Below are 72,089 nucleotides of genomic sequence, written 5' to 3' on the forward strand. Positions count from 1 at the left end.
CGATGCCCTTACTTATGAGATATGCAACACAGAACGCTTTCCTTACCACTGTGGAAACTTGGTGGTCAACATTCAGATTGCTGTCTACCTGTGTTCCCAGATCTCACACCACTGGGTTTGAAATTGGGGGGATTCTAGCAATATTGTAATTAGAAGATAATTCTGCTTTGCCAAAGGGGATAATAATGCACTTTTTTTTGCATTTAGTTTTAGACCATGGCTTTGGCAGCAGTCATTTGTCTGTGTTATCCCCTCCTGTTAACATCACTGGGGGACTCACTTATTGTACCCAATTTGCAATCATCAGTGAACTTGGCAAGCCAAAGGCCATCTACTTTAGCTTGGACTTCCAAGAAATAGATTCCAAACAGTAAAGGGCCCAGTACACACCCTAGAAGTATGCCACTGGTGATGGCTCTACTGGTAGAGGCGGGGTCACCAGCTTTATCAGTATGTGTTCTCTCAGTGAGCTAACTGGCTACCTATCTAGTGACATAAGATGTAATCCCCAGCTGTGAGAGTTTCTCAATGATACCTGAGTGGGGGATTGCATAAAAGCCTTGGCTAGGTCAATATATGCAGTATGCACTGCCTTACCTTTATCCAGTGTTTTGGTGACTTTCTTGAAGAAATCTACTAGGTTTAATAAGCATGATCTACCCTTAACAAAGCTAAACTGGGTCAAGACTAGAATCTGAAGGTCACCTCTGTCCTTGTTGATAAGGTCTGTGATGATTCTGTCCATGGCCTTGCAGGTGAAGCTGGTTATACTTATGGGTCTATAGTTCCTAGGGTCGGGTGATTGCCCCCACTTTGTGCAAGGGGATTACTGTTGTTCTTCTCCACTCTGCTGGAACAAAGCTATTCTTGGGTTATGGTTAAAAACAATGCCAAGTGGGGCCACTAGGTCCTGTTTTAGATTGCTTAATAAGCAACCTGGGATGTTATCTGGTCCCATTGAGGCCATGTTTTTGGCCTTGGAAAGTGCAAATATGACCCGATCTCTAGAGAAACTAGGCAGAGGACTTTTGTCAGGTATGCTTTGGGAAATGACTGGTGGGGATAGGGTGGTGAAGTTTTTGCCAAATCTGTCATCTAGCAGGTTGGCAATTTCCTCTGGTATAGTATGAGTGGTACCTTCTACTACCACTTCAGCACATAGCTGGGCATTCCCTTTTATATTTCCAACATAGTTTAATACTGCCTTATGACAATCCATAACTTAGGATGCTATTTTTGCTCTGTAATTAGCATTAGAGGATTTTACAAGAATTCTGGTTTGTTCATTAAAACTGTGGAGGGAATTCTTCCTCTGCTGAGTCAGTTCATTCTTGTTGTTAGACATCAGTTCCTTTCTTTTTTTTGTTATATAACCTGTTTATACTTGAGGTCCACCAGGGTGGCTTGTTTTTCTGGGAGGACCTGGATTTAATCTGGTCAGGTACAGCTGAGTCTATATAGTTGCTTAAGTGTTTATACAGGGCAATTTTGTACACCTCTGCAAAGGATTCATTGTTGTCTGTGATTGTGGGGGTATAAAACTTTTTATACTATCGCTTAGTAGGCTGTAGTTTGATTTGGAAATGTTTTTTAGTTTTTTTGCTCCTGTGGTCGTGACAGGTTCAATAGTTATTTCGAACAAGACTGATTTTTGGTCCAACCTTTACAGGGAAGGCATCCCATGGGGGGGGCAGTGACCCACCATGTTTGTGAGTAGTATTTCTTGGACATTTGAGCCCCTAGTGGGGGTGCAGACTATTTGTTCCACAGCATTTTTATTGCCAAATTCTAGGAACCTCTTGACAAGCATGTTCATGCTCATGTATGTCATCCATTCAATGAATGGATAGTCGAAATCTCTCATGGCTAAGGTGTTGAGATGTAAGGTGAGTGACTCCAGTAAGTCCAGGTAGGTAGTGTGCTTTTCTTGGTTTGTGGTGGGAGACCTATAGCTAGCAATGATGTGGTAGAGTATTTTGCCTATAGTTAATTGGACATGGAATAGTTCAAGAGAATAGTACTGTTTGACCAGACTCGAGCTGTACCTGGCTTTAATGAAGATGGATACACCTCTGTCTGTGGTTCTTTCATACTCATTTTCAGGTCTGAACATGTGGAAGGCATTGTAGCCTTGCACAGCAGGGGTGCTGTCCATGTGCTTGAGCCATGTCTCACTGACTGCACAGACATCAGCATTTTCCAGGGTGAGGAGTGCTTCCAGGAAATGCAGTTGACATTGTCTAAAAAAGACAGTATGGGGGAGCCAAGTACCTTTGCCAGTATCCAAAAGCCTAGACGAGACAGGTGCAAAGCAGAATGGCCTGACAACCATGTCTTCTCAGACTGACAGATATTGGATCTCCCTGGACTGATTCCACAAGCTAAGCCAATTGTTGAAGTCAATCAATTTTTGTTTATATTGTGGCATACCCTTGGGTGAAGGTAGAATGCTGCTTAGGGCTAGTGTCATACCTGCTTGGGACACATAATCTGAGAGTTCAGTCTTGTCTTTCTTCATACATTCCAGAGAGATATGTCTCAAGTCTTTCACCCCAGTATAGACTATGGCAGAGTCATAATTGTACTTGTTGTTGAGTGAGATGAGTGAATGTGTGATTTGATGGATCTTGGCACCTAACAGTCATCTAACTGTGAACTTCTTCTTGTCCAGCCTAGTAAGGGGGACATCAGTGTGTCTCATTATGGAGACACCTATGACCAAATCATTAGGCTTTATGGTGTTCTGTCTTAGGGTCATATTTGCTGAAACACTGGTGTATGTGTTATTACATGTAGTGGTTTATATTTACATAGCAGTGTGTGCAAGTGGTTTACATTTTTGAGGTCTCTGATCTTTTGATAGGCTTCTAGTGAGTACCTCCACATATGAAGGTTTATGTGTTGTGACCTCATTTTGTGTGAGAGGTGAACTGTGTGTACTGACAACCTGTTTGATGTCTAGTTTGTTGTTATGTAAGAGAAATGATTCCAATTTTATAGTGTAATTACATCTTTCACACAGGATATTTGTCTGTTTTAAGAGCAAGTGGTTGTCAATATACATAAGGCAATTACTATATTGCCTCAGGATGCCCATGTCAATCAGGCTGGCTGGTGAAATGATGGTAAAACAGCCCATCCATTATATCAGGTTTTTACCATATGTACTACTGAGGAAGGGAGTGAGCTTGTTTGGTGAGTTTTTGTGCTAGAACTAGCAAAGGTGCTTGTTCTATTAAAGGCTACGGATGACAAGTGTGACAATGCTGCTCAGTGTACCCATAGTGCAGCAGAAAAACTTGGGAAGGTTACACTGACAGATGTCTAGGGAAAAATTGAGTTTCAAGGCATTTGATTCAATATAGGGCACTGCTAACCCCTGTAGCGGGGTGCTCTACGGCATGCAAATGTGAGGCTTAACTACAGGTGAAATTAAAACACTTTTAAGCTAATCTACCAATAGGAAAGCACACAATGAACCTTCCTCCAGCAATCCCCAGCTCAGACAAGGCTGGATCCACAGTCTTCTGGCACAAGGGTGCAGGGCAGCCCTTCTTAATATAATATGGCTGGTTTGGTGGTCAAGTGTATCAATAACAGGCTAGATTCAGCAGGTCTGAATCTAGTCTATGCTATCTAGGTATCAAAACATTGCAAATCAAATGCAGGGAACTAAAAAAAAAAAAAAAAAAATACGTAGAACCCTTTAGTGTGTTTTCCAGCTCAGATAGACCAGGTAAATACCCACTGCCACTAGATGAATAATCATAGTCTTTCTAATATAAAACTATAGCAAAGGAGTGTCCGGAGTAAAATGCCACCACAAACAACTTAAACAATATGAAATGGTACCACAAATAAACTTAAAAATATAGATACAGCAGTACATGTTAAACAGCTGATAAAAGTGTGATTATTCAATAAAAGTACTTCGCTTTGAGTAAATGAGCCAAGAGCCACTCAACTGTACAGAATTTATAAAGGTATGAAAAGACAAGATAATCTGATTAATAAGGCCTCCTTTCAGTAAAACTACATTCAGAAATCTGAAGTGTTTCCCCAACTTAAACAGACCAGGCTACCTCTCAGTGCACTAGATGGAAAATTAAGTGACCTCTTTTGATGTAAAAACAATTGTTTGGTAGAGTGTAAAAATACACTACTTTTTACAACAGCTAGCTAGATAATGAAGTCAGATCAAGCAGAAAAGCAATGGGAGGCAAAATTAACTTTTTCAATATAAACACAAAGAAATGCAAATAAATAATTCAGGATATCGACAGCAGTATAGAAAGGGAGGAGCTTATTAAGCCCAATTTACAATAGGGGTGGGCAGCTTAAAATCACTAGGTTTAAAAAGCAAATCAACAGAGGGAAGGAAGGGTGGGAAACACAGCAGGGAATCACCAGCAGTGCTTTATATTATGCAGGCTCTAAATCTTTTCAGACAAAAACAAAGGCCCAAAATTTCAATGACTATTTAAGTATCACTTAAGAGACAATTTAACCAATAAAAACTGCATTAAATGTGCAGCCTAGATAATTTAAGTGTCTACCTCTCACACAAAACAAAAACACCAGGCCAAGCAGATTTCTTAAAAAAGAATAAAAGAAACCAAGATTCTGTTATTGCTGTTATATCAGGATAGAGTCTGGTTAACTATGAATGTAGAAGGCAGAGTCTGTTAATTACACTTACTGTATTTAGATGCATTACTTTTTTTTCCTTTTTATAATGAACTTCGACCGTCACATAATTCAACAAACTGAACTAGCAATGAAAAACACCTGTGCTTCAGCACACGATAAAATGTGTGCAGAGATGCAGTGATGACTCATATAACTAACACACATACACACACACACACACACACACACACACACACACACACACACACACACACACACACACACACTCTCACACACACACACACACACACACACAAAAACCTCCAAAATGTCGACACAACCAAACGTCGACATGTTACCACACATGTGCCAAGAAAGAACCTTGGCATATGCAATACATATCATCATTTTTTGCATGAGGGCAAGCCTACCTGCACCCTCTACACCCCCTGATAATTATATATACTAACTTTGAGATTTCAAAATCCCCAGGAAAAGGAACTATTCCCCTACCCAGGTATTGTTGATCTTGAACACCTGTTGACCACCTGTCTGTGTTGACCAGATGATGTTGGTCTCCTGAGTGTTAATATTCTGTCTTTTCCACAGGATGTCCGCTATATATATATGATGCCTCTTTCCATCAGGAATTAAATAAACTGAGACATGATGTATATAGCAGGGGTTATGATCCTACAGTGGTTGAGACAGTATGCAATGATGTTGTTAGATTAAGGAATAGTAAGGGCAAGCCATATTATTCAGATCACAAACATTCATATAGCAGGAAGGTATGTGGTACAGCTAACACACAACAACAGATACTTTTACCTTATGTTAAAAATTTGGGAATGGTTCAGAATGTGATAATGAACAATTGGAACATTCTGACCACCAACAAGGATACATGTAGGATAGTAGGAAACTGTCCGAGATATGTTTTCAACAACTCTAAAAGTTTAAAACAAGAATTGTGCTTTCCTAATCTATTTTCTTTGAATATGTCGGAGTGTACAGCAGTTGACCTAGGTACCAGAAGGTGTGGATCATGCCCCAGTGTCCCTATGTGGACACGTCCAGATTTTTTAGGAATTCCAACGACGGTAAGCTTTGGCAGATCAGATGTCAGGCAGATTGTAACACAAGGAATCTTGTGTATGTCACTACCTGTCAAAGATGTTTCAGGTTTTACGTAGGTAAGACCAATCGTTCCTTGAGAGAACGTATTCGGGATCACTTTTATTGCTATAATAGATTGGACACCTGTAGCGCAATCTCTAAGCACATGTTACAATTTGCCCAGCACACTTTTATGTTCCAAGTATTACATGTACAGAAAGTGAGTTCAAGGGGGGGGGATCTAGTAAATCAAACTGAGTTATCAGAGATTGAATGGATTTTGCGCCTTGCAGCCCATCGTGAACGAGGGCTGAATGAAAGTGTTCCTTTGAGACCATGGTTAAAAAAGAGATCTATTAAACGCTAGGTCCTATGTGGACCTTAATGGCCAATGTGTTGAAGGCACTATTCTATTATGACAGGTTGAGATGATATAATTGTTACTACGTTATCTTAGCTATTGTATTTTTATGTTTAACATATATATACCTTAGTTCAGGATATTTGTGATTAGATTTTAGAGTAGGCACTGTTTCACGTGTTTTGTATAAAAATTTTTAGATATCAGATCCTTGTCATGATATGAAGCATAGCATGACTACAACATGATGACTGCTAGTAGATGTTTTACTTTTTATTTTTATATTTTTTATTTTCTACCTGTCAGGTGACTGATTTTATATATACATTGTATGTTTGATGAAGGATTTTATTATGTTTGTTAGATATTAGTTTTGAAAGACGTCTAGTTGTTTAATTTAGTTTTATGTGTGTGGCTGATGTTTATAGGATTAGTATCACTTTAAGGCAGAGTTTGTCTTATTTTAACAGGAAGTGAGGTTGAACAGGAAATGATGTACTTCAAAATTTGGTATATAATGCTGCATGGAGATGATTTATTTGTAACGTCTGATGAAGCAGGGGTACCTGTGAAAGCGCTAACGTCAATAAAATTCTTCTTGAATATATCGTGCTCGACTTTGGAGTTTTACTGGCTTTGAGTCGTTTGGAGTGGAGTACTGGCTGTATCTTCCTGTTGGGTCTGCTTTGCTGATATATCAAGTTGGGAATTTGTTTGTTGTTTTTCTCATATATATATATATATATATATATATATATATATATATATATATATATATATATATAATAAAAGAATGCTTACAGAACATGTTAAAGGGGATATATATTTATCTAGTTTATTTTTACTACGTATAACATATAGCATGTATTAGAATGGATACATGTGTGCTATCTAATATCTCTCTCTCTCTATATATATATATATATATATATATATCTATATATATATATATCTATGGGTCTAGGACACATGCTTGACCAGCATATGTCCGAATCACAAAAGATCGAACACACATACACAAAAGTGCTTAACATCGAAAAGTGCTTCCATGTATGTGTAGTTCAAAAAAAAAAAATCTACTTTTCTGCAGGGGGGCTTTGCCCCCCTGCACCCTCCACACCATCCCTACTTTATTATTCTAAGTCCGAAATTGCACTACAGTGGGGAAAAGGGAATTTTCCCTTACCTGCACTATAGTCTGATCTACGAAACAGGCACACATATACGGAAGCGCTTGTCGATGTTAAGCGCTTTCGTGTATGTGTGTTCGATGTTTTGTGATTCGGACATATGTTAGTCGAGTATGTGTCTGGATCCCATAGATATATATATATATATATACTTGGAAAAATCAAATTACAAATACAGCAAATCAAAACTCAAAATATGGGAGTGGTCAAGCCCCCCTCACTCTCTATGTGGAAAGCTCCACCTCTATACTCCCTGATAATTTTATATACCAGTTCTGAGATCACTCGACAATGTGGAAAGGGCAAACTCTCAGATACCCACTCTTCACAGTCTTGCATAAACATAACACCGGAAGAAGTTTCAATGACTTCTGGTGTTTGAAAAGAACTTTTGAGTGTATGGAATATTTTCAAAAATACATAAGATAAAGATAGATATTTATATAGATACAAATACATAGATGTATACATATATAGATAGCTAGATAGACATTGTTTGGAAGTGTGGTGGCTTTCTATGGGGTACAGCAAAGCTTGCCCCTGCAAAAAAGAAAAAGCAGCTTTGAGAGTCACTTTTTTAACTAGAGACCTCCTACGGTTTTAGATGTTTTGGATTAATTTAGTCACTTCATTTAGATGAGAGATTATTATAAAGTCGCCCCAAACATTTTCCTTGCCTTAAGCTTTCCTACAGCAACACACTACAGTCCTCTGTTTATTTTTACACTCAGTTTACACTTTTTTTTGGATTTCTTCTGCCTGCCTGTGCTCAGCAGAACAGCTAAGTCTAAGGAAATGTTTCTGAAAGTGACATTTACAAGCACGTGAAAATGAAAGCATAAGCAATTTAAGCTCTGTTTTCAACATTAATAACATGCACGAGTAAGGATATATAAGGACTATATAAAAGAAAGCAAAATATCTTCATTCTTTCAGTTTTATTGATTAAAAAATTAATCAATTTCTGGGTCTAATATCTATCAAGTTGCAACTTTAAAGGGGCCTAATAATTTTGATAAAAACATTGCTATAACCAACTAGAAAGTAGAGTATTAATCAAAAGAACAGAAAAAAACAGTGATTTAATTATTAGACAATTTCTGGTTTGTAATAATAATACTAATGTAGAAAGTACATTATAATGCATCAGATTAGAAAATTAAGTCATTCATTCATTCATACTTTCTTTCTTTCAGTCATTCTCTGATTAATGGCTTAATGCAATTCAAGGTTGCAGAAACACAGAACTTAAGAGATGTAAGGTAATGATACTAATCCAGCTTGGGGTACAGATCCACAACAAGATGCACACCAATTTTCCTGCAATCTGCAGACATAGGGAGAATGTGCTGACCGTACAGAAAGTATTAAAACCAAGAAGTGACCTGAAGAGCCAAGAGATGTGAAGCACAAAGTCTAACACTTTTACCACTATGCAAATTTATGTAAAATCATATAACAATGAAATGTGAAAATTATTAAAACAAAGTATTCAGAAACGAAAATGCTACACAGTACAGCTGTACCGACTATAATGGACAAACAAGATTATCATTACAAAATTCACTGAGGATGGGTAACAGTGACGCCAATGGGTAAATTCTGCACATACCTCAGAACAAATTTTGTAATATATATAATTATCTCTATGACAAAGAGAGATAGTGTCCTGACTATGACCAAGCTGTGTTGGAGTTGCTCAATGGCTCAGGCAATGTTTAAACCATTGTGGGGGCAGTGCATTAAAAAGCTGTGCCTTCTCACCTTTCTCAGGGGAAAGGTGAGGAAGCCATGATGGAGACATACTAATTTCAACTCCTGGTAGAGCCTGGGGACTGGAATGAGCAGAAGCAAATGACCAGCATCCTTGATGGGGGCTTAGAGGAGCACAGCACTGCAGAGGCAGGGTCAGCTCCTTGCAGTGCAACAGTGCCCCTGTGCATGCCCACCCTAGCTACATTGTAACAAATCAGAAAAACAGATTAGGGATAGAATGTAATCTAGCCAAGTCCTAAACCTATAGAATTCAACTTTGCCTTCTGACTGCATCTCTCATTCAGAGAGACACTGTTTCTCTGCTGTATCTGGGGTTAAGTCATATCAAATCCACATGTCAGCTTTATAATACAGTGGTGCAGCGGTATGCATTGTCACCTTATAGCAATAGGTTTTCTGGCTCGATTCTTGGCTGGTGCACCTTCTGTGTGGAGTCTGCATGTTCTCCCTTCCTTCATGTGGGTTTCCTCAAGGTGCTCTAGTTTCCTCCCACATTACAAAGACATGCATCTGGAGCATTTCTCCCTGGGCTTCTGCTGAAAATTGTTTCATTCTAAGTTGGACTTTCCTGGTAACCAAATGTTAAATAAATAACTTTCTGCAGAATATTTATGTACATAAAAATCTTTTCCTGGTAATGGGGTTTGTGTAAACTTTGAATTCACCTTATATATTTGTTGTTGTTATTGATATTATTGCACTTCTGTGTATCAGTTCTCATTTTTATTGTATTGTCTCTTTGGCCCAGATAATGGATGAAGAGGGCCCTTGGACCAGTTCACTCACATGGGTAACAAATGTTAAATAAATAAACAGTGCACTCATGATAACCCTCTTTTCTTTTGCACTTCTCCCTACTAACAAGGTGAGTCAAAGCCCAATAGCCATGCAGCTTACCTTTCTTTAAAGGTAGGAGTTATGCCATGAAAGGTCATGTTCAGGATATGCCCCAGGTGCAATGGTTGTGACGACCAGTAGTGAACTTATGGGGTATGAAGTGACTGATGGCTATCTCCAGTAAATCATTTGCACATGTCTAGCTACTTGAAACAACTACAATGTTTAAATAAATAAAAATTAAACCACAGCCATTTTCACAGCAAATATTAATTGATATATTTATACTCATTTAAGAGGATTCACATATCAACTACAAATAAAGCAGACAGTACACTACAGTGTTTAAGGAATTCAGACAGTGCAGTGCAGTGTTTAAGGAATTCAGACAGTGCAGTGCAGTGTTTAAGGAATTCAGACAGTGCAGTGCAGTGTTTAAGGAATTCAGACTTGAAAACTGAAGACCTGGCTTTCAAAGTTGATGAGGCTTTACTTGCATAGTCTATATAAACCTAAACATTAGGTCTGAAACCTACATCTGAGCTCATAAACTGGGAAGTAGAGACTCTCTCCTGTTTGAAATATTGGAGGTGGTAGAGAGAATGATGCATCAGTAACCTTCAAATAACAAAAAGTCTCCAGAATCCAGTTATGCTTGTTATGAAATCTGTCAATGTACCATTGGAATTTGCATTAAGACCAGCACCCTATAAGTGAATGTGTATCGCTTGTGTGTGTGTGTGTGTGTGTGTGTGTGTGTGTGTGTGTGTGTGTGTGTGTGTGTATGTAGTGTGTGTCTATGTTTGTTTAAAAATACACCCCCCCAGAAATGCTTTTCCTTCATGCTGAAACCTTTAATGAAGGCCATGAATGTGTCCATCTAACCGACTGCAATTAATAAACCTGAGAAAGAGTAAAAGAGGATGAAAATGGCAACAGTAACAGAACTTTAAAAATGTGTACTTTCTGACATGCTGCATTTGGTAAAAATAACATGATTCTAAAGTTTTTCTTTATGTCCTTTTTGCCCCCATGCCTGATGACCATCAAGCTTCCCTCAGCCTAACTTGATCCCGTTTGTTCCTGATTGATGGGGGGCCCTCAGAACCACGGAGTTGGTAATCATCCAGAGGGATGACCAGACACCATTCAGGTAGACAGTAGCATTGTTTACATCATCACCAGTATTTGGGATGCTAGAACATTTGAATAGTTTAACCCCCATTCTTGCTGGGGGAAGGGTCATTTGCATCACTGCAGGTACACTCATCACCCTCTGACTGTGACATCATACTGCCATACACTTGCTAATAAGGGTCCAAAGCACACTCCCAGGTTACATACTTCACATTTACCCTCCTGGAAGGATTGTAGCAATGTACCTTTTGCTCTGATCCATCCCCACTACACCCCCAGTTTGGGCATGAAAATCCTCCTCTGCCAGCTCCATTAACCACCCAAGCCAATAACTGAACACAGATCATCTGTACCGTACTTAGGGCTTTATCTCTCTGTGTTGCTGGAGCTCTCCAGTATGACACAATTTTAATGAAATGCTTTATGTTTTTCATGAGTTAATTACTTCATAGGTTATTACTAAGTTTACTGCCACAGAGGTCATCTAGAAGGTCATTCACATTCTCCATGTATCACAGGTGAACATTTGAAATCATCCATCCTCTCATCCAAACTGGTTTTAAAGGTTGCTAAGAAAGTATTGTACTTTATATGTGGGATAGACTGTTTCAAAAATGTGGAACACATTCAGTTAAGTAGCTGTCTCACCATCTGGTGTTGTTCATGTGATAATATAAGTTTAGGTATCTTGAGTCAGTGTTTCCTTCACCACTTGTTCTATTTAACTGACAGAGTTCGGAGTCCTGGATCATTCATTACATGGAAGGCAAAGCAGAGATCACCCCCTCAGGAGTTTGTATGTCATTGAGTACAGGGAAATGGCTTATATCTATCAGAGCAGCAAAGTGTACTAAAACCTATGATTTTTTTGGGTGAGGAAATGTTGAGGTCTATCAGGTTGGTTTACATGATTAGCAAAGCTACAAGCTAAATGATGGGCCTAATAATAGTTGAATAAAGTAGGACTATAACTTCTTTGCACATTGAGATGATATTATGAAGGATAATTTGTACAAGGTAGAAGGAGTTTCTAACCAAAACAGAGACATGGTGGCCAAATATGTTATCAATATAGTTACTCCAAGTCCCTGATGACTGAGTCAGACTTGAGTGGAAAATTGGGCCGGATTCATGAACAGTTACACTATTTTGTATTTATTAATGGGTCTACACTTACTGTAGAGTCTCAAAACAAGGGTAAAGGCAAAATATGCTAAGGAAAGCATAAGCGACCAATGTACATAATAATCAGCAATCCAACATGGCGGAGCTATTCATTAACCTATAAAGCTATTGTGTACACTTAGTGCAGCCATTTGCTGTGAAATTCAAAACTCTGGATTGCAGACATGATTACACTTAGAAAAAGAAATGTCATGAGCTGTTTGTTGCTATCATTAACCTGTAAATGGAAAAGGACTTAAACAAGCTGCTGCTGCTGCCAGACCTTGGGCAAGGAAAAAGGGTGTTTATACCCTGTTTGACATATTATGGACTACATGACGCAGAAAACTGTAGCGCAATACCAGAAAGACAGCAAAACAGTAGAGGATATAAGCAATCTCTTCCGCCCTCACCTGAGGCCAAAGGTAAGTGTGTCACCGGTTTGCAAAAAGAGTAAAATAACAGCTTAGTTCCATGTGCAAGTAGTGATAGTTCTCTAGGATGAGACATCCGTCCTGTGTACAGAAATGTCAGCAATAGTGTATGACTGATGTCTGCAATATCCAGCTATGGACTTTTCAAAATAATGTCCATCAAGCATTTCACTATCCCACACATATATGCAACCATAAGCAAATGCATCATTGTACAGGGTTGTGGTAGGGGGTACATGGGGACAGGCATAACACCAAGGACATGAGTGTGAATTAATAAATTGTATTGCATACTTGGAAGTTTTGCAGTTTTCACACCGGTTTTGTAAGGTGTCAGTGATCTCTGACAGTGGATGGGAACTCTTTCAGTCACTGGTGGTTTGTTAGGACTCCCTCCGCAATGATCCATATGTTCCTAGCCAATTTTACTTGCTGTATATATCACATACATTATTATGTCACTGGCTGTATGTCAGAGTTTCTAATATGTACAGTATGGCCATGGCCTGGTACACCAGTTATAATGTTGACCATCTGGCCCCAGATACCATCGGGAGAGTAGATGTCACATCTACCTCCTTCTAAGAGGAAGGCACCATGTTGACATAATGCCTGGTTTATAACTTCATTCTCAGTGTCACTGTATGACATTTTACAGTGTGCAGACATCTTGAGCACCATAGCCCTGTATGAGTTGAAGCATAAAAGAAATGCAAAATGCACAATTAAGGCACAAGTGATTGTTAACAAAACAAATATGTATGTATGAATGCATGCATCCACCATGCACAAAATAATTAAAAAATTAAAGCTCCATATTGGTACACACAAGTAAATACATAACTCCCTACCAAATAAATAAATGAAATGAAAGCAAATGCACAAGTTGTGTAAGCAGGACAACATGTATGTAACTGAATAATGTACTGCAGCATTAACAAAAGGGAAGTGCACTTTTACATTACAAATGGCTAAAACTGTTGTTGTATGTCCAAACGTGGGCACACATTTTGTGGGCTACAAACGTCAGAACCCTGACATTGCTAATCAGTGACATAACTCTCTTCTGCAGTAATTGTTCTGCAGCCTACATTTTGCATCAGTTTGTCCTACAGGATCATTGAATTCAAAGGGACTCCCCTGGAATTCCTTGAACTTGAAGGTTTGGCACTGGAGGCACCCCCTTACCTTCACACTTCAGCACTTACAGGAATACAACAGTGGATTACTTTAACCAAAGGGGCTTTTCCTTTTGTTTTCACTTGTTGGTCCCAGGAAGAACCAGCCACTGCACTGGGATTGGAGAGCCTGTAACTTGACCTAATAAACAATAAGTAACCTACATTTTCTATCATTTTGGCCTACAGGATGGTTGAATTGAAAGGGACTCTCATGGAATTCCTTGGACTGAAAGGTTTGGCACCTAGAAGCAACCCCTACTTCCACACCTCAGTTCCTTCAGGAATACAACAGTAGATTACTTTGAAAAAAAAGGCATTTCCTTTTCCTTTTATTTGTTGGTCTCAGGAAGAACCAGCCATTCCACTAGGTCTGGAGACCTTATAATGGGACCTCTTCCACAATATGTAGCTTACATTTTTGTATCAGTTCGTCCTACAGGATTATTGAATTCAAAGGTACTCCCCTGGAATTCCTTGGACCTGAAAGTTTGGCACCTGGAGGGAAACCCTACCTGCACACCTCAGTACCTACTGGAATGCAACAGTAGGTTGCTTCGAATAAAGAAGCTTTTCATTTTATTTTAACAATAAAGTCAGGAACTACATTGTCTGAGTTAAGAGAACAATATTCCTAACATTTCTTTGAATTGATTATGACTACACTTTGTGTCTCTGAGTAAAACATCTTCTGCAGTTCTGAGGATGTACTTTACTCTTTGAAACACATCAGTAGCAATGCAACTCAGCATTGTTGCTAAAAAATAATAGATAAGGGAATGCTGCTCACAAAATGAAGACAGAAAGACAGCTACAGTGTTGCATATATTTGTTTTATAGTCTGATGAAATGTCAGCTTAACTGCAGCTAAGACTGTATTCATCCACACATCTACAGGCATATTTCAAAGGACAGCTTTCAGAGCCTGTTTTTGTTGCATTTTTAGTGTGAATTGATACAATAGCACATCTTCCTTATATGTAATCACCTTTTCTTCTTCCTCTCATATGTCTGTGTCTGTGGCAAATACTAATAGTAATCTCAGTTATGAACTGCTAATTCACTGGTTTGATTCTTCATGTCCACAGAGGGTGTTGTTTATGTGAACTTACTGATGTTTAAGTAGCACATCTTCATGTTGAAAGACAACAAAAGTGAGGTTACATCAGAAATGTACATTTTAAAGAAATATTTGATAATGTTTCCTTTACTTTATTATATTTTTTTAAATTTTTCATGCATTTTTTGCATACAATTTGATCTTGTGCACTCCTGACTGGTGGTATTCTCTAGTAGTGAGCAACAGTCTCCTTTCTAAGGGACGTAATGAAAATTTAATTTGGAATACCGTCAGTAGTTGCAATTCAGACTGGACAGTACTGAGTGAACAAGTTCCTCCTGTCGGTTAACTATGTCTGTGGAAAAGGAGCAAGTGAAATCAGCATAGAAAAAGAGGTCACATAATGCAAGATTCATATCCAGTTTGCAAATATTTTTAAGACGGAATTCAGAATAAATATTAACAACCAATCCTGTATATGAAATACTCAGGCTAAACTCTGTGATAAGTGATAAAAATCTTTCCTGTCATCCCTGTGAATTGATGTGATAAACATGTTGTAAACTCACCTTTTCTCATTATTGATAACAATATGTGCTATGGATATTGTGGCATATGACATTTTGTAGAGTATGCTAATATAAAAGCAATAACATGAGCTATGTGGATATATGTGTCATATATGCAGGAGAACTTATCCATATGTCAGAAGTATTCATCATGCCAGTTACACAATATATTGAACACTTTGATGTCATAAGTAATTGTATGTACTGTGGCAAGAATGACCTCCTGTCATTCTCTGTGTGTCCCCTATTTCAGAACGTTTGCCCTTACATGAAATCCTGATGATGTGTAACCTAAATAGTTATGATGCTGCAAGCAGGTGTGAGAGGGATGATTGTGCCATGCTAATGCTATAGCACCTTTGTTCCTTGCTACATGTACCCATTACATGTATTACTTTGCAATGCAAGATATTCTTTATTTTTGTAATGACTTTTGCAACATGGTCTGTCTCAATGTTTAAGGCAAAAAAGAGGAAAAAAATAATTTTGGGCTGATTTCTGTAGTGCACACTAGCCTGATGCCATTGTGCAACTGTTAACAATTTGGACAACATTCAGTGAAGAAAATGCACCTGTCAGGTAACTTTCTCTGTGGCACAAACTGATGCATGGTTCAAATCCATTTAAATGACAAATTTATAAAGAGAGGTCTGAATACGTATTACACACATTTTTTTGATAATTGTATTGTTGTTTAAAACTCAACTATTCTCAGTATTACTAATAACATGTGAGCTGTTGTCTGTCCACTTTCACATTATTTTGCATTACCTAAAGTCCTGACAATGTGTGCCAGAAATTAAAAATCTGATGTGGCAAGGAGAAGTGAGAAAGATATATATATATATATATATATATATATATATATATATATATGTGTGTGTGTGTGTGTGTGTGTGTGTGTCTGTGTGTATATATATATATATATATATATATATATTTTTTTTTTTTTTTTTTTTTTTTTTCAATACATCACTGCTGAAAACAAAATAATCAGCACAGGAGTTACACTAATCACTGCAGTTTGGGCTGCCATCCCTTTACAGGTGGTTTTGGTGGTACCACCACATGCAGCATAGACACCCACCACATCTAAGTCATGACCTGTCAACATTGTCCTCACAACTCCTGCACTAGGTGCTTCACTTGTGTCAAGCAGCTCTGCCCCTGCTGTTGGTGCAGTGGTGCCCTCCAGGAGCAGTAGTAGTGAATGTGGTGATTTTGCCATCAGTCAGGAGCTGAAGGCTGTTGGAGGGCATTATGGAGTGGGGCCTAAATGCCCAGATCATTAGGTTTGTAAAGGACCTGCACTGTATTGCTAAACCAATGCCATGTCAGATACTGACTCAGGCACCTGAGACAGGAGACAGTGATGACAGTTGTGAGGTTGTGGACTTGATTCTCACAGTCCTCAAGGTGGACATGGATGCACCTCCGAAGTCCCCTACCTATCCCCAATCATGGTGTTACCCAATTCTTTGTGTCTATCACCTTTCCTGTCTGTCTGTCTTGTATGTCCTGCATGTCTGTGTCTAATACATAACCTATTCTACCTACCTGACCCTGTTATTCTTAATCACCTTCCCCAACATCTCTCTCTCTCTCTACAAAAAAAAAAAAAAAAAAATGGGCACTTGTCACACCCAAAAAAAAAAAAAAAAAAAATATATATATATATATATGATTTGGTTCAGTTGGCAGTTGGCTATACAACATCATTCTGTTGTCACCCATCCCTGGTGTGGTGATGCTCCAAAGTCATGAACTGGTGTGTACAATACTACATTTATGTTCTGAAGATGTGGATAGCTATGGTGGTCTCCCATCACCATCTTGCAAATTTCTGTATTTTTTTCTCCTGTATCCTAACTTTTGCTTGCCCCTCCCCCATTTTCTCCACTGTCGTATCAACCCCTTTTTCACATGTTTAATCTGGTCAAAAAATATAAATCACGCACAATACACATGACCAGAAATGGCCCATTGAAAAGCCTTCACTTTTTGTTCTCAGTATTTGCACAGAGGTTGGCACTGTGCACCAGTGCTGAGTGATAGTGAATGCTGTTTAACTTCCTATGGAAAAAGCTGAAGATTTTAGTTTTAGCCACAGTAGTCCTGTAGTCCAGTTATTTTGCACAAATGTGCTTAAATCCACTGCACTGTGGAATTACAGAGTAAAAGCAGACTAAAGGCAGTACTTTGAAACAGTTACTCTAACTGTTGCTAGGCTGTTGGGTCGAATGAAATAGAAGTTCATATGTGGTGTAGTGTGGATAATTCCATATCTATAGACTGATGTTTTTGCATAGTGTCATGGGTTCAATTACAAATTGTATGTCAAATTATTATTTCATGACATTTTATATTCTTATTATATACTTAAATGCAAATGTCTGTGTTTATCTCCATTGAGAACATTTAATTAACATACCATTTCAATTGTGCAGCAAGAAAGCATTTGCAAAAGTATTTCATTTCCAACAGGGACAATTAGCAAACCAGTGTTACCCTGCTTATGTCTAAATGTTGGTTACACTCTCCTACCCCTTCTTGATCCCTATAGCAACCCCTTTATTGTACAGAGCATGACAGACTAATAATGGGGTGATAAGTTAGAGTGACACAATATAAAGATGATCCTAAATGTACCATAAACAATAAACAATACTGTTGCTGTTTCTTTCTTCATCCGTCTTTCTCTTTTCACGCCTTCTGCTTGAGTACTTTGTCATGGTCTCCACAATGCTGTGATTAAACTGTATGAAGTAAAAGTTCCTTTGTGGTGTGATGATATAATCTTCAGATGTATACACGGCTTTTTGCATAATTCCATGAGTTCTAATACAGGCATTAGCAAACTGTTATTGACTGTTTTTAGTGCATTATTTTGTAGCTGTTGCCTTTGTTTTAAGCTGCCATTACCCTGCCTCTATCAGAATCTACTTGGTCTCTACCTCCCTCTCCTCCATCTATGCACCTTCCTCTTCTGGGTCATAAGTCTTTCTCTTCTGCATTTGCACAATGTCTGGCACCAAGCAACACTTGTAATTTAGGAGAAATGGAAGTACATGGCTTATGGCAAAATCATGTTCATAGGTTCATAGATTACTAGTAGGCTAACTTCCCTTGTGGACAGTTTTAAACCTAGCCAATTACCCTATGTAAGAATAACTGCATCTGGTGTCTGTAAGGTAAACACCTTAACCATTATGCAAACCTCTCACCACAGCATTGACCTTCAGCTACATTATGTTGTTGTCCTTAATGTTACTGTGCTTAGCCTTACTGCTCTATGTACAGTCAGGCTGATCTTCTCTGGAATAGGCTGAAGAGTTGAATGTATGCCACATATGATGTTCCATTTGCAACGATGTTAGAAAGCATGCTGCCCAAATATTCCTGCCTTCCTGCCAGAAAAGTTATAATACTCTTTCTGTGTCTCTGTCACTGTCTCCGTGTCTGTATGTGCTCCCACTTCTGCATCATCACCTGTTACCATTTCATATTTATTAAGCTAATGAATGTAATGTGCATGTTATGTGGTTTTACAATTGTCATGAGGGCAATGCAGAGCAGTGTACACATTTTCCTTTACTCTGCTGTCATATCTGAATGCTCTCCTCCATCTATGCATCTTCCTCTTCTGGGTCATAAGTCTTTCTCCTCTGCATTTGCACAATGTCTGGCACTGATACTGTTAGAGTATACTCATTTCACTGGGTTTTTCTTAGAATACTGTCAAGGTTCAAATCCAGATGCATACTAAAGTGTTTTTGAATGTTTTGTATGACTCCTGTGGGTGTAACTGCTGACTAAACATAAATATATAAACCTTATCCTACTGCTATATCAATGTGCATCTTCCCTAAAGGGAACACTGCCTTGTACAGATATTGCCTGAATAATTACAATGATAAACAGAAGAGTAACACAACACTGTCTGAATAATTATGAGGATAAACAGAACAGTAACACAACATAGCACAAATATGTGCAGAGATGAGATGAGCAATAAACTAATGTCCTAGTATGTTTATTTGTCTATTCCTATCACCAGCTGTCCACAGCTTCCCACCCCTTCTGTGTCATCCAATAAACCTCCTTGATTCCAAATGTTTTCCATTACCCATGTTTCCACCAACAATAACATGTTTGGTCCCTCACATGTTTCATAATACACCTGTCTCATACATATAAGGATTGAATAACTGCAAATGTCATAACAAATGTGTAAATCATAACACCTGAAATATGACCACAGCACATATCTTTTTTGTATTCCATCAGATTCAGACACATTTGTACCTGTATACTGCTTGTTTGTGCAAAGGTCAGCACAGAGCTCCACAGACTACTGCTAATTCTCATTTCTATGTTCAGCACCTCAAGATATGATTACGCATGCACTAATACTTTGCCATCAGCCACACAAATGAGGTTGCTAGTGGTGCGCTTCAGGGACAGAGTTAAAAAATACTTACAGCAAAGAATTCTTTGAGTAGGTTGTACAACTTCTGCATGTCTTTATGGAATCTTGAAACCAAGGTATCTGGATTTCAGAATGTTGACTCAAAGAAGTTAGTCGGTTAATGTATGTCTGCATTCCAGTGGTTAAACTTGTAACTGTGTTACAATGGTGTGCAAACATTTCACACATAATCCATCACTGTTATTCATAAGTGCAGTCTCATATTTAGGAAGTGCCTGTATAGTCAATGCACATAGTGCAAGCAGGAGACACGACAAATGACAGTGACACAATAATTGTTTACTATTTGCATGCAATCAGCCCAGGTAGAACTGTCATGAAAGTTTGTTTAACAACCCACTGTCTTACAATTGTCATTGTCATTGACATCCTATACTGGGAAACAGGTACATGTCCCTCACAGTAATACAATGTACATGAATCCATCCATCCATCCATCCTCAACCTCTACATGAATGGCATTATATAAATGTTAGTTGAGAAGCATGTAATTACATGGTACATCACCATGCTTGTCCCATGTAATTACATGGGATGAGCACAGTGATGTTATTTTGAATTGTCCAGACTCATGCATTTGTCCCAAGACCTGTGATGCACAGCAGCCGACATTTTAAATAATGATGTTTTAATACTTATAAATATGTATTTTCACATCATGAAATTCAGACTTCTGTGGTGCTTGTGATTCATATTGTGTTCTCTAGAGTGTGTTACTAGATAGGTAAGAGGTTTAATTCTCACTGTAGTGAACTTCTGTGTAGACATGTGTGTGGTTCTAGTGACTGTTTAGTAACATTTAACACAAACATTCTCTCTCCAGCACAATGATGAGGTCATCCTGTCAAAAGTGCACTCTCTGCCTGCAAGAGTCAAAGTTCGCCTGTGCACTCTCTTGCCTTAAGATTCAGATTTCTGCTGCAGTGGTTGCAAACTATACTATGTTCTTTAGATTGGATGAGTAGGATGTTCAGTTCTTACAGTGATGAACTTGTGTGAGGTTCTATTAACAGGTAAGTAATGCCTCAACAGCAGACATTCTGTGCCCACTTCCACTGAGGAGAATAATTTAATTTCAGACACAGCTCTCTCTGCACTTTATCCCACTTTTAACCCAAACATCCTCTCTACAACGTAGTGATGAGGTTATCCTGTCAAAAGTGCACTCTGTTCTCTTAAGAGTCAAACTTCTCCTGTGGCACTTGCAGCTAATTCTGTGCTTTCTAGATTGTATAACTAGATAGGAAGGATTTTCAAATATTACAGTAGTGAACCTGTGCAAGCCGTGGTGGTGCAGTGGTAGCATTGTCACCTCACAGCAAGAGGTTCTCCCATTTGATTCTCAGCTGGAGTGCCTTCTCTGTGGAGTCTGCATGTCCTTCCCATGGTTGAGTGGCATACGAAAGACATGTGTGAATGGGCATGCCTTCATTGAAGGTTGGGCGTCGGGCTGGCACCTTGGCACCATAAAAAATCGATGGCCAATCATTAGCAGACCGGAGTTCTGCTGTGGCAATCCCTAACTGGGAAAAGCCGAAAGAAAAACAACAACAGTAGTGAACCTGTGCATGTGGCTTCACTGTTAGGTACTTATAGTTTCCTGTACAAGCATGCTATATCAAGTTCCAATCATGGAAAAATTTGAACCTGGGAGGGGATTCTTCCATCACTGTTATATACTTTTACCGCAAACATGTCCTCTGCAACACACTGATGAAGTCATTCTTTCATAACTACTGTCTCTCAATACAAATATCGGACTTAAAACAGAAGTAAATCCAACCAGTCAACCATGGCAGCTGCTGTATAAAATCATGGATTTTATTCAAAGAAGGAAAATAAAACCATAAAAGCAAGACTAAAACACAGACAAGCACTTTTAAGCCTTTCTAAACAGGTGCTTCATCATATCTAAAGACTGTTACAAACAAACCACCCTTTAAACACAGTTACTTCACCAAGTCATGTGATCTAAGAATTGGTCTTAAAGGGACAGTTCCATTGAGTCCTTTCCTACCATCTGCATGTAATTATAGAATCCACTTTATCTTTTTACATTCTGTTTTATTCCTTAGACATCCTTTTCTATTGCAAGGTGTAAGTAATTCCAAAACTAAAAACTTAAAAGTACGATTGCTGTCATTCTCTAGAACAAGTTTATACAGTGCATTATGAGCATCATTCTTCCTGATGTCATTTAAAAGTTCTCTAATTCTGTCTTTCAAACATCTGTTCATCTTACCTACATAGTAGGATTCACATTTCACACAAAATGATAAATATTCTAAATTTTGACTTCTGCAATTTAAATAAAAATTAAAGACATAGCTCAATGGATGTACATGGTAAAAAGAGATACTAGATTTACTAAAGGAAATGATTCTTCATTTCTTGGCAGTAAAGGTAAACCCATGATTAACGCACCAAGTATTAACATGGTCTAGCCTTTACTGGAGAATTTGAGTAAAAGAGTGAGATTTGATATCCACTGACAATGCCCTAGAGCCAAGGTTTTACCACCAGATGGCTAGCCCTGATGCAATAATATTCTACACCATAAACTCAAACCTACGGACAATTTAAAGTGCCCAATCCACCTAATGCATGTCTTTGTAATGTGGGAGGAAACCTACATGCACATAGGGAGGACATGTAGACTCTCCAGCTGAGAGCCAAACTCTTGCTGTATGGCAACAATGCTATCCACCATGCCACTATGTCTTATCTGATGCTATTTATATCTGCTTGAAATATTTTCTGCTGTAAGTGTGGTGCTGATAACAAAGGTTATGGTGCTACATCTAGGCAACTATCTAGGCAACATTGCTAACTGTTTCAGTAATATCCTTAAAGTCATATAATTTGGATTTATATAATCCCATCATTTGCTCTATCCAGCTCTCTTTATTGTCACATGGTTTACCCCTTGATTACTCATGTTACAATAGGCAACAAAAGTTCCAAGACATTACCTTTGGTTCAGAATTATGATAGAGGTTTTAGATGTTCCCAAACAGCCGGGTCAGGCTTGCGCTAATGTAAATTCAGGTGCTTCTTGTTTTGTATAACAATGGCCAGAGTATGTCCAGAAACTTGACTAAATTAATACAATTCCTCATGGTAATTGCTTCATTCATTCGCTTCACACTTCCTAACTTGTTTTGTGAGCATAAGTGAATTCTTGCCCACTCCCTTCAGTCATGACATTAACATAAAAGCAAAAGTTGCAGTACAGCAATATATATATATATATATATATATATATATATATATATATATATATATATATATATATATATATTATTAACCAAGGACAGCCACACGTATAAAAGACACAGATAACAGCATGACATAGTTGCAGCCAAGATGGATGCAGTGTCAAGATACAGAATATCTATAGTTCCTGTGATGCAAGTTGGTCGAAATACAGTTTCACTTGAATTTGTATCTTTTGGAAAGTTGTTTTTTTTTTTTGTCCCACTTTTCCCAATATGTTGCAAACATGGGACTGATTATATATAAGGGTATATCTACGGTCTGAAGGATTTGCCCAAAGGGAGAAAAAACTACTTTCCATGAATTGCAAATTTTAGGAAACTATAGTTCAACAAATTTACATTCTGGGAAACATAGTAGATCTAGCAACATACTGCACAAAAGCATTTCTCTCAGGGAATTAGATGAGTAGGCATAAATCAAACTGTTTTCTAAAAGCTGGTCAAATTCTGGATAATATATCACCTCTGTGCCTTAAAGAGAAGATCTGTACATATTAATATGCAGAGTCATATGGAAGTTCTTGCATTGTGAAACAATGGTAATGCCATCCTGAGTTATTACTGTTTTCTTGCTGATACATACTAGGCCATATGCTGAATGTGTGGGTGATCTGTTAGAAGCTGGGACTTGACTATAGTTTGGTAAAATCCCAAGATTGATAAGCAACTTAATTATCTATGATCAACTGTATCTGAGGAGTGCAGTGCTGTCTGACAAAGTTGTAACATTAGTGAATTACTAAAGATAGTGGTGCATTTAGAGCAAAAATTAGAAATTTGCAAATAAAATGCAAGCAAATGGCTTGAATCAAACACCATGAAAAATTCTTCATTATGCAGGGTATCAAAAAAAGTCAGTAAACCCTTGTTTCTGGCCAGTTCATATTAATAATTATTTTACAGAGAATGGTGACTTAGTCACAGAGTAAAGCACTGCTTCTGTAAGCAATGAAGTTTGCAAAATTAACACAATGTAGCTTCAATACATAATTGTTCAGAGTTTGCTATGTTAAGGTAATAAATACTTTGAATGTATATCGGTTGGACATACACTGTTTCCCTGTCTCCAGGTGAGCACAGATGAGGGTAGGACAGCAGGTGGAAATAGCAAGCATACACACACCCATATAATACATACATACATGCATACGTACATACATAAAGGGAAGACCATGAATAGGAACATGTTGGAGGCTGAGGTACATCTCAGTTAAAGAGGCAAAGATGTTTTGGGTGCAAGCATTGCTGTTCTTTTGTAGCAGGTTTTGTCAGGCAGATAAAGAAACATGGAAACAAGGAAAGGGAGGATCACTCAGCACTCAGTGCCATATACTCTTCAAAGTGGTGGTGGAAAGGAGCAGAATATATACTCTTTAAAGTGGTGGTGGAAAGGAGCAGAACATTCAACAACACAGGACTTAATGACATGAAGTGGCACATGAACATCTGGTAGCTTTTGTGCTGGGCATGAGATCAGCTGACAACAGTCATTTGGACAAAAACTTGTAGGCTAAGGCCAGGCATGGGATTTGTTAGAAGTTTAAAGCCCAGCAAAGAAAAAGACAGAACTTAAGTGAGTCTATCTCGGGATTTGGTGTTACAAGTTCATGATGCCCTATAAATATGGCCAAACATAGCAGAAAAGTCACTCAGGGGTTAGAACACTGGTCTAATAACCCAGGGTTCATAAGTTCAAATACCATCAAGTCCTCTTATGGTGCTTTAAGTCTGTAAGTTAGCACAGAGGACTAAAGCTCTGCCATCTTAATGAGCTTCTTCTTGTGCTAAGAGATGTGTGTTTTGAATCTTTCAGCCTTCATTTACTTGCAACATATTAGTGCAGTATGCTAATCCTGGGATTTCAATTGCCAAGTGTGCAGGATTGAAATCCTTTTCTTCAGTTATATCTACAATGTAAAAGGTACTACACAACAATGTGCCAAACTAATTGTAAATGGAACAACCTGTCTGGAACCAGAAGATAAAGCAAATCTACTAACCAATAAACTTAGCTCCAATTTTACTCCCCTCTACTCTCAGACACCCCTCAAGCTACCAGTAGAGAAAGGATACTCAATGGACTCTCCAAGGTCAAGACCATGGTATCAATGGACTCCAATAATATCCCAGGATTTCTCCTTAATATGAAACACAACCAATCAGGACCCCCAGAATCGCTATTTAACTATAGTCTCCAGACAGGCTTCATGCCGAGTAAATGGAGGACTGCAACTGTCATCCCTCTGCACACAGATGAACCATCTACAGACCCTGGCAACTACAAGTCCATAAGTCTGAGTAGTCCCATATACAAAGTCATGGAAAAAATTATCATGGAATTGATAAACAATGACATAGGAAACCTTCAGACACTTGATCCAACCCAGTTTGGTTTAATCAAGGGCAGGTTATGTGTACTCAACCTAGTGGGCAACTTTGAGAATGTCATCAGAGTACTGGATGAGGGCAACACAGAGTACATTGACTACCTTTATTTAGCATATGATATAATATCTCACTCAGGTATTGTAGTCAAACTCAAAAATGTAGGTATAAACCCCTATGTCACCTATTGGATAGATAACTGGCTCAAAAATAGAACCTAAAGATTTAGGACAGAGGAGTCTACCTTTATAAAAAGACCAGTCACTAGTGGAGTTCCTCAAGGCTCATTGCTGGGGCTGCTCTTTTTTGGTATCACTTTCTCTGAAGTCAAGGCCAACATCAAGGGCTTCCAAATGACCAAGTTTGTAGACAATTACAAACTAGCTATAGTCATAGAATGCAGCAAAGTCACAAATGCCCTTTAAGAAGTCCTGACACAGACAAACATATTGTGCCAGAGCTACAGTCTAAAACTCAATGCCAAGAAATGCATACTAGTATCTTTTGGGAAAACAGCTACCCATGGAAATTACCACACTGATGATATACCATAAAAGTAGATCCAGTTGTTAGGGATTTGGGAATGCATGCAGACACTAACCTGACCTATAACCATCATGTGTCTATGGTAGTCAGGAAATCATTCTAGGTTGCACAACTTATAAACAGGGGTATGACATCTAGATCCAAGGATGTCATTGTGCTGCTGAACTCAGCCCTTATAAGACCAATTATTGAGTACATCACCCCCTTCAGTATGTTCATGACCAAGCATATGCAACAACTGGAACATCCACAGAGTTTCCTCACCAAAAGAGTACAGGGCATAAACAATATGTCCTCTGCAGATTGCAGCAAACCCTATCCCTGTACTCTGTCTCCCATAGATCGCTGAGAAGCAATCTATGCTTAAACCACAAAGCATCCTCTGATCTCACTCGGATGGATCTGTTGCACATCTGTAAACCAGGCAGCATTGTAATTACCTGATCTAAGGACATAAACTTTATCTGTAGCCTAATAGGGCATGTTGAAGAGACAGGTATGCTTTTCAGAGACTACCCCTTCTCTAGAATGGGCTTTTCAGCCATGTGAAGCAGAGTTCTTCATTACCCAGTTCAAATGTATCTTAGACCAGTGGATGGGGAATTGAAAATGACCTCTGGTCTGGCACCTATGTCTCTGTTAGGGAGAGGCAGCCTATAAATGTTTGACTACCCATACCAATTCTATATACTTAAAACAGCCCTAGGGTATAACAACCTGTCGGATACATCTGGGAAACAAGACTAGGTTTAAAAAGCACCCTGTGACTTTTAGCCTAGTATCACCTATGAATCTGCGAAAATATAACATTTAACAGCATAGGAGTCACCCAATTGGCAGTACTTGGAACCTGAAGTAAGTAGCTTGAAAAGGCACAGGATCAATTCCTTCAGAAGTTCATTAGGTAGAGCAGAGGACTGTAGTGATTTCCAAAGACATCCTTGGGTTGGCAGTTCAGAGGAAGCACCGTGAAACTGGCAACATGCACTCCCAGGTTATGTTTCTTTTATGGTTCTAGTGATATTTTAAACCAAAGTGTGAGAGGTTTAATATACTGCTGCAGCCTTTACAACAGAGTAGATGTGACAGAGATTATTAAATGATTTACAGTACATTAGTTTCCTGTTACATTAAAGACCATCTACAGTACACTTCCATTTCTAATGTTCCACTTTATTAGAAGAGTGAGTGATCTGGACAGAGCAATACATCAACAAGTGTGGTAGATGGTTTGCATTGCATAGAGACAATGCACTTCAGTGCAAAACTACATGAATAATTAAGCAGGGACACAGTGTGTTTGTAGGCAGACAGCTTTTCTCAGGGATGCAAATGAGACAAAAGGGATATGTTGTAAGATAGGCATGGCCCACAGCATACAGAGAGGGACAAGAGAGTCTCACAACATATAACAAACATCAGGAGAACATGCATAGCAGTTATAGAAGTTAGCACAAACATCTACCTGTTGTAGCAGGCTTCTGCTGTGTACTGCCAGAAATGAATGTAAAGCAGATATGAAAAAACAGTCACAAGGTGACCTGTAAGCTGGATGCCTTACTGTTTCAATGAAATGGGCAGAAAAGGAAGTACTGAAAGTAGAAAAAGGAATACAGTAAGTAGACAAGCCCACAGCAGGAACAAAGTATGGTAAAGCAGGGTGGGTGAAGGTAGGACATATATTTTTTGTGGGGAAAGCCCCCCATTTTGTGTATATTGAGAGAAAAGGAGAAAATGGAGTGGAAAAGAGCATGAAGGGGAGGAAAGGAGAGTAGGGTAGGCAGCAGAGGCTCATAAACACACGTGGTGTATCATGAATTAATAGGGAGAGATGTGCAGCTGCTGACATGGGTCACATCATCTCTGGTGGTCTCATGGCACTGTCAAGCCAGTCCAGTGAGTTCAAAATTCACTGTAGAAGGGGTCAATTCATGCTGACCCAGTTTGCTGTCATCTAATCAACCATAATGCCAACCAACTGCAACAATTCAGGCTGAGTTGGGGAGTGCGGTTGGGGATGGGCTACCTGCAGAGATGTGCTGCCACCCTGGTTTTCCACTCCAGCTGCAGCCTCAGCCTGGAACAGGCAGCAACTAACCCACCTACAACTCTGATAGCCCATGTGAGTAGGGAGATACAAAGGTAACGGTGTCATTGGTCATGAAGGCCACCAGCTGTTATACCATATATATTACAGGTGTGGATATAGGACACAACTAATTATGCTGTGCCATGTCCCCACTACCCTTTATAGAAGATGGCAGTATTTACCTGTCACTCTGCCCATTCTGAAAACCATAAGTGATATGCCAGCCATCACAAATTGCATACGAGTGTGAGTGAGACAAGTATTGCAGTACAAAGCTAAATATATATGTGTGTGTGTGTGTGTGTGTGTGTGTGTGTGTGTGTGTGTGTGTGTGTAAGCAAGAAAGCAGATAACCAAGATGGTGCCCACTGCCCGGGATAGATATTAAACTCTAATGTGCATGTGCAGTGAAGCAAAAGCAAGACATGGTGCCCACGGCTAGGACAACCTATACTACCATATATAGGTACAACAGAACAGAAGTAGCTTCACTGCCGAAGGTATAGCAATGAAAGAAAAGCGTGAAATGGTGAGTACAACTCTGAGGGCCATTGCCACATGCCCCACCTCACAAAGTAACACAGTACCACAGCATATAGACAGTCAATCTCAGCAGCTAACCTGGTGTAACTAGGGATCTAGACGAGAAAAGACCTGATTAAGAAGGAAGCTGAAAAATAGAAAAAAGTACAATATATTCTCTGCAGTAAGACACACAAATAACTGGTAAATACTTACTATAGCATTTGGGGCATTCTTGTATTGCCTTTGCTTTCCACAGCTGAAGTTCTTCAGTATGGCTTTGATGCAGGTCAATGTTCTGGTGCCTGCATTTCTCACCAGTAGGGGGAATGACAGCCACCAGTATCAGCTGCACTGCCAGGTCATACCAGCATCCATGTTATGGAATGGACCTACATATGTTCACAGCAGCTACTCATTGAACTGGCTGTGTATAATAAATAGCATTATTTTGCTCTGTTTAACACACCAGACGTTACTCTCCTGGGGCTCAAGCAGCCAACGCCATGAATTTACATTAATACAGAATGAATGCTTTAGAGTCCTTAATTTGTAGAGATACACCTGACTTTGGTTCAGCATTGCTCTATAGTCCTAAAAGTGGCCATGCGCTTTGAGAGGTTCTAAGTTAATAGTATCAGTATTTGAAAAAAAATTCCCTAATTTGGGAATTTCCCTTAATTATTTTTGTTTATTTTGTCCTTAATTCTGGAAGTAAAAGGTTGAGGGCTATCTAGTATCATGACATACTACAATAGACACACACACACACACACACACACACACACACACACACACACACACACACACACACACACACACACACACACATGCAGCCTGCCAACCAAGCACACATGCATTTCATGTCATTAATATTAGAAGAACATCTGTACACTTTATGTCATAGATGTGCTTCTATGAAACAGAAGAATTCATAGACACTGGTAGAATCTAGCTTCATTAGCATATATATCATACAAACTAGTATGTAAAGATGACTTTTGTGGCCAGTTAACCAGTTTAGATATCAAAATGTATGACAAAGAAACAGCAGCAGCCAATGTATCTGAGCAGCTTGAGGCATGATCTGGCATCACAGAAGCAGCAGTTCCACAGGAAAAAGCCCAGATGGTGTACTCATTGTTCAATTGTACTGTGGTGAAGCATACTGCAGCAGTGTCATACTCATGTGAGTGTTAGCCTATGAGCATCTTTGCATAACTCTAATCTATTTATGATAAGATTAGTATTTAGATCTACTCTTGTCTGCAACATAAATCTGCAGCTATACAGTGCCTAAAATATGCACCTGCAGACCTACAACAGTATCTGAGGTATGACAAACCACTTCAACAGAGCTTCCACCCCCTCCCCCAGCCTGACCTAGACTGTATTACACCACTGTTGTATACATGTGAGCCTGTGCTTGGAACCAAACAATGTCACCAATACTGAAGGTGTGATAATATTGTTTGCACTGGACTGTGCTGTATTACACAGAACAGCAGTGCACACCTAAATAATGTTTTCTCTGCCTGCTCCCATTTACATGGTGTGTTCATCTGCCACTGGCACACCTGTTAGGCACATCTACACAAGTTATCTCATTCCCCTGTGCCACTCATGTGTCCTGTATGTACCCCACAACTGCTGTTACAGAACCCACATCCCTGACATCTCCAAGTGGACTCCTTTGTGTTATGTAGCCCAAATACATTCATGCATGTCTTTACCTTTACCACTGCACACTATGTAACTACTGTGACACATCAGTACTCAGTATATCTGTGGGTCCCACCATCTACTTGTCCCTGCCCAACCTTGTCATGTGCTGAATAATCAGGTCGACATATGAACCTCAGTGTTACCACGGTGTATCCTATTTTTTCCTAGGTGTGTGCATGACCTCCAGAGGTGGCAGATTGCAAAGGCCATACAGGATCAGCCCTGTTTAGAATATATTCCTGCTACTACCACTTAAAACTCATGGACAATGCTGGTTTGGGAGAGTGGGAACTCATAAATCATTTGTGGGATACAGTGGTCCACAATGTTAATGATATGGTTGGGAGGAATGCATAACATAGCAATGTTGCAAGTGTGTCAACAATGTGATAAGGCAGGCCTCATAAAAAGCTCAAACCCTAGCAGCCAAGAACTGTGCAATGGAGAGAGGGTACTTAACACTCTCTCCATTGCACAGTGGAGAGAGGGTACTTAACACTGCAGCCTTCAGATATGATAAGCCATTCTAGACATTTCCATGTAGAGATAATGAAAGAAGGAATATCTAAAAGGGAAGAGTGGACATTGGTTCTGGGAGTAGGCAGATGTAATATACCTCAGGGAGAAGAGGTTAGTGGTCTGGCAGTTGTTACAGAGCTTAAGGTTGCAAGCTGTATTTCTTATGGTATAGGGTTTGATCCCCTCAACCCCTGTTTGCCTACTGTGTAACATTGAGCAAGTCACTTAACCAGCCATTGCTTCCCAGTCACCCCTAAAATGGAATGTGTCCAGTGAGCCTACTTGGTTAACAAATAGGATTATTAGTGGTAGTAGTTGTAGTAGTCATATTATTCTATATATTATAGTATGTACTATACAGTGACTCCACCCAGACTGACATTATGGAACATGCACTAACTACTGCCTATCTGCTCTGTGGCTACATTGGGTGTTCGGACTCCGAGGACTGCCAGGACAGGTAAGTGTATGATAACTGCCAGCATGTATACACCTGTCATTTACATGCACTTTGCAGGGTATCATGGCTTGAGGAGTGGGTACTGTCAATCTTTTGCTTCATGTACTGTATATTATGAGGGCAAACAACAGCAATGGTGACAAAGCTACAGACACTGGGTCAGGATAATAGGCTGAGGTCAGCACTAGTGCTGGCTGTGACAATGATGCTAACACAGAGATCAACTCACAGTCCTAGGACACACTGACACTGTGTGTTTCCCTTCTAGGTGAACCTACATCCATAGACCAATGTGAAACTGAGGCTTCCTGTCACCTCCATCCCTAGAGGATGTACACATATGGGCTAACCATTCGTGTTAAGGGTAATTTATTTGTGGCCACTACTCCCTCTGGGGCCATGGCAGCAGACAAACACTGCACATTACCAAGTGTACTGCAGGCTACCTGTGGTACAATTCAAGGTGCCAGCCACTGTCATAGCCAGCCCCCGACATGCAGTTATGTTTCAGCTTTAATCAACAGTCTCTAACTATCTGTGCCAACTTGAAGATAATTGGCATGGTGTGTGGATTCTAAGAGGATGTTGCTCAGCACTGACACAGGCCCCAGGAGATAATGGAGTCAAGGATTAATGCCATGATTAGACTGTTGCAGTTTATGGTGGCAGACATTGCATTATTGTTTACCTCCCTTCTGATGGCAAGCAATGTCAGCATCAACTTTCTATACTCTGTATTACCCACGGTAAGGAGTGTGTGCATACCCATGGCAGCCACATAATATGACCTTCAGTGGGCACATAGTCTACACGTGCTACCGTTGGGTTGTCCCAATATCCCATTCTTTGCCAGGGGTGCTCATATTGCTGTGCCATCCAAGTTGAGGTACCTCATGTATGCCTTCCCTACAGTTTTTTTTCCATCAATTTTACAATATCTGTGGCCAGGGGTCCTTACATGTTACAGAACCTCCCCCGCCCAGACCTAAAGTGGCTTCTTCCTGGCCTACCATTACAATGGCCACAATACTAGCCCTGTAGTGGTTGCCAAACCCCATCAGAGAATTAAACAATCTATGATGCTGATGACCCCTCTCATGATGACCCACTTCTCTACCTCTGTTGAAGAACAACTCAGTACCTTTAGTTGTATAAACAGCCATATGCCCTTGTATCTCAAGGCATCTGTACAAATGATGCCTGCTGTGAGCTACATTACCATCTTTCCTGTGTGCTGTATATACAGAAAGGTGATGAACATTGCCACTTGATCTTGCATATCCCAGCATAGGTTATACAGAACCTGCATGAATTATATTGTTCTGGGTACATTGCAGTGCCGCTATATTCATGTCACAATATAGGGACATGGCTTAGATTTTGCCACTTCATCATATTTGTCATATACTACATAACACCATTTTGGAAGGGTGTGTTGCTGCCACTGGCTGCTGTCACCATCACCAGCATCATTAATGGAGGCTGTTGTGATGGAGGGTTCAATGCTCCTCTTGTTGCAGGTGTGGATGATTGAACTCCCTGGAGAAACATTAACGGCACTAATTAGTTGCTCCAGTTTAGTAGATGCTGCTAGTCCAAACATATTTGCTACATGCAATGCTACAAATTTCAATGCACCTTTTGTCTACATATTCAGACCCAACTTCCTGAATGATTTAATGACTGATGGCTACAAATTGCAAACTGTTTTTACCAGTCCTCATTTACATATCATTATACAGTCAAGTGAATGAACTCTTTATTTACATGTAATTATACAGTCATTAACATACACCTTTTCTGTGATGTTTACCTCTATGTCTTATAGCAAGATGTGGTTCCATAAATCATTACTTAGATGCATACTTTTAATTTTAACACAAGGGTGCACTGTATACATTGCAAATTGACTACAGTTTCACAGTGAAACCTGATATAAAAATACATGCCTCTTTGTTAAACATTAATAAATGAATATAGTGGATTCAGAAATGTAAAACATGTCAACATTTTGTTAGCTATTAATTGTAGGCAATATGCTTCCTCCGTTGCTATAACCACTTCAACCTTGTATGGCCACTTATTCGAGGTGCTGCACATAAATTCTGACATTTCTTTGAGTATGTTGGCAAATGGCTGTACTATATTTTTTTGCTCCCAGCAATCACTACAAGATCTCATTGGGTTGTTAAAAAAATGAAACTCAAATTTCAATTTCAGTAAATGTCATGTATGTGGCTTCTGATGAAAAGGTTCAGAAAATGCCATTTTGTGATTCTATTTTTAAAACAAATCTATCAGAAGTCCCTATCTGTAATGAATGCTTCCAGCTATTAGTTTTCTACTGAAGCCATACCAATAAATGTAATAATTTGTTGAGAAAGAACTGAGTACTTTGTAATACACAGAGTATCATATGTGTGAGAAGCACTCTATTTAACATCATGCATATATTAAGCTGATCACTAAACTAAGATGTGTTTATCACTGTGCAGTTACAGTACAGTAATATTGTAAGTGTAAAACTGATTGTAATAGCATCAAGCTGAACTTCACTGAACTAACAATCTCTAGGTATCTTTTTTCTTAAGTGGGACTCCTTTAAAATCATAGCATTGTGCTACCAGTTTTTCTAAATCTCATAATAATTCATTAATTCCACTACATTTTTAGTCTTTTAGATTTATTTATTTACATATTTACATTTAGAACTAAGAAGTTCAGACTGAACAGTGTCTGTCTTTAATATAGGCTGCAGGAGAAAAGCTTCAAAAAGAGAGATAACACATACTGTATGCAGAACACTGAGGAGGAAAGCTACGGTAATGAAATACAGAATAAAACACTGTAATGACAATCTTGTAGTGACTAGTGCTTTAGATAATCTGACATTTTAAGTTAAGGTAACAATTTCTACCCTTCTGGGGTGAATAATCATTGTTTATGTTGGCAAGGATTATAAAACAAATTCTGCTATGTTTCTTGTGTGTGTCTGGAGTTTGCACAGGTTCAGAGGAAAATTGTAATAATTTTGTATAGTATTTTACATTTAGTGCTGATTTTCTGTGTCTCACAGCTTCTATTTCATCAGACAGAATTCAATTTTAGGACACAAGACAATGCTTTGAAGGTAGTTCTGAAGCTTTATATTCTACAATATACAGGAAACATACCTTTACAAATGTATATTTGCAAGCTGCAAGTTTGCACTGAAGTACCCTAAAGAACAATGTTGTCAGGGGGCAAGCAGTCAAAGTTTCAAGATTTCCAATGACAACGGTTTTCTAAAATAATTGGCAGAGCTAAAACAATTCTCTGAGGAAAGATAATATCATGAAAAAAGGAAAGAAATCTATATGAGATTCTAGTCAAGGGAATTTCTCAGCAGCCCAGTAATTACAAACTGCATTTTATTCAGAGATACTAACACTCCAGAAAAACAAACGTAACACATAATGCAAATAAACATATGAACAACAATTCTTCTTGTGTTGTGTATACTTTTGAAAGTGGCTCTTCTACATCCTCTTAGAGAACGGGCAAACTGTACATCAGCACCCTGATTGAAGAACGGACGTTCTCCAGCAGGGTATTAATGCACAAGTAATGCCCGCTGAAAAACTTGTCCTCTGCTTCATGGCAGCATATCAAGCTGCTTTCGAGCTTGGACTGCAAAAAAAAAATAACGTCCGCCATTACTTTACACTTGCTAAGCAGTTTTTTTGCTATTTAGTGAGTGCAAAAATAAACCAGAAAAAAGTGTATGTGTGTGTATATATGTGCATGAGTGTGTTTATGTTTCTTTCTGCATGTGTGAGTGAATGTGTGTATGGAAGCAGAGGGGAATGTGTATGAGAGAGACTGAGAGAGAGTGAAAGTGATCTTGTGTGAGTGAATACAAGTTCTGTATTCAGGCTACAACTCTTACCACACTTTTCGGCCACAAAACCAAGACCAAAACACTAAAGGTGGAGGAGTGTCCATATTCACCAAGGATATTCACACCTCCAGGCTAGTTGCCCAACACAATGCATCTGAGATTCTCCAGGTGCAACTAACACTAGGTAAGACTGCAATCCAAATTGTAGTTTGCTACAGATCCCCCACCATGCCCCACGATTCTCACTACACCTTTCTAAACATACTGGAAAATATTAAGATACAACCAAACACCCTAATACTGGGTGATTTTAACTACCCTGCCATTAACTAGGAAAACTACTCGGGTACCAACTCCTTTTCTCAACGGTTCTTGGAATTCATAAATTTCAACGCCCTGGATCAACTAATCCATTGTCCCACCAGGGGCTCCAATATTCTAGACCTGGTCATTACCAACATGGGAGATAGATGCTCCATACCAGTGGTCACCCCCTCATTGGTTAGGTCTGACCATAAGCAAATCACCCTTGACATCCACATCCCACCCCCCAGTAAGGAAACCTCCTTAAAAAAACTTCTCCAAAGCCAACTTCATGCTACTGAAGTCAAAAGTGACAAACTTCATGACACCCATGCAGACGGGATCTGAAAGTTTGACTGCAAAATCCTACACTAAGGCACTGTACAAGCACATCCACTCGTGCATGAATCATGCCATCCCAAATAGAACCAAGATGCTCTTCTCCAAAAAAAGGAAGCCAATCTGGTGGTCCCCTGCTATAAACAAACTATACAACAGAAGAAAGAAGCTGTTGCACAAAAGAGGAAAATCCCAGGATGCAAAAGACTTCCTTACTAGCCTCAGTAAGAAGCTGAGATCCCACATAAAATCCTCAAAAGCTAGTGATGAAAATAAAATTGCCAAAGATTCCAAAGACAACCACAAGGCATTCTATTGTTATGTCAAGAATCTAAATGGTAATTCTCAGATCTGCTTTGAGCTACAACAGAATGGCATTAAGTATACTGATCCCAAGGAGATTGCCAATATCCTGGCAGATCGATTTAGTGCCAACTTCACCCCCTCTCACCCCCTAAAGGACACATCTCAATACCAAAAGATTGCCAAATTCTGGTAATCATGGCCACACAGGTAGAAACCGCACTCTCCAAAGCTAAGAATACAGCATCCATGGGACCAGATGACATCCCAGGCTGTGCACTACATGAACTACAAAATGAACTGGCACCTCACCTAAGTGTCATGTTTAATCATAGCCTCACCTCAGGCTTCATGCCAACTGAGTGGCACACAGCTACAGTTATCCCACTCCACAAGGGGGGATCCACCTTGGATCCCAGGAACTACCATCCTATCAGTCTGACAAGCCTGATCTGCAAGGGCATGGAACGCATTATCATGGAACTTATAAACAAAGACATTGGCAACCTTCAAACACTGGACCCCACCCAGTTTGGCTTTGCAAAGGGCCGATCTTGTCTCCTGAATCTGATTGGCTTCTTCGAATCAGTCTCCAGAGCTGTGGACGAGGGTAAGGCAGTCCACACAGCCTATCTGGACCTCGCCAAGGTCTTCGACACCATCCTCCACTCTTGAATCATAGATAAACTTACTAAGCTGGGCATAAATCCCTATGTCACTCGATGGGTTGTCAACTGGCTTACTGACAGAACCCAGACTGTAAAAGTAGCTAACTCCAAATCCAGCTCCAGACAAGTGACAAGTGGAGTACCTCAGGGTTCAGTCCTGGGACCACTCTTGTTTGGCATCTACTTCTCTGAAGTACAGGCCAACACTAAGCGACTCTGGCTAACAAAGTTCACAGATGACTTCAAACTGGGAGCCATTACTGAATCCCCAAATGATGTGGATATTCTACAAAAGGGCCTTACATGGGCTCAAGCTTAATGCCAAGAAATGTATAGTTATCCCCTTTGGAAAAAAAAATTTACCCATGAATTACCACGTAGATAGCAGGACACTAAACATCGAAAGTGTGACGAGAGACTTAGGGACACAGGTGGACAGTGGTCTCACTTTCGATAACCACATCGCCACAATAGTCAGGAAATCCTTCTATGTGGCACACCTCATCACTAAGCGCTTTTCATCTAGAAAAAAGGAGGTCATTGTCCCACTGTACTCATCCCTCATTAGACCCATTATAGAGTATAATGCCCTATTTGGTATGTACCTCACAAGACATCTAAAACAGTTGGAAAGGCCACAAAAATACCTCACTAAAAGAATCACAGGCCTAAAGCAGATGCCATATGCTGACCATCTAAAAAAACTCCAGTTATACTCTGTGGCATATCGTCTACTCAGAGGCAATATCTGCTTAACATACAAGGCCATGTCAAACCCAGAGCTGTTGGACATGCTCCACTTAAAGAAATACCAATCCCTCAGAGCCACACACTCCAGGGATCTAAACCTTGTCATCACAATGAACAAAACATGCTGGAGGGATAGGTTCCTGACCCAGAGACTCCCCATACTCTGGAATAGACTGCCCATACATGTCAAGCAGAGCACCTCATTGGCCCTCTTCTAAAGGAACCTTGATGATTGGATGGGAGATAGGAAATTCACTCCGGGGATCATGTCAGTCGCCCTGCTAGACAGGGGTCCAGAGAAGTAAATATTGTGGGAAGAAATAGCCAGGGAATTGTTATGGCTAGGCTTGCATAGGCCCTAGGGCCGATAGCCTAGTACAAATCTATGAACCTATTAACCTATATGTGTATGAAAACAGAGGAGACTCTGTGTGTGAGATCATTTGAGAGAGAGAGAGAGAGAGAGAGAGAGAGAGAGCAGTCTTGTGTGCATAGTTCTCAACTGTCCAAATTTTCACAGAATGTCCTGACTTTGCCTCATATTTTTTGTCTGTTTCTCATAAAATTTGTAGTTTTCTGAAGTTTTGTGCTAAATCAGTGTATAGTGAATTCACTAAATAATGGCAGGCATTTGAGTTTCATGCTCTATATCTTTCAGAAAATACATTGTAATACAAGACCTTTTATTCTAGCAACATTCTAAGTTTATAAGAGCAATTTTTAAAATTTGTCCCTATTTTTGTGGCTTCATCCCCCCATTATTTTTAGCTTTGTTCAGATTTTTTTTGTACTAAGATGTTGAGAGTTATACTTGTGTGAATGAATGCAAGTATGAAAGCAGAGTAGACTGTGTGTGTATATGTGTGTGTGTGTGTGTGTGTGTGTGTGTGTGTGTGTGTGTATGTGTGAAAGCAGAAGGGACTGTGTATGAGAGAGAGAGAGAGTGGGTTCTCTGTAAAATTGTGTTTTACTCACTTATTTATTTTTTTAAGTACTAAATTACTGTTTTATATATTTTGATATAAAATAGTTCCTCTGTCTAATGTTTCAAACTTTCTGTAGTATATGTTAATGGTGTTGGAGGAAGCATTTTACATCAAAAAATATATAAAAAAATAGTATAGTACTTAAAAGAAATAAGTAAGTAAAACAACAATTTTACAACCTATTTTCTAAGTGCAATAATGCCCTCTAGGATGTGTGTTAATGTGTAATTAATGTCCTTCCATGGTGTTGAGGCCTACCACCATACCCCTAGGTGGGTGTTGATTACACGTTCACATACACACTCTGTCAGACATTATTATTTACATATTTGCAAGCTGCAAGTTTTCACTGAAGTACCGTAAAGAACAATGTCAGGGGTCAAGCAGTCAAAATTTCAAGATTAGTCTCAGATGACAATGATTTTCTAAATTATATAATTGGCAGAGCTAAAACAATTGTCTGAGGAAAGTTATTATCATGATAAATTAATAAAATCTTTATCATATTCTAGTCGAGGTAATTTTTCAGCAGCCCAATATGTACAAACTGCATTTTAAGCAGCGATACTAACACTCCAGAAAAAAAACAAACTTGTAACACATAATGCAAATAAACATATGGTCTACAATTTTTCTTGTATTGTGTATACTTCTGAAAGTGGCTCTTCTACAGCCTCTTGTGTCTCAGCTGTTCACAGACCATAGTCAAGAAACCAGAGACTCAAGAGTGGTGCAACCTGCTAGGGCTTCTACTCATGTTCAAACTTAAATATGTGTTTGGGTAAGGTACAGCAGCACTGGAGAGAGGGGGGGAGAAAGAGAGAGAGAGAGAGAGAAGGAAAGTGAGAGAGAGAGAGCGAGAGATGCCAGCTGCTGTTTGAATGCATATTCAAGTCTCATAGCTAGCCTTAGGCATAGGCCAACTAGGAGGCCGCCTAGGGTGCCACTGTAGCAGGGGCACTTTTTCAGTATTTATTTGGTGTAGGTAGACCAGGATGGGGGCACCAGATGGTGTGGTAGTGGGCGCCGTGGAACCCTTTTGCCTAGGGCACCAGTTGACCTAAGGCCGCTCCTGTCAAGTCTGAGTAATGCACGGCCATGGGAAGGGGTTGGGATAAACATCTGGTTTAGGCACCGCTTGAGAGAAAGATTTAGATTTAGGGAACAGGAAATGAATTTTTGGTTTAAGGTGTGGGAAGGAAGCTTAAGGTTAGGAAGCAATGGTGGAATTTAGGTTGAATAAGTGGGATTGGTGCCTAGGATTAAAGAGCAATTGAAGAATTTTGGCTTAGGCAGTAGGAGTGGAATTTAGGTTTAGGAAATAGAAGCAGTAAAGTAGCTAGCACAATTCCACAGATGAGAGTCAGGACAAAAATATTACCACCACTACTGCTGAGAAGAAGAAGAATAACAAGACATAAAAAAATCTTCTGTGACTGAAAACCAAAAAAAAATATTTCTGTACTTCAGTAACTGTAGCAAGATGCTTCCTACAGCAGTAACAGGTAACAAATATGTTACTACAATTACAAAATTACATTGCATTTAGCTGTGTGTTTGCGCACGTGTGTTTACACAACAGTATATTGAGAAAAAGATTACAATGGGTGTTTCAGCTTGTGTTTTCTAATCAAAGGTTCACTGAGTACGTGGAGACAGCAGTATTTTTTCCAGATTATAAATGTTTATTTTCAACCAGTGTTGCTGTACACAGCATTCTGTGTAGCCCAGAAGTATGGTGCTCTTCTTACTTTACTTCACTGGTTCATCTTTTTGTTACTTATGCATCCGATAGCATGTTCTAACAGCAGGTTAGAGCCCATTACTGGAGCTAAACAGATAATTTTACAAATATTGATATTCTAACCTTTCCAGCACAACCTCCCTCTTACTAAATTGTATCTGAAACATATAAAAAATATATACATATATATATATATATATATATATATATATATATATATATATATATATATATATATTTTACACCAACAAACTATGCATTATAAAAACAGGCTATATACAATTAGACCCAAAATCTTTCACTAGCTGTCTTAATCAAATTGATTTGATTACCAAAAAGCCAGCTTGAGTTTTCATCATCCATTATTACTGCATCTTTGTTGTTGTATATAGCCACTATTATGGATCCCCTTCCCTTCCCCCACCCCCACCTCAGGTTTGATCTGTTCCCCTTCCATAGTTTTTCTTTGGCTATAGTCCAATCTCTTTTCTTTCTTCCTTAACACTTTTCTCTTTCCCTTTTCCCTGATTACATTCTGCTTTAATATCCTCAATAATTTGTTTAACTTCTGCTTTACTTGGCCTAGCTCAACCTTTCCACTTCCTAGTTATTCCTTTCTTAGCTGCTAATAGTATTAAATTGATTACTGCTTTCAGGTCCTTCAGCTTCATATTTATCCATCCCAAGACCATCATCTCATTGATAAGCACATTTTCCTACTCTAACAATCTGTTTATTAAGTTTTGAAGACTTCTTTTATATTATTCAAGATCCTTACATTCCCCAAAATATGCCCCCAAGATTTCATTTCTAGTTTCACACATCTCCAACAATAACCATCTACTCCAGGAAATATATTTCTGAGCCTGCCGGGGTGAAAAATATGTGTCCAAGTGCTTCCATGTAAAGATTCTGAATCTTCTAGATTTCATAGCATATCTGAACATAATTCAGAATTCCTTTCCTTCCTTCCCTGACTAGGGTTCAGCCACTCTTACACTCCATTCAACCCTAATTTAATCCCTTTGTTCCTGCCTTGAATCAGTTAGTGTTCTATACATCCTGGATAAAATGTTTTTCCATATAAACACCTTTTTTCTGGCCTCTTGTATTAACTTTACTCACTGTGGCATATTTTTTTGTAATCTCATGCTCTCACAATTTCCTTTTAAGTGACAACTTTAATCCCATGTATGTCATATCATGCTGCTGTCTAAGCTTAAGTTTCTAACAAAACTTTGGTTCATTCCATCACTTGCTAACCTCTCAATAATGTCTCTCAGAATTTTGGTTCTTTACCTTTTTTCACCAACTGTGTTTCTAACAATTCCCTCTTATTCTGGCCACTTTTGCACTCAGATGCCCTATAGGGTATATCCATGCCCATCAACTCATAACCTAGTGTCATTAATTAACAGTTGGGCACAGCTATGTATATTTAGTGGTGCAGCTCTCTCTTCATTTAATTCCCACATTTTCATCTTATTCTTGTTTTCTCCCAATATGTCTTTAACTGTGATCGCACTCTTCTATTGTGTTTGGTAAAACTGATCGTGTATGATATAATCATTCTAACTTGCATTGCTTTATAATACTCATATTAGCTTTGCATCACCATCCTTACTCAGTTATTTTGGCAACATCACATTTTCCCAGCTCACTCTTGCACTTTTACCACTCCAATTAAATGCCTTTATTTTTCTAGTTACTCTTTTACAGAAATGTATCTCTCAGGTATAAAAGTATGCCTGAATAACATATAATACCTCAGCTCCTGCATAAATGCAAAACACTATCTCTATCTAATTTCTTGGAAAATTTATTTCACTCAAGGTCATTTAAAAAATCCCCATTTGACTCTATCAAAGGCCTTTTTTGAGCCTGGGCTAGTTAACAATAAGTTATTCTTATTCTCTTCCGCATCACGCTGTATCATCAATGATCTATTAACATTTTCAAATGTCTACCTACTTTCTAAAAAAAAAACACATTGATCTTTATCATTTATTTTCTTCAGTATTTTGGCTAGATGCCTTGCACAAATAGTCATAAAAACTTTGTAGTCATGGTATACAATTCAATAAACTAACACAAAGGCAAAGTCACCAATCACCAATATTATAAAGCCCGATAAGAGTGGAGGGACAGTACTTTTCAACACTACTGATTATTCTAGTGTCATTTTTCATGTTTTACATCACAACTCTACTTACTCATTAATTTCCAGAAATGAAATTAACATTGCACATCATAGAAAAGTTCTGTGGATAGATGAAAGGATTTCTTCCAAAGTATACGAATTTCTGAAAGTTCACAAGACAAGGGTTCCCTCTATCGTTGGAATCGGAAAAATGCATAAGAGCATCCGGAACCCACGTTTCAGGCCTATTGTGGCTATATATATATATATATATATATATATATATATATATATATATATATATATATATATATGGATTCACTTCATAACACTGAAACTTCATAATACTGAGAATGACAAAACTTCATAATACTGAAGACCAAAATACTGAAAGCTCAAAATACTGAATACTCAAAATACTGAAACTCAAAATACTGAAAACACGTATTATGCGTAAACTCAGCTTAAACAACATAAATCATAGCAATTTCTACCAAATATATGCGGGGGGGCAAGCCCCCCTGCACCCCCCACATGGGGGGCTGTGCCCCCCACACCCCCTGCTAATTATATATATCTACTCCAAGATTGCACTTAACTACACTATATGCAATCTTGGAGTTGATATATTTAATTAGCAGGGGGTGTGCAGGGGGGCTTGCCCCCCTGTATATATTTGGTAGAAATTGTTATGATTTATGTTGTTTAAGCTGAGTTTACACATAATATGTGTTTTCAGTATTTTGAGTTTCAGTATTTTGAGTATTCAGTATTTTGAGCTTTCAGTATTTTGGTTTCAGTGTTTTGAGTTTCAGTATTTTGATATTTCAATGTTATGAAGTGAATCCATATATATATATATATATATATATATATATATAAAATAGATTGATCATTAAAGTTTGTTTGCAAACTAAAACACACATGTTAAGAGATTTGTGAGACTTCTTCGGTAGGCTTTCTTCGGATTTAATTACAGAATGTTTTTTTTTTTTAACTATTAACATTGAAGATTTATTTACCTCTATCCCTTTAGAAGAAGGATTGGCCTTTTTTCAAGAGTATCTTTCATCTTTCAATGTATTGAAAAATGAAGAGGTAAACCTATTGTCAGAGTTGGTTAGAATAGTTTTAGAAAACATTTTTTTTTATTTTTTGAGGGAGAAACCTTTCGGTAAATAAAAGGAGCTGCAGTGGGTCAGCTTGCACACCGATATATGCAAATTTGATATTATAAAGGTGGGAGAAGTTTTTTGTATTCACCTCCAAGTTGCACATTTTTATTAAATTATACCTCAGATTCTTTTATTCTTTATTCTTTGGGAGGGGTTGGAGGAAAAAAGCATTACATTTGTTAATTATTTAAACAGTTCTACTACCTTTTTACTGTTCATGTACTGTTATGACAAGAAAGTTGCTAACTAGTTAGATACATTGATTGAAACTGTGGATGGAAAATTTAAGTCAAAGGCATACCGTAAACCTACCTTCAGAAACTCATACCTACCCTTCACCAGTGCCTATCCTTTTTCACAGGAAAAAAAGATGGTGAAGGGGCAGTGTATTCAAGCTGTCAGGATGACATCTGAATATGGGGACCTGGTAAAACAGATGGATTTTATTTGTAACTTATTTGTTAACAAGGGTTACCCAATGGACCTAATTTTAGGAATTAAAAATAAAATACTCGTGGAATAGGGCAAGACATATAAACTCCTTTTAGGTACATGGTTTTGTGACCTGAATTTAGACACTGACAGAGTTGATGTGGAAGAGGTCGATAGCAATTTTAATAGGGTGACGGTGGTGGATTCAGCCACGCTGCACAGACATTAATGGCAGTATTTGTAAAAAAATGGAATATGTTGAGACATAATCCTGCATTAGTAGGTATTTTAAGTACAGATCCTAGATTTGTTGCCAAAACTGGTCAGAATTTAAAGAACTTATCTGAAAGAAATGCTAGTAAGAAAAGGAATGAGAGATTAGAGACAAAAAAGTGTGGGACCTGTCAACAATGTCAATACATCCTTGAAAAGGAGAGTATTGTTTTAGGATATTCAGATGCTACAAAAAAAAAATATCCCAAAAGGGCGAAAATTGTGACACTAAAAGATTAATATATTTAGCAGTTTGTAAAAAAAAGGTACCTGTTTTATATTGGAAAACAGAAAGAACTCTTTAAGAAATGGATTTATGAGTGTTGCTATAGTATAAAAACAAAAAAAATGTTAACAATGCCATTTATAAGCACTCCTTGTCAAAGGCTTCTCACAATGAATTTTTATTTGGAATTTTAGAAATAGCGAAGCTTGATCTTAGGGGAGGAGATTGAGAAAATGTCATAGAATATAAAGAGTCATAAAGGCAGTTTAGACTTAACACTTTCACATTTCCTGGTATAAATGATTATGCTTCTATGCAGGCAGTTTTGAACCAGAGAGCTGCTAAATTATAAAAGCTATTTTGATTATGTGAATTTATTCTAAGTCTCTGAAGATTATCACCTTGAGCATAACAGTTTTCTTATGTAATTAGGGCTGATTTTGTAAACAAAAGTTTTTAAAATAACAATGTGTTTTTAGGTATTTATTTTGCATTATTATTTATGGTGCCTTTACGAGGTGATTTAATGTAATTATTGATTAATTGGTGTTTGCTTTACTGAGTATATAATAGGGTGAAGTTGTTTGATTTATTTATTCTGAAGAACTCTTAAAGGAAATAGAACAAAAGCACTTAATCATCTTTTAATAAACTTTGTTTTTGTTATTTTGCTCATTCCAGTTTTTGGTTAGTGCAATGCTTAGCCCAGTCACCCTGTTTATCTGTTTTAATGGATTAAAATTCAGATTGGCCTATATGTTCCTGGGTCCAATGGATCTTTCCTGTCCCTTGGGAGAACCACTGCTAGTGCCAATTTTCAAGACATAGGAGGTTCAAGTCCCCTCATAATATTATTAAATAAAGCCAGCCAAGTACCTATTATTTCCTTTCCCAGTTTACACAACTTAGTCGGGAGCCAATCTCCCCCTATCGTGTTCTCCGCTTTCTGATGGCCAATGGTATTAATGATGTCCTCCTCAGTTATCTGTTTCAACAGTTTCACTCAGTCAAGCATTGTTAATTTTGGCATCTCTAACTCTCTCAAACATCCCCTAATCTTATTTACCTCTCTCTCAACTTCACCATCTTGCCTAAATAGATTCTCATAATACCTTTCCAAAATTCCCATTATCCTGTCAGGGTTCCTTTTTAACTTTTCCATTTTTGGTCCCTAAATTGGGTTACTTTTTTATCTGCTCTCTGGGCCAAAAATGTACTTGCTCTGGGATTAAAGTTGAAAAAGGTTTGTCTTAACATTGCTACTCAGTTTTCATGCACTTTTTGCAGGTGTAGATCTACCTGCTCTTTAGTCCCCTTTAGCTGCTCTTTTCTCCCATCATCTTCCCCTCTATTCTCTCTTTATAGTTCTCTCTAGGCAATAATTTAATTATATGCATTATTTGCAGTACTTATCCTAAGATGTCCTCTATACATGCCAAGGTAAACATTCTGTCCTACTCCGTATCCCTGTCTTACATCACTCCCATATACCCTCTCGCTTTAGTAGGTAAGTTGGAAATATCTAGTGTCTTTCTTTGTATTCACTATGTACTTAGTGTTAATTGCATTGTGGCATAGTCAAATATCATTATTGGGTGCTTCTCTGTGTTCTTTTGTTATTTATTTCCTATCTAATCTTGCCCAACTCTTGCATTTTCACAATTTACATGTATACAGATCTCTTATCTGCTGATTCTCTAAAATATCCTGCAAGCCAAATGTAGACATATTTTTATAAGACTCTCCCCTCCATTGTTACCCTTGAAATTCTTGGTCCTGTACAGACTTTCAGATTTCGTCATACCACATTCCAATCTCCCATAATCAATGACATTCCTTATTACTTGCAAGTAGCCCCTTGTTCCTCTAGAACAACAGAACATAGAAAAAGTGAAAAAGAAAACAAAGCAAGCCTCAAAACAGTTAATTCCCAGTCGTCTTTACAGCTGCTAAGCAGATGACCAGGACTGCTATAGAGCTATTAGTTTGTATCCAGTGTCTGATGAAGTTACCAGACCTTCAGCCAAATTATCCCATCATAAAGGGATGCTGAGATATATGTTTTGTGGAACTGTAGTAATCATTTAACACCATAAAATAAAAAAAATCAAAACTTGAATAATGTTATAATAAAGTAGCCAAATTTGCAAGAAATACCTCTTTCAGAACCCACCAATCTATATCACTAAAACCCTAAATTGGTTAAATCTACTCCATCAACTAACATATTCACAACTTCTTACTAACTATAAAATTATCCAGCATCTATCTGCTTGTCCAGCACTAAATACCATTCTAAGCAATTATGTCACCAATCAGACACTACAATCCAGTGACCAAAACCTCCTATCTGTCCACAAACCTATTAAATCCACTGGTCATGGTCTATACTCTTAGCATGTTGCTAAGGCCTGGAACTCCTTACCTTTAACCAGCAGGTCAGTACCCTCCCTCCAGTCCTTTAAAACCATTCTGAAAGACTTCCTATCCAAAATCTGCCTCTTATTTTAGTCAACTAGAGGATAAACTACACCCCTAAATATAAACAAGTACCTCTTCATACCTTACACCATCTTACTCTTCCTTTATCACTCATTTCCTTACAGCAATCAGTTTCTCTCCCCTGACTGTCTATCTAAATATGCTATAACCCTGTTTTTTCTCTCACTTCATATTTCAGTTTCTGTTTGTACTGTATCAACTTACCTTTAATTTCCCTATAAACTGATTAAACTTACTCTAAATATTAAATCATTGTCATATTAGTTGTATCTGCTCTTAACCAGTGTTTTCACATTTTGTCTAATTGGGTATACTTACTTAAACTGTAGATATTTCTTGTATTAATTTGAAGACTGTAAAATGATTGTTCTTAACATGCTTTTGTAATACTTTGGAGTTTTTCTCTCCAGGTCTCCGCTGAAAATGGGCACCTACCCAGTTGGACTTTCTCAGTAATTAAATGTAAATAAAATAAAATCAATCAATCAATCAATCAATCAATCAATCAATCATTCAGAGGTCACCACTGCATAATTCAAAGCCTCACCACTTTAATTCAAACAATGCTGCAAGAGAAACATACAGTGAGACACTCCCAGTGGGAGCTCATCAAACACAGTGTTGGGAGGGTGGCCTAATGGTTAAGGTGTTTGCTCTACAAACACAAGGTGCAGGGTTTGAGCCTCACAAGGGATAACTGGCTAGGCTTAAAACAAATGGCTCGCAAGGGCAGTCAGCCTAGTATGAACCTAAGATGGATGGTGGAAAAATTCTCATGGAACAACACAAGACAAATTAGTAGATTGTAGGAAATTACCAAAGAGCAACAAATGGACATGAAAAAAAAATGAGTATTTGTTTGAGTAGATGACTTTTAAAATAAGCATGAAAAACAATTTATGACTGCAGAGATTACTGAAAAAAAGCAGAACACAATCATGTGGCATTTTTCTTTCCCATTTTTGTCCATAGTGTCTGCTGACCCTCAAGACCCTTCCATCCAATTACTCATTAATTTCCTGAAACAACACTGTTATCCTAACATTCCACATTAACCCATGCTAGACTGCCATGCTTTATAGGAAATGTTTCTTTTAACACCTACATATTGAGCAGCTGTGGTTTTGATCAAGAGCAGATCTAATGAGTATATGTGTGCTGTCTCCATAGGAGCCTGATATCCTTGGATACTGACAACATTGTTCTAAAGGTGTATGTCTACTCCTGTGTATGTGTACTCCTGTGTATGTGCCAAAATGTGGCTGCAGTGCTACTCATAACTTGGTAGGCCTGACCATCTTGGTTTATCTTGTAATCTAGAGCCTCTGCCTCCACTATGTGTCAGTCATGAATACCTCTCAACTGTCCAGGTGTTTTCAAAATATCCAGAAATTTACCTCATATTTTGGTCTGTTCCTCATAAAATTTGTGCTTTTCTGCCAACTCATTGAGGACTGATCACTAAATAGTCCCAAGCATTTGAGTTTCACTTTTCATATCCTTTGGAAAATGCATGATAGCACAAAATCTATTGTTCTATCAATTTTCTAGTACTGTAAAAACAGTATTAAAACCTGTCTCTGATTTTGGGCCTTTGTCCTCTCATTGTTCTTGGATTTGTCCAGATTTCTTGCACTAAGAGGATGAAAGGTTTGCAGATTCATGCATCAAGTTCAGGCGCCCTCCTGTTCGTCAGGTAGGGTGAACCACCATCAGCCAATCACTCCCACCGTCTCTCACCTGCTCAGGTAAAGCTCAGGTAAACTGATTCTGCATCATCTGGGTAAGAGTCAGAGTTTTATCCCTCCTCACAAAGGAGCCAGATATCTTAGTGGCATTTTTGAAATGACTAGTAAAGTGTGGGCATTGAATGTACAACCAGGAATCAGAGTACCAGATGCCACTGCAAGTCATAATGACAATTTGGAATTTTAAGAACAAGAAATGAGTGCTAGCTGATTGACAGACCACAATGCTTTGCCAAAGATGGCCTGCACCTGTTGTCCTTGGGATTACGGATACTGGCTAAGGCTCTTGCCACCCCTATAGTGTTTTTTTAGGCAAGGTTCAAATGACAAATTCACCACCGTAACAGGTACAAGCAAGCAAAATCTGAGGGTAATGCTACTCAATGCTAGAAGTCTAAATCTCAAAATGCACTCACTCGAGGCACTCCTTAAAATGGAGAACATCGACATCTGTGCAGTGACAGAGACCTGGTTCAAAGCTCCAGAGAGCACCCCTGCATTACCAGGCTATAATTCATTCCACACCTTTCGGCTACCTAACCCGGAACAAAGCACTAAATGTGGAGGTGTGTCCATATTCATTAAAGATATCCACACCTCTAGGCTAGTTGCACAGCATAATGCATCCAAGATTATCCAAGTGCAACTAACTCTGGGCAAGACCGCAATCCAAATTGTGGCTTGCTACAGACCCCCCCACCATGCCCCAGGATTCCCACTCCTCATTTCTTGATACACCGGAAAGTATTAGGGTACAACCCAACACCCTAATAATGGGCGATTTCAACTACCCCACCATTAACTGGGAAAACTACTCATGTACCAACTCTTTTGCTCAACGTTTTCAGAAATTTATAAATTCCAAAGCCTTGGATCTACTTATTCACACCCCCACCAGGGACAACAATATCCTAGACCTGATCATTACCAACATGGGCGACCGGTGTTCCAAACCAGAGGTCAATTCCTTGTTGGCCAGATTTGACCTCAAGCTAATCACCCTAGACATCCACATCCCGCCCCCACCCCCAATTAGGGAAACCAATGTAAAAAACTTCTCCAAAGCCAACTTCACACTTTTTAAGACAGAAGTGGCAAACTTCATGACACCCATGCAGACGGACAATAGAGGTATGACTGCTGAATCCTACACAAATACACTTTATAAGCACTTACACGAGTGCATGGATCATGCTATCCCTACTAGAATCAAGATGCTATCCTCAAAAAAAAGGAAGCCAATCTGGTGGTCCTCTGCTATAAACAAACTCTACAACAGAAGAAAGAAACTGTTGCAAAGAAGAGTAAAATCCCATGACTGGAGGAACTCCCTGGTCAACCTCAGTAAGAAGCTGAGATCCCTCATAAAATCCTCCAAAGCTAGTTATGAAAGCAAAATTGCCACTGACTCTAACGACAACCACAAAGCATTCTATAGCTATGTCAAGAATCTCAATGGCAAAACTCAGATCTGCTCTGAGTTACAGCACAATGGTACTAAATATACAGAACCAACTGACATTGCCAACATCCTGACAGATAGGTTCAGTGCTAACTTTACCCCCATCTCACCCCCTAGAGGGCCCATCTCTATACCGGAAGAATGCAAAATTCCTGTAATCATGGCTGCATAGGTAAAAAACACACTCTCCAAAGCCAAGAACACAGAATCCATGGGACCTGACAATATCCCAGGCTGTGTTCTACATTTAATACAGACTGAACTAACACCCTACCTAAGTACCATGTTCAATCATAGTCTCACCTCAGGCTTTGTGCCCACTGAATGGTGCACTGTGATGGTTATCCCACTCCACAAAGAGGGAGCCATGACGGACCCCGAGAACTACCACCCCATTATCCTGACAAGCCTGGTCTGCAAGGCCATGGAACATATCATCATGGAACTCATAAACAAAGACATTGGTAATCTCCAAACTCTGGACCCTACCCAGTTCAGGTTTGTAAAAGGCAGATCATGTCTCCTAAACCTGACTGACTTCTTTAAAGCAGTCACCAAAGCCATAGACGAGGGTAAGGTGGTTCACACAGCTTACCTAGATCTCACCAAGGCTTTCAACACCATCCCCCACTCTGGAATTATAGATAAGCTCAATAAACTAGGTATAAATCCCTATGCCACAAGATGGGTTGCCAACTGGCTCACGGACAGAACCCACACTGTGAAAGTAGCAGACTCCAAATCTGACTTCAGACAAGTGACAAGTAGAGTACCACAGGGTTCAGTCCTAGGTCCTCTCCTGTTTGGTATCTACTTCTCTGAAGTGCAGGCTAACACAGAAAGTCTTTGGCTAACAAAGTTTGCAGATGACTGCAAACTAGGAGTCATAATCAAAACTCCTAACGATGTGGACATACTACAAAAGGGCCTCACTGAGACAGATGCCTGGTGTCAAAGCCATGGCCTGAAGCTCAACGCCAAAAAGTGTATTGTCATCCCCTTTGGTAAAAACTCTGTACCCATGAACTACCACATAAATGGTAGTCTACTTAATGCCGAAAGTGTGATAAGAGACCTTGGGACAGAGGTGGACAGTAGTCTCTGCTTTGATAATCACATCGCCACAGTGGTCAGGAAATCCTTCTATGTGGCTCACCTCATCACAAAAGGTTTCTCATCCAGAAAAAAAGAGGTAATTTTTCCCCTCTACTCATCACTCACTAGACCCATTATAGAGTACAACACCCCTTTTGGTATGTACCTCACAAGACATCTACAACAACTGGAAAGGCCACAGAAATACCTCACAAAAAGGATTACTGGCCTCAAACAGATGCCCTACACAGACCATCTAAAAAAACTCCAGCTTTACTCAGTCGCATATTGCCTACTCAGAGGTGATCTCTGCCTAACATACAAAGCTATGTCAAACCCAGAGCTGTTGGACATGCTCCACTTAAAGAAATCCCAATCCCTCTGAGCTACATGCTCTAGGGACCTAAACCTTGTCACCACAATAAACAGAACATGCTGGAGGGATAGATTCCTGTCCCAGAGACGTCCCATACTCTGGAACAGACTACCTATCTATGTCAAACAAAGCTCATTATTAGCACTCTTCAAGAAAAATCTTGATGATTGGATGAGAAATAGGAAATTCACCCCAGGGATCACTTCTGTGGCTCTGCTCGACAGGAGCACAGGAAAATAATTTTCTTGGGTGGCGAAAGCCAGGGTACCTTTTTGGCTAGGCTTATTTAGGCCCTAGGGCTAATAGCCTAGTGCCTACCTATGAACCTATGAACCTATGTCAGGAATATGGACTGACTGTTGTTTCTTGGGTACTACAACAAGATTTGCTTAAGACAACTCTGCAGCACTCCATCATATGCATAGATCCTTTGTGCTTGACCTCAGCTGCCTAAAAAATAAAAGGTTTGCCATGCAGATCTGCTTTATGTAAGTTTCATATTTTATTTTGGAGAGGCAGCCAACAAGTTTCATTCATAGATTAAATAAGAACATTTATAGTAACTCTATGAACAGAAGGTGTGTACAAAATAAACATTTCTGTGTAGAAGTTATTATCATTACAAGTTGCCTTCCTTCTTATTGCCTAAGAAAGAGCTGATGGAAACCCTGTCATCAATCATAGTTTAATGTATGAGAGGTAAGCCAAACACAAGGATTATGGCATATCAATACTACCAAGAGGAAAATAGTTTTGTTTGAGCAAGAAGTATAAAGGGTCCATAGTTCATCTTACTTTCACATCACCTGAGAGTTGTAGGGTCTGGAAGAAGATGAAGCTAAGGACTTCATATCTGACAGGCATGAAATAGACACTGCGGATTTCAAATCAGAAAGCCTCTTTATCCCTTTCAACAAGCAGCAGAAATTGAAAAAAAAAACACTGACTATGGATTAAGATTTTGGGATTATCCAAAAAGTTGATCATCTTAAACTAAGCTGAATTATTCAACTTTGTTTAAATGACTTAACTGTATTGTATTATAAAAAGTAATATCAGATGTATCTGTCTAAAGGCCCTTATCAGCTCTGGAGTAAACATTTATGCTAGATCTTGTGCTTTCTTCCTCTTTCATACCTAGTTAGCAGGTATATTTATTCTGTAACTGTACTTTAGACTTACAGGTTCAAAGGTTCATAGGTAGGTACTAGGCTATCAGCCCAAGGGTCTAAGTAAGCCTAGCCAACAAGGTTCCCTGGCTTATGCCACCCAAGAAAGTTATTTTCCTGTGCCCCTGTCGAGCAAAGCCACAGAAGTGATCCCGGTATGTATTTCCTATTTCCCATCCACTCATCAAGATTTTTCTTGAAGAGTGCTAATGAGGAACTTTGCTTGACATAGATGGGAAGTTTATTACTGAGTATGGGAAGTCTCTGGGACAGGAATCTATCCCTCCAGCATGTCCTGCTTATTGTGGTGACAAGATTTAGGTCCTTAGAGCATATTTTATTTTATTTTATTTTATTTATTTTACATTTGTTGACCGGGCTAGTCTAGCTGGATACATATCCTTTTTCAGTAGAGGCCCGGGGAGAAAAGCTCCCATACATGTGAACAGTATAGCATTACAATTTTATGAGCATATAGCTCAGAAGGATTGGGATTTCTTTAGGTGTAGCATGTCCAACAGCTCTGGGTTTGACATAGCTTTATATGTTAGGCAGAGATCACCTCGGAGTAGGCGATATGCTATGGAGTAAAGCTGGAGTTTTTTGAGACGGTCAGTGTAAGGCATCTTTTTGATGCCGGTAATCATTTTTGTGAGGTACTTCTGTGGCCTTTCCATCTGCTGCAGATGTCTTGTGAGGTACATTCCAAAAGGGGCATTGTACTCTATAATGGATCTAAAGAGTGTCGAATAGAGGGGAAGAATGACTTATTTTTTCCTGGATGAGAACCCTTTTGTGGTGAGGTGTGCCACTTAGAAGGATTTCCTCTTATCACACATTCAGCATTAAGTAGACTGCCGCCTATGTGGTAGTTCATGAGTACATTGTTTTTGCCAAAGAGGATGACAATGCACTTTTTGGCATTGAGCTTGAGGCTCAGTGAGGCCCTTGTGTAGGATGTCCACATCATTTGGGGACTCGACTATGGCTCCTAGTTTGCAGTCATCTGTGAACTTCATTAGCCAAAGGCCTTCTGTGTTAGCCTGTACTTCAGAGAAGTAGATACCAAAGAGGAGAGGTCCCAGGACTGAACCCTGTGGTACTCCACTTGTCACTGGTTTGAAGTCAGATTTGGAGTCTGCAACTTTTACAGTGTGAGTTCTGTCAGTGAGCCACTTGGCAACCTATCTTGTGAGATAGGGATTTAAACCTAGTTTATTGAGTTTTGCTATAATTCCAGAATGGGGGATGGTGTTGAAAGCCTTGGTGGGGTAAAGATAGGCTGTTTGAACCACATTACCCTTGTCTACAGCATTGGTGACTGCCTCAAAGAAGTCGATCAGGTTCAGGAGGCATGATCTGCCTTTCACAAACCTGAACTGGGTGGGGTCCAGAGTTTGAAGGTTACCAATGTCTTTGTTTATGAGTTCCTTGATGATACATTCCGTGACCTTACAGAGCAGGCTCGTCAGGCAAATAGGGCGATAGTTCCCAGGATCAGTGGTGGCTCCCCCTTTGTGGAGTGGGATAACTGTTGCTGTGTGCCATTCAGTGGGCACAAAGTCTGACATAAGGCTATGATTGAACATGGTGCTTAGGTGGGGAGCCAGTTCATTCTGAAGTTCGTGTAAAACGCAGCCTGGGATGTTGTCTGGTCTCATGGATGCTGTGTTTTTGGCTTTAGAGAGTGCAGCTTTTACCCACGTAGTTGTGGTTACAGGGACTCTGCATTCTTCCTGTATAGATATAGGCCCTTTAGGGGGTGAGAGGGGGTTAAAGTTAGCACTGAACCTATCTGCCAGGATATTGGCAATATCAGTTGGTTCTGTAATTTTCATGCCGTTATGCTGTAACTCAGAGCAGATCTGGGTGTTGCCATTGAGATTCTTGACATAGCTATAGAATGCTTTGTGGTTGTCCCTAGAATCAATGGCAATTTTGTTTTTGTGACTAGCATTGGAGGATCTTATATGGGATCTCAGCTTCTTACTGAGTCTGATCAGGGAGCTCCTCCACTCATGGGATTTTACTCTCTTTTGCAACAGTTTCTTCTATCTATTGTAGAGTTTGTTTATGGCAGGGGACCACCAGATTGGCTTCCTTTTCTTGGAGGATAGTGTCTTGGTTCTGTTTGGGATAGCACGATCCATGCACTCGTGTAAGTGCTTACAGAGTGCATTTGTGTTGGATTCAGCAGTCGTAACTGTATTGTCCATCTGCATGGGTGTCATGAAGTTCACCACTTCTGTCTTAAGAAGCATGAAGTTGGCTTCTGAGAATTTTTTTACTGTAGAGTCCTTAATGGTAGGTGGGGGGGGGGGTGAGGGCAGGATGTGGATATCTAGAGTGATTAGCTTATGGTCGGATCTGACCAACGAGGTGTTGACTTCAGGTGTGGAACACTGATCACTCATGTTGGTAATGACTAGGGCTAGGATATTGTTGCCCCTGGTGGGGGTATGGATAAGTTGATCCAGGGCATTGGAATTTATGAATTTCAGGAAGCATTGAGCGAAGAAGTTGGTACATGAATAGTTTTCCAGGTTAATGGTGGGGTAGTTGAAATTGCCCATTATTATGGGTGTTCGGTTGAATGCTAATATTTTCCAGTATATCAAGAAAGAGGAGTAGGAATCCTGGGGCATGGTGGGGGATCTGTAGCAAGCTACAATTTGTATTGCAGTTTTGCCCAGAGTTAGTTGCACTTGGATAACCTTTGATGCATTATGCTGAGCAACTAGCCTGGGGGTGTGGATATCCTTAATGAATATGGACACACCTCCGCCTTTGGTGTTCTGGTCCAGGTTAGGTGGCCGAAAAGTGTGGTATGAGTTATAGCCTGGTAATGCAGGGGTGTTCTCTGAAGCCTTGAACCAGGTCTCAGTCACTGCACAGATATCAATGTTCTCCATTTTAAGAAGTGCCTCGAGGGAGTGCATTTTGAGATTTAAAATTCTAGCATTGAGTAGCATTAATCTCAGTTTTTGCTTGCCTGTTCCTGTTATGGTGGTGAATTTGTCATTTGAACCTTGCCTAAAAAAGGCACTATAGGGGCGGCAAGAACCTTAGCCAGTATCCGGAATCCCAGGGGTGGCAGGTGCAGGCCATCTCTGGCAAAGCATCGTGGTCTGTCGACCATGTTATCCCAGGCAAACAGATACTGGATCCCTTTAGAATGACACCAGAAGCTTAGCCAATTGTTGAAGTCAATCATTTTGTCCTTGTACTGCGGTATCATTCTGGGTGATGGCAGAATGCTACTCAGGGCTAGGGTCATACCTGCCTGGGCTACAAGATCGGAGACCTCTTCCATGTCTTTTTTCATGTAGTCCAGGGAGGTATGTCTCAGGTTATTCACACCAACATGGACAATGACAGAGTCATATTTGTACTTTTTGCGGAGTGACTTAATTGCGTGGGTTATGTGGCGGATCCTGGCACCTGACAGGCAGCTGCCAGTAACCTTCTCCTTGTTTAGCCTGGTGAGTAGGACATCAGTGTGCCTGACTATAGTGTCACCTATGACTAGTGTGTTGGATACGTTGTTTTGCCTTATGGGCTGTGTTTGAGTGGCACACTGAGTCTGTAGGCTATGTGTCATTTGGGTTGTGTTGGGGGGGGTGGAGGTTGCTTGCATTTCTGCTTTGGAGGTCTCTGTTGCTTGATCAGATTATTATTGAGAGCTTCCACAAATGTTCTATGTGTGGATTTTGGTGGTGTAGATTTAGTGGGACTATGTGATGAGTGTGGTGCGGTGCAAGTGTTTACCTTCTCCTCTTGACTGTCAAGTTTAGTCTTGGCTGGAGAGAGCTTTACCTCCATTTGTTTTTCAGCTTTGTGTATCTGGTGACCTATGATTCTCACAGTATTAGGGGACTGTGTTCCCCACTAAAAAGAAATAAATAGTAACAGTGTTTAAAGGTTTAGTAGAGCCAAGGAGTAGATCAATTCTCCATAGGAAAATGACCTGATAAACAAATAAGACTGTAACCACAAGGTGAAAAAAGAAGGGTTGACTGTAAGATTTTATGGTGCAGACCCCTTAGGTTATAGTGGGGTATCTGTATTGTCCGTCTATTACAGTCTTAATACCGTGAGCCCTACAGGTGAAATAAAAGCATGGTGCATTTTCAACACCAAAACATTGGATTACAACATTTACTGTTCAACTACTAAAGAATTTTTTGAGAGGGCAAACCCCTGCTCTCCCTGACATAGAGGACTGTGTTCTTGCATACCCTTGACTAATTTTATATAGATACATATATTACCTCCATGAGCACTATACCTCATGGTTAGGACAATGCATCAAAGTATTGCAACCTCAGGCATTATGCATTCTCCCATATTTGCTATTAGTTTTCTAATTTTAAGGATTGCTGCTGTCCTTGGAATTGTAACAGTGACCAACCTATGCTAGTTAAAATGGACATTTCATCACCTTAAAGAAAAGTCAGATAGAGATGGGAGGTGGATAATATCCTTCCTTTATAACATGCCATGGGCATATCTTTTTTGACACACTTGAATCTCATGAATTAAAGCATTCCACGATTCTTTAATAACATTTTTCATGTTCTACCATAGCAACTTTCTACTCATTATATATGTTTTGTAGCAGGGGATTTTAATCTTGAATTAAATGCAAAGATAGAAAAGTAGTATTTCAACATCCCCTATATCCAGCAGTTACAAATTATTTCAAGGTGTAGCTGGATGTGTTGTTCTCTGGAGGTATACTGGGGCTGACTCACATAGGGAATTACAGTAAATAATGTCCTAAATTATTAGAGAATATATGGATGACTGCAAACTGGCTAAAGGCACCAAGTGCCATCTGTGAGGCTTTAAAAGTATAGGTATGGAGTCAAATGATAAGCTTTGTAGCTAACTGGAAGGTTGCAGTGATTAACAACAGCAGTTGTTTGCAACAGATATAATCTAAGTCCACAAAGCAGAATTTAAGAACAATGAAGGAAAACATTTTCAGAGGGGCCCCTGTAACACAAATACAAATTCAAGCTAAATGCCATGATGACTGAGGCCCAGCTTTATGTTCTGAGGCTAGCTGGGTGATATTGTACATTGAATAAAAGGAGTGACTGGGTTTTTCACTACAAGCTTAAAAGACCCATACTCAGCATTAAAAAAAAAAACACATGGTACTACAGACCCCTTATCACGGGATGTTAGTAATATCTTTGCATTGTTCTTTTTTAGCCTATATAACAGTCAGTGTCCCCGTCCTTGTGGGATATACTTAGTGAAGAGCTGGAATGATAAAGGGGAAATAATAGAAGCAATTTATTTCCAGCTTCCCACCCACCAGAGGTAAAACAGCTGGTGGAGAGTGAATGCCAGGGTACCGGTTTAGCATCATATATTCCTATATAGCTGAAAATCTATCAGTCAGTTAATAATAAAATATCCAGAGAGGTCTATTATGAACTACATTATATGAGGCCATTGTTATAGTTTTATCAAAGGCCAATCCACCCTCTTGAAACAAGTATGGGTATAAATTTGGATATGAAACTCCTAAGATTATGGCCTCTGGAATTAAGTCTTGCAGTCATTAACTAGTTTCAGGGAATGAGATGAGCTCTACAGAGTGCAGACAGTGAGTTAATACATGCAGGAGAATGTTGTTTTCCAGAACATTAAGATAACAGCAGCAGACATCCAGTGCCCACCTTTTCAGATATTTAGTAGGCCTTTGATTCACTGATTTGGGAACACCTGTTCTGTTTGCTACTCATTACTGGGGCAAAACCTGACTTTTTAAGTGGGAAGACTTATATATAGCAAAACTTTATTACCAAGATGATAGTAAACAATGAATCTGATAACATTTTCCATGGTAAAATAAGGAACACACAATGATATATCTTATTCCCCTTCCTTTTTCTTCTACTATTTTCAGGAGTTACTATGTCTTGTTGTATAGATGGAAGTGGAGCTGAAAAAAATCATGTATGAAAAATCGGCCCAGTAATTTCTTTCTTTCTGTACTGATGAGTGCATCACACGGTACCTCTCCTTGGAAACAACATTCTAGTCATGTTGTATATGATAAATAGTTTTAGAACAACCTCGGGGTTACATCTGTACTTATTGACATGGCCCTGGTTTTATGGGACCACTACCTGCTTCTACACAGCATATCAAGGAAAGGTAACGGTGCTAGTAGCATACTTGGGATTAACTTTATCTGGTTCATCAGGGAGGGGAGGGTAACCCCTCCCCAAAAAAGAGAAGAGCTAAACACATTTTATTCATTTAAACACAAGATCATAACAACCTAGTCATTCACCACAATATCAACGAATGAACAACCAATATACATAAAACCAAAAATGTAACTTGGGAACCCACTGTTTTAAATTGTCCTATATTATACTTACAATACATGAAATTCTTCTCTATCTTACCCACTATAAACTAGTTCTCCATCACCTGTAACTTTCAAGCTAGAAACCATCACATCATAGCTCAGAAAAATAAGCCTGTGTATGAATCTATTCCCCCCTATACACACTATACCAAAGCCATCACCTCCTTCAGGCAAACCAGTACATATCCCCATCCAAAGAAATCCTGGCCTTCCCTGGCCTTTAAATTGTTCTGTGAGAACTCAGCCTGATAATCTATCTGTAGGACTTACCAAATTCGGAGGATTTTAGAGGAAGGGAAGAATGCCAGCAAGAATCAATACATTCCCTGGAAACAACTAAGAATCTAAATGGACTTGACCCCCCCCCCCAACCCAAACAACAATTGTTGAAGTAGTTTTGTATAATGCTGGTGATGTTCTACATGTTATCAGTAACTGTTTAGTTTGTAAAGAAATATCAGGTCAAGTCCCTGTCTGTGGGATAATACTCCTCCAGCACAACAGTGAGGCATCTGAAAGAAGTTTATTGGCTTTCTCAGGACAATAAAAGCAAATAGGCAAAACTCCACCACAAAATGAATGACATCTTTAAGGAATTGAATTAACAGAGTGGTATGTGATCCTTCGTTATTTATTATAACCATGCCTTGTAGAAAATATTTGACATAACATGTTCTATATAAGTTTTTACAATGAAGAAAATGTGTATTACTCTGGACTTACCATAAAATATCCTTCTACTATATAAAATTCGTCTACATCTCTCAACTTAACTAATAACTGCTGCCCTACATAACCTAGCCATCATAAAGGATCAGATCTGACAATATGCCAGCCAGCTCCACACTTCCAACTAAAAAAATGTTTCCAGCTGCTAGAGCCTCAGAAGCTGAAATCAGTAAGCCAGCCCATTACCTGCTCTCTCAACATAAACTGTGCCATCATTGGCCAATTGAAATCTTAGTGCATACCTGTTATGGAACAATAAGGCCAACAAAGCATACTGCCAACTTACTACCCAACTGTTTGTCACAACCATGAAAAATAAGCCCCCCTCCAACTTCTTCCAAACAACAAATGCAGGAGTTAATCCATAACCCCAAATTTACCAGTCCAACAACCTTAACATAGCAAATTTCCTGGCCAAATTTCCCCTAGTAGTATAAATATCACTTTGGGTCCCCCTGAAAATAGGCTACTAGCTTAGTGGGATTAATCTGTTAAACAAAGAATAAATAAAAAAAAATAAATAAAATGAAAAGAGGAAACTCTACCCCAAAGGATGTGGGTCCTAATTCATCTAGGGTTCGAAAGTTGCTAAATAAAGTACTTTAAAATGCTATCCCATCTACACAGCCAAAGAGCAGGAGGGTGGGTACATGTCAGAGACAGCTGATGTCATTTAGTTTTATTGCCAATATGATCACCATCTGCTTTTGTTCAAAAGGAAATGAAGGAGCAATTCATGTTCCACATATGCTTGCATCGCCTGCATAATCTGCATACAATTTAATAGAAACATTTTTTTCAAAAATTAAATTTCAGTACCCCCATACAACTCACAGACACATGGCAATTATGGTTAACATAAAGTTAGTTAGCACAGCCATTGATTTATGGATTATACTTTCTACCCTGAAAAGCAACTTAATTTTTTGCACAAAATGGCACAGTTCTGGAAGACCTATGATTGGATCTTTGACACACTAGAAGAGCATCTGTCAACAATAAAAGTACACATCTTCCAACTTTAGGTTCCTCTCAACCAGCCTGGCCAGTCCTTGAAATAAATTGAATAAGCAACAGTAGTCAGCCTTCTCTAGGTCACCTTTTCTATCCAAGCAATAAGGAAGTGAAAGGTTCCAGCTTGGCAAAGACTGAACCATCCAAATAAATTATCCCTAATGATGCTATGCAGGCAAAATAAGTCTATAATTCTCCACAATGTGAAGCAGATATGCCCAGTTGAGCCTGTCAAAAAGCATCTTCAGCATGCAAATTAAAGACTAAAAAGGAACTCTCAACCTTCTTGCGTGATGCTTTTTAACATCATTCTCCTAATAACATCTCTTATTTATGAATCTGTAATGAAGTAGTATGGGCCAGAATGGACCATACAGGGAGAACAAACATTTTTAACCTACTGGATAACAGGCCAATTTACTACCTATCACTTAAAACTGACATAGGCCATTAGGTGTCAAATAAATGTAGACTTTTTCTTACTTTTGATATCCTTGCCATCAATACATTTTCCATGAAGGAGGAAGACAAGCATCATACTTTAAGAGGTCATTTACTGCCTCTAGATATAGGTGGAGCATTGCTTGTGGTACAACTCTATAAATTAGGACTTACGAAGTAAGAGGATACACTGACTCTATCTCTCTGTCTCTCCTTCTCTCTCTCTCTCTCTAGTGATACTTCTCTTATCTGATCTAATGTAAGCAGTGTGCTAATCTTGATGTCATGTATCAATGCTTTATGTTTTAATATATCCCCAACTGCTTGTTGGGAGAAACATTTCAGTAAATGACTCAAATGGCTTAACTCACTATTCCAGCCCATTTCCTCACCCTGCATTGCACATAATGCTTCTTCTTCTTCCACGATAGTTGTTGCAACACATGTAAAAACTTTTATGTCTTCACACTTTCCTGAAATAAATTTTTTGGCAATAAAGCAAAGGCTATTACTGTTAATAAAAAGAGCACTTCTATATACCTTTGAAGGTGAACAACTAGCTTTAGTTATACTCTCCACAAGCACTCTGTGGTTAACTATAGGTATATGATCATTTGTAAAGGAGAGAGCAACATGGGAGGAAGAAAAGTGAGTTTACTGCCAAAGCTCTAATAGTACATAATCCTGTAATCCTTAACATTTGGAGACTTTGTCCGCTCCTGTAAATTAGCTACAGAGCTAAATTCCCTTAGCTTAAGGAACAATGCATCACAAATAGAAGAGGCTTAGTTTAAGTCCCCTCTAACCACTAAACCTCCTTCTATAAAATTCTAAGATGAGTAAGGAAAGATGAGTGTGTAGTAAGTCAAGCCCTGGATAAAGATATAGATTAGGCAGTTTATGGGGATACATCTCCACTACATCAACTGATAGCTCTACCTTCAACAGTTTTTGGAATACTACTACTCCCCTTATTTTCCTTTTCAGCAATGAAAATAAAGCTAATAAGGCGCTGCCCTGTTTATTTAGATTGCAATGCTCCTAATCTGAGAGCTGAACATCCTAAAACAGTCTTTGGATGTTGTTTTCATACATTTAAAGTAGCTTGATTGCTTAATAGGACTGTTAAGCCCATTAACAATGTCTGAATTTAATTTCATACATTCTCATGACAATGTATTTTTAACTTCCTATCCAGACCCCAAAATGGCAAGTTTCTCGTTCATTTCAGTTTTGCAAACCAATATTAGCAATATGTACCTATGTATAAACTTACTAAAAAGACTGGGGGTAAGTACAAACATGAAACGAATTTGAAATGTTTTAATGCCAACTACTCACCTACAAACTGTACAAGGCTCTAGTGTGTCTTCGTAGTCCATGACAGAAAATAAATGTTTCAGGGAGAGATAACATGCACAGGTAATGAATGCCAAGAAGATCCTCAGTATTTGCTCTTACATGATAAGTAGTGGCAATAATTAAATGACAGCATCTGCCCCTGACATCTACCCACCTTCCTGTTCTTTGGCTGTGTAGATGGTATAGCATTTTAAAGTACTTTATACATCTGCCTTACTTATATTTATGTATTTATTTTGATTTTATACACTTATCAACTTAGTAAGCCCATTAGGTACATATAACCTATTTCAGGGGTGATCCTTCAGCATTGTCTTGTCAAGTGCCTTGCTCTGAATCATCAGTTAGCAATGGATGTGAAAGAAAGCAAACCCTGTAGCCTTGATTTCAGGAAGCACCTCACTAAAGGGTCTGCCAGACTGATATGAATGAAGCAACTGCTTAGGAGACACCCTAGAAAAGAGTGCCCAACACAGCTGGAACTGTCATCGTTGTATGAGTGACCTTCTGCTCTGCCCCTGCATCATTGTAGCTCACATCAGAAATGATATGCAGGAATGCTGTCAAATAGAATCAGGTAAATATCTTCCCAGACATGTTACATTCAAAATCATCCTCCTACCTCTTCATTCTTTTATTTAAAAAAAAAGGTCCAAAATATAACAAATAATGAAAACTGAAAATTAAAGAAAGTTTTAAACATACTTAAAATATTATTTACAGTGCTTACATGGATAAATCCAATAGAGTCTTACCCATGTTAGATTTTGATGCATCTAGGTTATGGAATTTTAAGCTTTCTTACCACGTTGGTGAGAACTTGTTTTTTTTTCCTGTTCATTCATCTTGTATGCTTTTATAATTATTTTCATTAACTTCACTGTCTCATTATCAAAGTACCTTCTGTCTACTGTTGTGTTGTTTTCCACTGTTTTCCACTACTGGATTTACACTATAGGTGAGAATCAGAGAACAGAAAGATTTAGTGTTTAAAAACATCAGTAAAAAGTAATAAAATAGCAGCAATGCATTATATACAATATTTGAAAATGCTATGATAATTTAAATGATGAAAGTGTTTATAAAGTAGTTACTATTCAGAATCTGAAAAAGCTTTGGTTGATTTACAAGATTTGCTGAATAAGGGTAACAGACTGGATTATATAACTAAAAATGATCTTGAAAAGAAATCTGGTATTGAAAGTTGCTCTATAGCAACCTTCTACTGCTTACCCAAGGTACATAAAAGTTTGGATGCTCTACCTGGATACCGCATTGTTTTACTAACTAATTACTTCTTGCACAATATAGAATTAATGTTGCACAAACATCTATTAACTTTGGTGGTAAAATTTACTTTATATAAAAGATACTTTTGATATTTTGGATAAGCTTAAGTCAGTTGCGTGGACAAATGAAAAATACTGCGTAAGAGTAGATATGAAAAGTCTTTATACTAGTATTCAACACTGCTTTGGAATAGATGCATTAAATTATTTTCTTGTGGCAAGCCCTTTGGTTTGTTATATTATTGACTGGGTTTATTTTTGTTTAACTTAAAATTTCTTTGAATTTAATCATGGAATTTATCATCAGATTAAGGGGACAGCAATGGGGCACCTTTTGCCAACCTTTTTATGGGTTTATTTGAAATAAAATATTTATATAATTCAGATTTCTTTAAGAATCATGTGATCATGTATTTTAGGTTTATTGATGATTAGATTTTCTTGTATGAATGTGGTCCAACATCAGTTAATATGTTTATACAAGAGGTGCAAAGGAACAGATTTGGTCTACAGTTTGATGGTGTACAAAAGGAAGAGAGTTTTATTTTTAGATGTGGAATTGGAAGGCCATGTAAATGATAGGATTAATACTAAGGTACACAGGAAATTTGAAAATGGTAGTTATTTTTTGGATGGCAGAAGATATCATCCACTACATTTAATTAAATCATTGTCCTATAGTGAATTATTGTGTATAAGTAGGCTTTGCAATGATAGTGCAACCTTAGGAAAAGAATTACTAAACACATGGAATGTTTAAACAGAGAGGCTATGAGGAGGAAGTTATTATGGAAGCATTGAGCAGATTATTTTCAGCTGAACAGCAAACACAAATAAGCCCCTATAGTGAGAGAGGTAGATTTAGTCCACATACTGATGTGGGAAATGTGTGTGTAAGAAGATTTATTTTGTTACTATATATAATGTTTTTACTGAAAAAAAATGTGGCTATTATAAGATTGCACTGGGGCTTCCTGCTAAGAAATAAAGATTTTGCCAATATTTTGTTCATGAAATCACTTCTTTCTTTAAAAAGAAGTTGTATTAAACATATGTTTGCTCATAGTTATTTTTCCTCACCTAAAACTTTGTTAACTATAGAACTTGAAAGTCTGGGAATGGCGGCCTGTGGTAGTTGTTCATTTTATAAATATATTGTTAGGGCCTTAATAACATCAACAGGGTTGTTTATAGACTCAGATATGTATACTTTTGTAACGCTGAAGGCATTATCTATGCCCTAAGATGTTCATGTAATCTTTTTTATGTGGGGGAGAGCAAAAGGGCTTTCAAGATAAGAATGCAAGAACATTTGAGAGATATAAGGAATAAAAGCCCTTTAGCAGTACGTTTTAATTTATTTCATGAAGGGAATTGTAGTTGTTTAAGAGGTACTGTATGAGAAAAAGTAAAAGCACAAAATAGTTTAGATTTAAAAAGTAAATTGTTATACAAAAAAACTGTTCATTTTAAGGTATGGAACACTGATGCCTGCTGGTTTGAATGTAGAGTGTAATTGGAAGTTGTTGTATATATATATATATATATATATATATATATATATATATACAATTTTATTTTAACTGTTCCTTTGAGACCATGTAAAATAGGTAGCTGCCTTATCAAATACAAAATGATTGATGAAATCATAACCTTAAATTTCACTGCTGGAGAATTAATTTTAAACTTTTGTCTTAAAGTAATGTATGTGATTCTTCCCTTCAGTTTTCTGAATGTTTTATCAATTGTATCTTTACAATCCTTTTGTTTTATTAAACTTAAACAAAATAGAACTGCTTACCCTTGTGTCTTACCACAGTTTGTCAGACCTCTTCACCTCTCTACTTTAATAAGTATTGACATTTTTGGTATAGTTCAATTCAGTTCAGTTTGGAAAATTCTGGAATTCCCTTAGCAAGCATTGGAAGGGTTTCTCTATGGTTTATTGCCTTCGGCATCATTTCAAGTAATATAAGATAGGATATTTCTTCTTGATAAGCTATCTCTAGTTCATTCCTAAATTGTAAAGCCAGTCTTTTAATAGTTATTGTGGAAAATTCAGGTGTTAATAGAAATGCTTGTCTGCTACCTCTAATAGTATTTATACTGTTTGTCCCTTCATTATTAAGAATTTCATGCATGAACTCTGTTTACTATACCAAAAGCTTTACTGATGTCAAATAAAATAATGTCTGCATGAATATAATCTGTTTCCTCACTGCAGTTAAAAAAGTAGTTTCCACAGTGATTGCTCTAATAGCATTCCACCAAATCAGACCTGTATTTTCAAAGTCCTGAATATTATCTTTCATACCTTGTCTGAAATTATTTCTCAGAATTGCTTTTTTTCTCGTCATTTATCCATCTGTAATCAGCCCAACTACAATGGTTATTTATTTGATTTTGTTATTTGATGAACTACAGTTTAACACAAACTGAATCATAGCATAATGTAAAACAAAGATATATTTTATTGAACTATCAAGGAGTATGCCCATTAAACCATCTTTAGTAAAAATAAATGTCTAAGCTTCTAGTATGCGTAAAGATGTTTTATGCAAACATAAATTGCCTGAAATGACTATAATGTCTCTCTCTGTGAATGTTGTACATATGTTTCCAATTTTCAAGTAAGACACTTTTATCTTATCATACATTACGATCCATTTCCATAGACAACAACCACTGGCTATACCCAAATTCTTCCAAATTAAAATACTCTTCTTTTCCTCCTCTAACCTTTTCAACTTCTGGAAATTATTTCAGCAGCTTATATTGACAAGATTAATCCAACTACTGTAGAAGCCTCTTTTCAGGGGAGACCAAGGGGGGTATTTATACTAGTATACTACTAAAAGAAATTTGGCCAGGGCATTGGGGAACTTCCCCTGTTCTTTCGGAATGCACATGTCACATTCCTAGCACAGTGGCAGCTGGGAGGATGATGTAAGATGAGGGAAAGAGGGCAGAAGGTACTGAGACAAATGCCAGTGCTGTGGAGAGTAGTGATGACACTGTGTATGATTCAGAAGTTATTTTACAGCATAATGTATTTGCTGAATCTGAAAACGAAGAACTGGAAGGTGAACCTTGTTTTATTACAACTCTCCAGTCTGGAGGTTTGTGGGATGCTTTACTGAAGGGGATGGTAATGTTGAGTGAGCCAGAAAATGAAGGGGATGCTTCCTGGGGAGACATTATGGATAAAATATAGAAGGAAGAAGAAGCAGGGTCTATCCTGATCTATCCTGAAGGGCAGTAGTAAAGCGGAAATAAAATCATATGCAGAAAAAGAGAAAGAAGGTGCAAAGGAGGTAGCAGAAAAAAAACGTAGAAGAGAATGTAAACATAAGTATTTGGTGAGGATTCAAAATAAAGAAAAAAAAGGATTGGACAAGTAAGAAGTTTGGGAGAAATTGATGGCTCCACTGGGTGTAAAAGCTAAAGAGGTAAGAGCATTTATGCTTATAAACAGAGACATTTTATGATACTGTATCTGAGACTGTTTATGCAATGGAAACTTTTTCTTGAGGAATATAGCAAGAAGAAGAAGAGTTGTAATCCTTGGAACTTATATGTAGTAAAAGCATTTAACAGGGAAACAAATAAAGGAGATTCATGTGCAATGTCAAATCAAGGTAAAAAGAGATACTTTGAAAGGACATTTAAAACAAGACGTGTTGGAGATTTCAAATGTTTAGCATAAAATGAGTTTATGGATTGGTGGATGGGACTGTAATGGTATTAAAGATATAAAAAGACAAAATTATACATATTCCAAGTATGATAAATGTTGAAGGAGATAATGATGTGATATATTGGGGGGGGGGTAACACAAAACATGTTTTTTTATGTGGGAAAATGAGCATCAGATAAATAAATGTGATAATAAGAAATGTTATATTTGTAGAGAACGAGGTCATGATGCAAGAAAATGTGAACTGAAATGTTATAAATGTAACAAAAACTAGGCATTTATGGATGGATTGTAAAACCGCAGCTAATAATAAGGAAGTGAAGAAAGAATAGAAGAAAATGAACAAAAACAGGAAGTATTAGAAATGGTGAAAGTAGAAGATAAACTAGATACTAACTACAAAGAAAAACACAAAAAGGAGGAAACAGAGGAAGGATTTGAAAAAAGTAATGAGGAAGATATAAATTGGGAAATAGTAAAAGGGGGAAAATTATACTGGTAAAAGGGTAAAAGACAAGAAAAGAACATTTAAAGGGATAGGTATGGAAGACAAAAGAGAGGAACTGGTTGAGAAATACAATTTCCATAAAACTAAGATATTCAGTGACGCTATTAGATGTAATAATTTTAGAGTGCTTTAGGTAAATCTGAATAGCATTAAGAATATAATGAGAATGATAGGAGGTTTGTAACAGTGCAATAACTGTGATGTTGATGTAATTGTATTGGAAGACACAAGAGTCTTAACAAGCAAAGAAAGATTACAAACAGAAAAAATATGGGGGTAAAGATAATGTGGAACTTGGGAAATGACGGGTGTTTTGGAATAGCTGTATTTTTGTAAAAAAATTCAGTGAAGCTATTAGATGTAATGATAGTAAAAATGAGAAGGTTAACTATTGTGGATTTAAGATGGAAGGAAGAAGCACATAGAATTATAGTATTATATTATATATTATATTGAGGTCCTAAATAACAATGGACATAATCTCTCTTTTTCCTATGAGCTAAGTAGAAAACAGATTATTTTTTTAGATTTAACATTATTTGAAGATGAGGAACATATAGGATTTAGGCCCTTTAGGAAATCCACTTCAGTTAATATGTTTTTGCATGCGACCAGCATGCATCCTGATCATCTATTAAAGGCATTACCTTATGGTGAATTTAAGAGAATTTTTGACCATACCAGCAATGAAAATGAAAAAACTAATGAATTGAATAAAGTTGTGTTGAGGTTAAGTGAAAGGGGTTATAATAAAACACATTTATCAGCATGCAGGGATAAATTACTTGGTAAAAAAGCAGATGGAACTGATACATCTGTTGTAAATTTTGACTCAAGACGTGAAGTTTTCACCATGGAACATAATAAAGATGATGAAAAGCTTTTTTATGTAACCAAGTTCTCTGCCTTTTCTGAGAAACTGGTTTCATTGGTTAGAAAATACTGGTATCTTGTCAGTGATGATGAGTCTATTCGTCATTTATACCCCAAACATACTACATTTTCCTACAAGAGAGGAAAAAATCTTAAGGAATTGTTAAATAATAATTTAATTGAAAGGAAAGACAATATTATAGCTTTAAAATTAAGTACTTTTCCCTGAGGTTCTTGTAATATTTGTGACAAGGTCAGGAACCTGAGTGTTATCAATGAAATAAATTTTATTTCTAAACACCATTTTAGTTGTAAATCCACAGGGGTGGTCTATATATTGGGTTGTTCATGTAAAAATATGTGGTACATAGGACAAACAAAATGAATGGTAAGAGTACGCATTTTAGAGCATTTAAAAGACAATAGAAATCAAAATTTGATTAGTCCTGTTGCTAAACATTTCCAAGAGAAACATAGTGGTTCTTCTAGCAGTTTAATATTTAGTATATTGGGAAAGCCCTTCCTTCAAAGAGGGGATGACATTGTAGTAAAATTATTGGAGCTTGAAACTAGAATGATTTTTAAGTTTCATACTCTAAAGCCTAATGGAATGAATCAGGAATTAGGTAGTTAATGAATTATTCATACTTGTATATTTAAATAAATATATATATATATATATATATATATATATATATATATATATATATATATATACATATATTTATTTATTCTAAATTTATGGTCACTTTAATACATTTAAAATATTTTTGAAAGCTGATGTTTCTATTGTTTAATTAGCTAATTAAGATATTAATTGTCTCAATGAGTATATAAGTATTATGCTTGTATTCAATTAACTGTGATCCTTGAAGGTGAATTGCCGAGGTACCAGATCGCGGGAATAAAGAAAGTGAGATACTGGTGAAGTGCTGGCAGTCTGTGTGTTTTCTATTTAACTTCTGTTTTGAGGTGTTTTGAATTGAATTTCAGCCGGCATTTCCTTACCAGTCAATTTCTACTTTCACATTATTATGTTGCAAACAAATGGAGGCTCTGAACAGAGCCATTTGTCAGGAACTATGCTTTTTTCTGATATCATGAATGAACGTGAAAGAAAATATACTACAATGGATCCCTGGAACGTGGGCACTGATCGAGATGTAGATGGGCGGTTCGCACAGCTGGAGAGACTCATGACCAAGGAAATAGCGTTATATTTGGATACGCGTCTGTTGGAGAAATATGTAAGTTTAAATATTACTCCAAGGGGGTTGCGTATTGACAAACTTCCTGCTACACAATTTTCTGAAGAGGAGTCTGACCTCTTTGATGAGTGGAAACAGGCTTCTCTATCATGCACTATTAGTTGGCTTTGTATTTTAATAAAACGCAATATGAGAGCTCATGAAAAGTTAAAAACAGAAATTTTGCATCTATGGGACGAGGTAGTGGGGGAGTCCTGTTATAGGATGCAAATCTTGAAAGTTAATGAAAAAATTTGCAAATTGGAAGGTGAAATCATCCAGAGGAAGCGTAACAAGTTAGTGCGTGACTTAAAAGATTATGAGACTGGTGTATTGTTCTCATGGCAACAAGAACCTGCACGTAGCAGGTCAAAGGTTAGAAATGGAAGTCAGAGACAACTAAATATTTCAGCGTCTTCAGCATCTTCAATGGACAAGAATATTTCAAAAAATGTGACTTTTGCCAACACTACTTCAGCGACTGTAAACACAGCTGAGGTTCTTGATGGTGCCTCAGTTTCATCGAATACAGGAGATTCCTTTCAGACGGGTAGATCCAATAAGGGAAGGAATGGAAGGAAGGGAAGAAATCGCTTTAAATAATGAACTGGTATGTGAACTGGGTTTTAGCCCGGAAACTTCTGGCATAGAGACTTTAATGTGTATAAATTTGTCTAACTTAGAACTTACTTATGAAATGAAAAATGTTTTGTTTAAAGGTATTAAATTTATACCAACTTTTTTCCTTCTCTTGCTGATTTATATTTTGAATTTAAAGCTTTCATTAGAAAGCTATTGTTAAAAGTTTATTTTAAAAGAGAAGATGAGTTAGTCTCTGGAAATGTTGATTCTAATGTTCTTTGTAGTACCACTGATTTATATGATAGTTTATTGAATTTGTCTTTGTATGACTATGATGGGTCAGACCCTTATGAGTTAGATGAAAATGATGAACAAGTGAACCATAATAGTATTTACAATACTGGCTATGGTAAGTTGGTTGTGCCACATTTAAGGAATACTAATAAGTTTACACCTAACATCAATGTGCCTGCCATCTCAGTATTTTTTAAAGTCCTTTTTAAAGAAATTGAAACAGCATACAAAATGTTTTGCAAAGAAAAAAGATGTTATAATTTAAACAAAAATGAATGGCAAGCTTTGAAGGAATTAAAAAAGTTTAAGATTAATTATATATTTAAATGTGCTGATAAAGGTGGCAATTGGGTTGTTATGAACAAATTTGACTATTGTGAGATGGTTGATAGTTTACTTCAAAATGGTGAAGAATATAAGAAGCTGGATAATGAACCTACCAAGTTGTTTAATGATGAGCTACTATTTTTATTAGAAAAAGGTGAACGTTTGGGCTTTTTTTGAACACAAAGATGTTCATAGATTGTATATAAAAAAAAACACTATACCCATTTTATACGCTTTGCCTAAGTTACACAAAAACTTACAAAAACCACCAGGCAGGCCTATAGTTTCGGGGAT

This window comes from Protopterus annectens, chromosome 1.part0 (genome assembly GCF_019279795.1).
Source record: "Protopterus annectens isolate FY-2018-M chromosome 1.part0, PAN1.0, whole genome shotgun sequence".
Lineage (NCBI taxonomy): Eukaryota > Metazoa > Chordata > Ceratodontiformes > Protopteridae > Protopterus > Protopterus annectens.